Source organism: Phyllobates terribilis, unplaced genomic scaffold (assembly GCF_046119375.1).
Source record: "Phyllobates terribilis strain yellow unplaced genomic scaffold, ASM4611937v1 Scaffold_61__1_contigs__length_8056638, whole genome shotgun sequence".
In the NCBI taxonomy this organism is placed as follows: Eukaryota; Metazoa; Chordata; class Amphibia; order Anura; family Dendrobatidae; genus Phyllobates; species Phyllobates terribilis.
The window spans coordinates 7,254,430-7,325,665 of NW_027362821.1; the positions used below are offsets into that span (position 1 = coordinate 7,254,430).

The 71,236-nt window shown below is 54.2% G+C and overlaps 1 protein-coding gene across 2 annotated transcripts; it reads right to left on the reverse strand.

Annotated features, from left to right (window-relative positions):
* Positions 1–10,866: 10,866 nt before the first annotated feature.
* Positions 10,867–58,731, reverse strand: LOC141192453 (uncharacterized). Of its 2 annotated transcripts, none has more exons than XM_073661985.1 (7): positions 58,652–58,731; positions 17,853–17,992; positions 17,544–17,723; positions 17,337–17,460; positions 17,165–17,253; positions 16,878–16,968; positions 10,867–14,616 (listed from the first exon to the last, which is right to left on the reverse strand). In XM_073661985.1, the coding sequence occupies exons 2-7, from the start codon at positions 17,919–17,921 to the stop codon at positions 12,695–12,697; spliced, it is 2,475 nt and encodes an 824-aa protein (XP_073518086.1). In that variant the 5' UTR covers positions 17,922–17,992; positions 58,652–58,731; the 3' UTR covers positions 10,867–12,694. The 2 variants fall into 2 exon arrangements, with proteins under 2 accessions (XP_073518086.1, XP_073518087.1); XM_073661986.1 differs by lacking the exon at positions 58,652–58,731 and adding an exon at positions 58,418–58,516.
* Between the last annotated feature and the right edge of the window lie 12,505 nt (positions 58,732–71,236).

The window sequence follows — 71,236 nt, forward strand, 5'->3', positions numbered from 1 at the left end:
ACCCTGCTCTAACACACAAACAGCCTGTCCCTCCCTATTAAAGAAAAAGAAAAACCTGTCCCTACCGCCCTACCAATCTTTCCCTACCTGTCCCTACCTGTCCCTCTCTGACCCTCACTACCAACCTAATGCTAACTACCTATCCCTAAAGACTGTCCCTACCTGTCCCTCCCTGACCCTACACATCCATCTGACCCTACAAATAAATATAAAATATAGAAAGGACTAAACTAACCCTATCACAGACACACATACCCTAACTCTCCCTAGGGCACATTAAATGAGAACCCCCTCCATAGAAGGGAAGCCCTCCCTGCACCCAGCCTCTCATACTCCAGCGAGCGCACTTTTGCCAGGTCACCCAGGATGTTCCTAATCACCTCTTCCCGGGGGAGGACTTTATGCTGGGTGGACACTAAACACCGTGCGTTCCACGTGTAAAACCTAGTCACTAAACTAACTAAGAAGACAGTGCCCCGATCTCGGCCACCAAGGGATCTGAATGCCCCATAGGCCCACTCCGCATAGGAAAGGCCTGCCAGCCTAGGCCAGCCAATGGAAGCACCCACCCTACTGTAGACCTCTGTATTAAAGGGACATTGAAGCAGGAAGTGCTCCATGCTTTCAAGCATGCCGCCACACTCCTCGCGGGGACAATCCCGGTCATCAGAGTTCCTGTACTTCAGGTTGCCCCTCACATACAGTCTCCCATGGAAGCAGCGCCAAGTCAAGTCCCAAAACTTCAAGGGGATCCGCTTAGAGTTTAATAACCCGAGCCCCACCTCCAGATCCCGGCTTGGGCAATCCTTGAGGGCCAGGGGCTTCTGGAAGTGGGTCAACAGAACCCTATTGTCAAGTAACCTCCTTGACAAGGTCCTGATCTCCCACACTCCCAGACCCCACCGGCGGATCGCCTTCACAACCAGGGTAGCATAAGCCGGAAGATGCCCATGAGGCGTGCGAAGGTCCTTCACCCGCCCTCCTGTCTCCCATTCCTGGAAGAAAGGCCGAAACCACCCCCTACAGGAGAATACCCACGGAGGAGCCCTCTCTAACCAGAGGTTGGCGATGTTTGCCTTAAGAAAGGTGTTTACTAGAAACACCACCGGGTTGACCATACCCAACCCTCCTAGTCTCCTCGTGCGGTACGTGACCTCCCTCTTGATCAGGTTCAGCCTATTCCCCCATAATAGTTGGAAGAACAGGCTGTAGACCCGTGTCCAAAGAGGTTCTGGCAAGATGCAGACGCTGCCCAGGTATATTAATAAAGGGAGCAAATACCCCTTGGCCAGGTTAACCCTTTCCCTCAGGGTCAAGGACCAACCCTTCCACTGATCCACCTTCTGGGCGGCAATCTTAAGTCTGCCCTCCCAGTTTTGCTGGGGATAGTCCCCCGGGCCGAAACTGATGCCTAAAATTTTTGCTGTGGCCTGAGGCCCTGGAAGGGTGTCCGGGAGATCGAAACTTGGATCTCCCCCTCCCAGCCAGAGACTCTCACACTTATCCCGGTTGATCATGGACCCAGAAGCCACCGAGTAGCGCTCAACTTCAGACATGACCCAGTCCGCCTCCTCTCTCGAGGATACAAAGAGGGAAACGTCGTCGGCGTACGCCACCACCCTCAAGGTGGCCTCTGGCTCCGCCCGGTCCATCCCGACTCCCACCAACGGTCCGCGTTCCACTCTCCTTAAAAAGGGGTCGATCGCGAACACGTATAACAGTGGGCTCAGAGGACAGCCCTGGCGGACACCAGACCTCACCTCAAAAGGGGGTCCGACCCAACCGTTCACAAGCGGAAAAGTCTCTGCCCCATTGTATAATACTCTCAACCAATCAACAAACCTCCCGGGCAGACCGTACCTCAGAAGGACGGACCAGAGGTACTCATGGTTAACCCGGTCAAAGGCCTTCGCTTGGTCTAAGGACAGCAAGTACCCCTTCCAGAGACCTGCCCTGCCCTGCTCCACTGCCTCCCGGACACCGAGCACAGCACTAAAAGTACTGCGGCCTGGAACAGAGCAGTGCTGGGCCCCCGAAAGGAGCCGGGGTGCAAACTTCACCAACCGATTGAAAAGCACCTTTGCCAGAACCTTTCGGTCCGTATTGAGAAGCGCTATGGGACGCCAATTCTCAATACGGGACGAGTCTTTACCCTTTGACAGGATAATCAGGGCGGACTTCCTCATTGAACCGGGAAGAATGTCCGAGGAAAGACATTCATTAAAAACCTCAGTCATGAGGGGGACCAAAGAGTCCCTAAAAGTCCTGTAAAACTCGGATGTTAAGCCATCCGGACCGGGCGATTTTTTGGGCCGGAGCCCATCAATGGCCCGTCTCACTTCCTCTTCCCTGATTGCTTCTGCCAAACCATGAAGAGAGGGGTCATCCCCTGGTTCAGGGATGGTTTCAGCCAGGAAAGCCGACATCTCATCCCGATCTGGATCCCTCCTTCCCAAGAGATGCGAGTAGAAGGATCTGACCACCTCCAGGATCCCTGATTTGGATCTGTTCAGGGAACCCGTACTGTCGATCAGTCCTGTTACCATCTTGCAACTCACTGACATCCTGCAGTTCCTGTAGGGGTCGGGCGAGCGGTACCTCCCGAAATCCCTCTCAAAAACTAAGGATGTGTGCCTATCATACTGGCACCCCTTGAGCAAGGCCTTCACCCTGGAGATTTCCTCACGGTCCCCTCCAGTCGAGACGAGCTGCTCGAGTTTCCTCCCCAGCTCCCGATACAGGCGGTACCTGTTCAGGCCTCTGAGGCTCGAAAGCTGACGGAAGAACCCCGCAACCCTTGTTTTGAAGATCTCCCACCACTCAGACTTACTGCTACAGAGACCCAAGAGAGGTACCTGGCTCTGAAGAAATTCCTCAAAGGATTGTCTCACATCCGCTTCTTCCAACAGGGACGAATTCAGCTTCCATAGGCCTCTCCCTATCCGGGGAGTCTCTGCAACATTCAAAGAAAAGGAAATGAAACAGTGATCGGAGAATTCCACCTCAACAGCGGACACTGCAGAAGAGACGGCTTCCTCCTTTAAAAAAAACCTATCTATCCTAGACCTACAACTACCCCTATGAAAGGTGAAACCCCCGTGACCTGGGGTGTGCCGGATGTGGACATCCACCAGGCGAGCTTCGCTTGCTATGCTGTTGAGGGTATTACTATCAAAAGCCAGCCTTCGGTCTCCGGGGCCTCCCCTATCACGGGGTCTAGTTATAGTATTAAAGTCCCCACCGAAGACCACCTGCCGGCTGGTAAAAAGATAGGGCTTGATCTTCAGGAAGAGACATTTACGGTCCCACTCTGACTGTGGACCATAGATGTTAATGAGCCGGAGCTCCTGTCCCCCCATGAAGACGTCAAGGACCAAGCACCTCCCCATTTCTACCTCGATCACCCGTCTGCATTCCACCGAAGCGGCCTTAAAAAGGACCGCTACCCCGCTATACGGCTCGGCCGCAAGAGACCAGTATGAGGGCCCGCACCTCCACTCCCTCCTTGCTTTGTAAATGGCCCCCATGTCTGTTAGTCTGGTCTCCTGCAAAAATAAAATGTCAGCCTCAACTCGGTTGAAAAAATCAAAGGCCATAAATCTGGCCGCATCTGACTTTATACTGGCGACATTAATCGACGCCAGAGTCAACGGGGTAGGTTCCGCCATCATGGGTGATTGAGTTAGACGGCCTTCTTTTTAACCGCACCCCTCAATTTACCTTTTTCACCCTCAGAGGAGGAGCCAGACTCTCCCCTCCTCTTTAGTGACACCGAGGTGTCCATAGCACCCGTCACCACCTTCCCAGTACCGGGTTCCTCACCCCTGGACCCCAGGGCAGTCCCCCCCCCAGAGGAAAGTGAGCCCTCCGGAGGACGGACCCCGCCGCTCCCTGAAGGCACCTCAGATGTTACTGCCGGTCCCTCACCCCCGACCTCCGACACAGCAGAGTCATCGAGGGCATGGAACCGGTTGGAGAGGGGGATCAGAGGGGAGCCGGTGAGCCCTTCCGTAGGCACCTTAGTGGCCAGGGGGGGGGCCTTAGATGTTTTTGCCCCTTTTCGTTTCCTCCTCCGACTCTTACTGGTCTTATTGTCACCTTTTGTTTTAGGCTGCTCCACCACCTCCTCGTCCAGACTTTCATACTGGGAGGAGTCATCAGAAGCAGCCACCTCCTCCCTCTCCATCCTCCTGATCTCCTCGCTCACCGCCTCCTCCCCCAGGGCCTCAGGGGCACCGGCTGCCGCTTCCGAGGAGGGTACAGACATCACCCCAGTCGCCTGGGGCTTATCCTGCCCCCTACCCCCACGGCGCCTCACCTGATGCCACTGGTGGGCAGATGTACTGGCCACGCCTTCCTTCACCGACCCCTCAGCTCCTCTCCCGCCCCCACCTCCGGCTCCAGCAGAGGATGCACCGCTGGGGACCCCCCCATGGCTCTCCCCCGCCTGACCAGAGATGGTGTTAGAAAAGGAGCGGGGGCAGCGGCTGTACGGGTGACCTAGGTCACCACACAGGTGACACCTAATGTCACCACAGGCCGCGGCAAGATGACCTACCCCGCCACACAAGGCACATTTCTGCACCTTGCAGCCCGCGCTGAAGTGGCGGGGATCACCGCACCTGTGGCAGACCTTTGGTTGCCCCTGGTAGAAGATCAGGATCCTGTCCCTCCCCAGGAATGCTGAGGAGGGGATGTGGGTGACAGTACCGCCTGAGACCTTCAACCTCATCATGAAGGTCCAGCCCCCTGACCAGATGCCAAACTCGTCCCTGTTCTTTTTTGGGACGTCCGTGACCTCCCCATAGCGGGAAAGCCACGTCATAATATCAACCCCAGAGAGTGACTCGTTATTAGTTAGAACGGTCACTCTCTTTACTCCATTTTGGCGAGACACCGCCTGCACGGCAAAGTCTCGCCAGCCGGGCTCCCCCTTCACCAGTTCAAAATTCGACCAAAAAAGCTCTAGGCCCTCCGGCCGAACAAAACTGATGTCGAAGATGGGGGTACCAAAAGGATGGATCAGGGCAAAGATGTCAGTCGCCCTGAAGTTCATCTTCAGGAGGAGCTCCACGACCCTTGCTCTTGGCGGGCACGCTTCACTGCCCCTCCACCGAAGACGAACTACATTCCTCCTGGCCACCCCCTGCCCGGCTGTCGGGAGGGACCACGCTGTCTCCCCCTCCTTTTTATCTTGGAAGGCGGCCAGGCCATGCCTATCTAGCCAAAAGGCCAGGTCCACCTCTCTTCCCTCTACCTGGATCGTCCGTTCTCCCTTCTTGAGGGCCTCCAGGAAACGGCGTCGCAAGTCACCATCCCTGAGGTCCAGAGGTGAGGAAGCCCCCCGAGAAGACCCCGAGGCCCCGGCTACTACCCCCGCAAAACTCCGGGGACCAGCAGCCGGGGGGGCAGATGGACCAGCCCCACCCCCACTCCCCCCACTAGCAACAGACACACCAGCACTCGCTTCCTCCACCACAGACACATCCATACCGACAGTGACCCCACTTGCCCCACTCCCACTCACATGCACACTGGGGTCACAGTTATTTCTTTTCTCCACACACTTTCTGCCAGCAGGTTTTCCACCAGCATTACTACTGCTGCCACCTGCTGGCAGCACCTTCCCTGCCGGGGGGTTTTGGGAGCCTGGTGCTGCAGCTATTTTTGCCGGCGCCCCTGCCCCAGATAAGCCCGTGGGCACAGAGGACACCGGCAGGCAGGCACCACCTCCATTTTTAGCCACAACTGTGGCACCACTGCTCCCAGCAGCTGCCGGCGCTAAGCCCCGCCCCTTTTCGGGTGAAGCCACGCCCACTTGTGCGGGATTTACCCGCGAGGCCACGCCCCCCGCACCAGGCAGCACAGTGGGGGCCCCAGAGGCCACTCCCACCGGTGCCGTGGATGACAGGGAGGCCACGCCCCCCACACCAGGCAGCACGGTGGGGGCCCCGGAGGCCACTCCCACCGGTGCAGTGGGTGACAGGGAGGCCACGCCCCCCGCACCAGGCAGCACAGTGGGGGCCCCAGAGGCCACTCCCACCGGTGCCGTGGATGACAGGGAGGCCACGCCCCCCACACCAGGCAGCACGGCGGGGGCCCCAGAGGCCACTCCCACCGGTGCCTTTGGTGACAGGGAGGCCACGCCCCCCGCACCAGGCAGCACGGTGGGGGCCCCAGAGGCCACTCCCACTGGCGCTGTGGACGGCTGGGAGGCCACACACCCCGAAGCCGGCCGCGCAGGGACCCCCGAAGCTGACCCGGAGCCGGGTCTACTCACAGGGGCCCCTGGACCAGCGGCACCAGCTCTCAGGGGCATAGCACCCCCTACCGTCACACCCGTTGCCACAAAAAGCCTGGCCACCCCAGCTCCGGTGGCCGGCCCCAGGCTAGGCCACTCCCCCTCGGCACCCAGCGGCGGTGGAGCCCCCCGCGCTGACCCATTACTGGGCCCCTGCGCAGGGGGCCCCGACCTCGCCACGGATTTTGCCAGGGGAGCAAGCCCCACCTTTCGTTTATGAGCCGGCTCTGCCGGAGCCGCAGGCCCCGCGCCCTTCACCTTACCAGGTCTCTGGGTCCCTGAAAGTGATCCAGATTTAGTGGATCCGTGCGTGAGGGACCCAGACACCCCAGCACACGCCGCCGGAGATGCGGCCCCGGCTGTCGGTGCACCGCCGGCAGCGCAGGAGGCAGCGGCGGATGTACACGCCGCCCCCCGCACGCCAGCAGGCGCACCAGGTGCCAGGCCAGACCCCCCTTTTACAGGGGATCCAGCCTGAGCACCTCCACTGATGACTCCCACCATCGGGCCGCCCTCCGCGCCATGCTCCATATCAGACACCTTGGACCCACTGCCTCCATTACCACAAACAGAGGCAGCGTTCTGCGTGCCATGGCCTATGTTCTCCCCGCTCCCTCGCTGTGGACCCACAACAGAGTCCAAGCCGGGGTGGGTAGCGGGTGCCGCACAACGGGACAGGGGGGCCCCAGAGAGGGGGACATACACAAATTTGTGCGCAACAGTTGTTTTTCTCTTTTTTTTTGCTTTTCTCTTCATCCCCCTCACGGGTGCCTCATCCTCGCAGATCTCATCCCCGAACGTAAGCTGACCAAAACGTATCGGGGACTCGATCTGCTGGATCTGCTGCATGATAAGGCAGCCCCCCTCACTGCTACTGCTCCCATCCTCCTCATCCTCCCCCTCGCTCCCGCTGCCCTCTGAAGGGCTAGAATCCGACGGGAGAGCCATCTGCTCAGGGGCTATCCCGCTATACGATGCCTGGAGATCACTTACCAGGCCACCAGGCGGCGGGTAGGGTGCGACCTCCTCCACGCATACCTCTTCTTCCTCCTCCTCCACCGCCTGGCCGGGGCCCTGCGACCCCTCCAGAGCCCCACCGGTCATGGCTCTGAACCGGCTATCATTCTGCAGCTTTTCCTTAAATGGTCCGCTGCCCGCCATGATGGTGTTCCTGCGGTCCTCCAGGTCCTGTATGGCCCGCTTGATCTTCCGGACCGCGGCGGATAGCTCAGGCTTCTTACTGCCAGAGGCCCTCACGGACCTCTCCTGAGCCACCCTCAACTCCCCCCAGAGGGAACTTAGCTTCTTTGTGGCGTCCTCATACTCGCAGAGGTGTGCATGTATACGGGAGGCATAGGTGACGGTTGCCTCCCTCGATGCCTTGGTACCCCAATCAGGGGGCACCGCTGCAGCACCTCCGCTCATACTCGACCCACCTCCGGAGGGAGGAGCCGCCGCGGTCATAGCCTCGGGGGTCCTCCGGGTCCTCATGCCGGACCCCTTGCTGTCTTGGCCAGATCTTGTTGCCTTAGCCGGCTTGGTGTTTCTCCCACCCCCCGCCAGCTTGGACCGGGAGGTGGGAGCCGGGGGCCCGGCCCCGGAGGCCAGTCCCACCACAAGCTTTCCTTCCTGGGAAGGGGGCAGACAAAAAGTCCCAGATGGAAAAAAAAAACCTCCCTTCCCAGGAGCTCTCTCCAAACGCAGCCACACAGTCCAGGAAGCACACTGCACACAGCTCACTGCAGGCTCCACCTCCACCACTTCCTGCAGGGAACTGCAACAGGCTGAACTGGAATGGAGCCTCCTGCTATGTGCACTGCAGTCTGCTATATACCCGGCCTGCCTGCTTAGCATGGCGGCGCCAGGTCTGATATAGACCTGATGACGCTGTGCGGCCAGCCAATCCCTGTAATGCAACAACCAACATGGCTGCGGCATTACAGTGTGTGGCAGAAAATCCCTGCATGTTGATTGGCGATCTAAAGTGCGCCACACATGCAGGGTGGGGACCCGAGCTCCCGCCGAGCAACCCTGGAAAGTGTCACAAGAGCAGTGAGATGCTCAGGCATGCACCGAGCAGTAGCGAGCATGCTCGCTCATCACTAGTTACGGTTCATTACAACATTCCACGCTAAAGCGACAGAATTACGTGACTGTCTTATCAAATCATGGCCCATCTTAATGGCTGACCCTATATTGGCAAAATATCTACCAGAGAGACAACAAATCACCTTCAGAAAGGCAAAAAATCTCTGTGATCACCTTATGAGAAGCCACTATTATCCTACCACTCCCCCTAATTTTTTGAAAAGACCACCTCCACTAAATGTATGTGTACCATGTGGTAGATGTGTGGCGTGTCCTAATGTCGAACATGCTAACTCTTTCACAGATTCCCAGGGCTCTAGGACCTATTACATCACCAAACCGATAACTTGTACCTCTAAAGCGGTGGACTATTATGCGATATGCCTGTGTCCTAAAATCTATGTAAGGTTCACAACTAGACAACTTAAGACAACAATACGTGAACACGTCCTAGGTATTGAAGCGGCGGTAAAGGAAACTGATATTTCTACGTTAAAAACTATTCCCAAGCATTTTAGAATACACCATAAGTGTGACGCATCTAAACTTAAAGTTCGGGGTATTGACATGATCACCACTAATATTAGGGACGGTAGAGTGAGCCAACTATTAGCCCAGAAAGAGAGCAGATGGATTTGGACTTTAAAAACACTCCATCCATTGGGCTTGAACGAAAATATTAGTTATGCCCCATTTCTCTGATCACCTATATCCACATTGTTTTAACTTTTTCCTATTTCTTTAGTGTTCCTCCATGAGAGTTTGTCGTCTTTTTCTACCAAATATTCATAAAGGCATTACATGGTGATTGGCATGTTTGTATACATGATCTCTCCATTTCTATGTCAATGACGTTCATGACTTCCATTCTGCTATTGGATAACATGGACATAATTGCTGGCACTGTATTGTCTCTCAAGATCTGTAACTTTTTTCTGTGTGTGCATTTTTTGTCCATACAGTTATTGGATATCTTTCGCATTTATAGATCGATATTTTGAGAGATATTTTCTTATATCTTATTATGCATTTACAGTATACTATGATCTCATATAATCATGTTATACTTCATGCGTTTCTTAAAGATATACTTTATTTGTTTCGTCATGTCCAATTAACTTCTCTGACTTATATATAATTGGCTATCGCCTATACCCCTTAGATATATATATACATTTGGGCTATGCTATTATTGACAGTTTACCCCATTATGCTAGTTTCTTTTTCTCTCTGGTTGTATTTGACTATATATGTCTGTGGACTGGGCGGTACGCATGTCTTCACTGTTCTCTGTGGTGTCCTCGCTGGTCGTATCAATATTTGCTCCATGACGAGCGGTCACGTGGTTCCCCATGTGCTTGCGGCATCATGGATCATATGATGCGGTAGCCGTGGATGCCGCGGTGATTGCCATGTGTCATGCCACGCCCTCCCTACACCCATTGGCGGACTACACCCCCCCTTTTCCATTGGCTCAAGGGTTTCTAAACCCTACCCACCTTCATTGACGCCACCCCCTGACGAAGGCAGCCGTGCTGAAACGCGCATCAGGGTGAGCGCCATTGAGGAGCGTGTTCACATCCACTGTGGCTGTAAGTATTCTATAGGATTTATGCTACACTCTTTTTGCTGCCGTTCTTTAATCTTTTTTCCTACTTAGGTGCATTTTCTAGGCTTTAATATGTATTAGGATATACTTTTACCCTGTAGCCTAAGAGGTCACTTATAAAGATCTGCTGTCCCCGGTATGAGCTATCTAGATTAGTACCTATATATAGACAGCGGTATGACTAACCTCTTATATAGCAACTACTTCTGACCTACCTCATAAGCACCTGCACTTTTATTGAATGCTTCACTGCATTTTAACAATATATTCTTATTTTTTTGGCAGCCCAATTATGTATTTACATCAGAAAATAATCATGTTAATTTGTCTCATGCTCCTCATTAGTGCTCCTCCATTGTTTTACTATTAACTGTCTCTGATTCATATTTTTTTCCTGTATAAATTATAATTAATACAATTTTGTAATTTTTTCACTATTATATGGGACTCTGACTTGAAGTTTTTTCCTCTTGTTTATTATGTATGGAGAACTATGTGGGGCCCATTATTCTGTATGGAGGACTATGTGGGGCCCATTATTCTGTATGGAGGACTATGTGGGGCCCATTATACTGTACACTGGTTGGCCCACGACTTTCTCAAAGTTTTTCATTTTGGCCCTCTGCATGTTTTGAGCTTTACATCCCTGATGTAGTCAGTCTGGGTAAATGTACATGGAAATGGCAATAATGCAAAGCTGCTAATTGGACTTTGCTACAAGCCTCCTAATATAGCTGAACACGTAGAGGATGATATGCTGCAACAAATTAAAAAGGCAACAAAAACATGTCATCGTCAAAAGTGTTGGCTCCCTTGAAATTGTTCCAGAAAATGAAGTAATTCTCCCAGAAAATTATTGAAATTACACTTTTTGTTATACACGTTTATTTCCTTTGTATGTATTGGAACAACACAAGAAAACAGAAAAAAAGGCAAATTGAACATAATTTCACACAAAATAGGTAGGACAAAATAGGTGACACCTTGCCAAAATTGTGGGTAAACAACTTTGTTTCAAGCATGTGAAGCTTGTTCAAACGCAATTTTGGCAAGTAACAGGTGTGGGCAATATGAAAATCACAACTAAAACCAGATAAAGGAAGAAGTTGATTCAATCTTTGCATTGTGTGCATATGAGTGGCACACTAAGCATGGAGAAAACAGAAAACGGAGAAGAGAACTGTCTGAGGACTTGAGAACCAAAATTGTTGAAAAATATCAACAATTTCAAGGTTATAAGTCCATCTTTAGAGATCGGCATGTTCCTTTGTCCAAGGTGTACAGCATAATCAATAAATTTACAACCCATACAGTCAAATATGGGGGAGGTTCAAAGGTGTTTTGGGGTTGCTTTGCTGCCTCCGACTGTGTGCAAGGCATCATGAAATCTGAAGATTAGCAAAGGATTTTGGGTCACAATATAGTGCCTAGTGTCAGAAAGCTGGGTTTGCGTCCTAGGTAGTGTTGAGCGAGCATGTTCTATTAACCCTTTCGCCGAGTATGCTCGGGCCGAGCTCCGAGTATTTACAGCTGCTCAGTGATATGTTTGAATCACTCCCATGTGCATGATTTGCAACTGTTTGACAGCTTTATTACATGTGAGGAATGTCCATTTCTTACACATTCCTCACATGTAATAAAGCTGCCAAACAGTCGCAAATCATGGACACTGGAGCGATTCAAACATAACACTGAGCAGCTGTAAATACTCGGAGCTCACCCGAGCATACTCGGAACAGAACATACTCGCTCAACACTAGTCCTAGGTCATGGATCTTACTGCATGACAATGAGCCCAAATATACTTCAAGAAGCACCCAGAAAATGGATGGAAACAAAGTGCTGGAGAGTTCAAACAAGCAATGAGTCTTGATCTAAATCCCATTGAACACCTGTGGAGAGATCTTAAAATTGCTGTATGGAGAAAAATATTAAAATTTGAGAGTCCTCAGTGGTTGATACCATTTTTTCAGTTAGCCATTAGTCAGTAAGCTTTCGAGACTACTCAGATCTCTTCAGCAGACATAGTATAACACAAAATCTGAAGAGTCACATATTTATACACAACAGGGCACAGGAATAATGCAATAGATAAGACAAGTGAAGTGAAGCAGAACTATCAGTATGGGAGAGGGATAAGCAGTTGTGGCCGTAAAAATGTGTGGACACAAGTAGATTTATTCTTTTTTTCGTGTGGTGATGAGAATTCATCCTTGTTTTAAATTTTTGCCCTGTCTTCCCTACATACAGACCCCCAGTTGGACATTTGGAACATATAATTAAGTTCATTGTGATGCAGCTGAAAGTACCTGGGATCTTGTGGTCCTGATGTGAGTTGGGAATCTTTATCTTGTCCGTGGTCTTTATAAATGGACGGGTTTTACATTTACAGTTGGTGAGGATGAATCCTGTAAGTTTCACCACAAAGGTGAAACTATCCTCCCGGTCAGTTTGCTTTCCCTCCCAGTACCTTTTAATTCTAACAATGTTAGGTTTCTGGGAGATTATACTTGTTCCTTTTATTTTTGGTTCTCCTTAGCTTGCCTTCTTTGCCCTATATGAATGTGTTTTTCTTTCTCATTCAGGGTTTTCATATTTTACTTCATACTTTCCTTTCCCCTTGTTGACAGTGTGTTGCAACCTCCCCTCTGGTTCCTCAGGAGGTATGAGAAACTCATCAACGACTTATTAGGGAGTTAGGTCTGTGGTGACGTTTTTAGTTGTACAGCTAGGGCATTTCTTGTCTGTACAGAGACTAGTTGGGTGTAGTTGCGGCATTCTCCCGTGTGGGTTCTCCGATGGTTATCAAGATGCGCTTTCTGTTTAAAACATTTCCCACATTTTGAACATGAAAAAGGCTTCTTCCCTGTGTGAGTTCTCTGATGTTTATTAAGATGTGAATTCTGTCCAAAACATTTCCCACAATCTGAACATGAAAAAGGCTTTGCCCCTGTGTGGGTTCTCTGATGGTTGATAAGATTTGATTTCTCTGTAAAATATTTCCCACATTCTGAACATGAAAATGGCTTCTCTCCTGTGTGAGTTCTCTGATGGTTGATAAGAGTTGATTTCTCAGAAAAACATTTTCCACATTCTGAACATGGAAAAGGCTTCTCCCCTGTGTGAGTTCTCTGATGTTTGAAAAGATTTGATTTCTTTGCAAAACATTTCCCACATTCTGAACATGAAAATGGCTTCTCCCCTGTGTGAGTTCTCTGATGCATATTAAGATATGATTTCTGGTTAAAACATTTTCCACATTCTGAACATGGAAAAGGCTTCTCCCCTGTGTGAGTTCTCACATGTTTGATAAGAGTAGATTTCTTTGCAAAATATTTCCCACATTCTGAACATGAAAATGGCTTCTTCCCTGTGTGAGTTCTCTGATGTTTATTAAGATGTGAATTCTGTCCAAAACATTTCCCACATTTTGAACATGAAAAAGGCTTCTTCCCTGTGTGAGTTCTCTGATGTTTATTAAGATGTGAATTCTGTCCAAAACATTTCCCACAATCTGAACATGAAAAAGGCTTTGCCCCTGTGTGGGTTCTCTGATGGTTGATAAGATTTGATTTCTCTGTAAAATATTTCCCACATTCTGAACATGAAAATGGCTTCTCTCCTGTGTGAGTTCTCTGATGGTTGATAAGAGTTGATTTCTCAGAAAAACATTTTCCACATTCTGAACATGGAAAAGGCTTCTCCCCTGTGTGAGTTCTCTGATGTTTGAAAAGATTTGATTTCTTTGCAAAACATTTCCCACATTCTGAACATGAAAATGGCTTCTCCCCTGTGTGAGTTCTCTGATGCATATTAAGATATGATTTCTGGTTAAAACATTTTCCACATTCTGAACATGGAAAAGGCTTCTCCCCTGTGTGAGTTCTCACATGTTTGATAAGAGTAGATTTCTTTGCAAAATATTTCCCACATTCTGAACATGAAAATGGCTTCTCCCCTGTGTGAGTTCTCTGATGTATAATAAGATTTGATTTCTGTACAAAACTTTTCCCACAATCTGAACATGAAAAACGCTTCTCCTCTGTGTGGGTTCTCTGGTGTTTAAGAAAACTAGATTTATGGTTAAAACATTTTCCACATTCTGAACATGGAAAAGGCTTCTCCCCTGTGTGAGTTCTCTGATGTTTGATAAGAGTAGATTTCTCTGTAAAACATTTCCCACATTCTGAACATGAAAAAGGCTTCTCAACTGTGTGAGTTATCTGGTGCCTAACAAGACTTGATATCTGATTAAAATATCTCCCACACTTGGAGCAAGAAAATCTATTCTTCGCTGTGTGAATTTTTTGATGTTTAAAAAAAGACTTTTTGAGAAGAAAACTATTTCTATATTCTGAATGTGAAAATGGCTTCTTTGCATTAGGAGCAGTTTGTTTTTTAATGCTTATTTTGTGACTTTGATTTTCCTTAGTAGTCGGTAATGAATCAGAAGACGAGACCTGTTTCAAAGGATCAGATGGCAGATCTTTGCTGTGAAGGGATGATGGTAAATCTGGAGTAATGGCATTCACTTCAATTGCATCCTGTGGAATCTGAAAATTATCTGATTTGAAAATTGAAGATGTCAGCTGTCCCTCTGATCTCCTGGTACAGTCATCTGCCAAGAATAAAAACAATCATCATTTTTTAATAAAGAATCCTTGAATTTTATATTTTTGAACATTTCTACTTAAACGGTCCATTAAAAAAGGCAAGTTATATAAAAAAATTCACTTATTCACCAAGACAATGACCATCTAATAGAAAACCTCATAGGATGAAGCAGTGGAGCGTGGTGTTCAACTGTTTGTTCATTCTGGCTCCCAAATATGGAGTAAAAGGCGCAGGCTCTGTCCAGCCACTAAGATTAGGGTGCCTGGGACCTGTAGTACCATCCAGTCTGGCAGTATGGGTGTGTGTGCTGTCCAGCTGGAATAATCTGCTCCCTGCTTCAGCCATTTGGAGAGCACCGCACCCTACTAAAGGTGGAAGCATATTGCTGGAAGCTGCCAGATACAGCCTTGTTCTCCTCTGGTTCAGTCCTCTGTGCTCAGCTCCCGGCTTGTGGATTTGTTTCCTGTTGTGACCTCGGCCCGTTTACTGACTACTCGTGTCTTCTGATTTTGTATTTTCTCTGCCCTCCTGGTTCTGACCCGGCTACCTGACTATTCTTCTTTCCATCTCACTCCAAAGAATAGCAGGTAACACCGTGGCCCAAGCCTAGGGGTCTCTGTGTAGGTTCAGATCCATGTAGAGGGGTTAAAGGGTGATGATCAAAGTAATTTGTGAAATCTGTAAACAGGGTAGATAGTGACAAGCCTGTTCGTGGTAGCCATCTTTTGAGCATTCCTAATATCTAAATGGCGCTCCTTCCCTTCTTAACCTGCCATGTGCCCAGACAGTAGTGTACAACCGTATATAGGGGATTGTCAGATTCAAAAGAAGTTGGAAAATAATTTGTAAGGTCCATTTGTTTCCTATTATCCTTTGTGAAGAATTCCAAAGTTATCACCACATAAAGTGACACACGTCAGATTTGAAAAATGGGGCCTGATTAGAAACATAAAACTGCGGGAAGGGGTTAAATCAGAGGATTACAGAAGTTAAAAACTGTGACTATAGACAATAAAACATCGACTGAAATGATCAAACTGAACAGTCTTCATCAGAGAAAAATGAGTAACTAGTGGTGAAACCTCTCTGGGGTAATTGGAGTATGGGGCTCGGTGGCTCTTGGCAATCTAAACTATCATAAGAACCAATATTTTCTGTCAGATGAGTGTCAAGAAGAAATATTAGACATTTAAAGTGAACTTTTTTATAATACTGCATTTGGAAGAGGTAATGGAGATCTTTTTGAAAAACTACCAGGGAGTTATAGAGTCACATAAGTGAGGCCGGCCGATCCCACCACAATGAAACTATCATAGAGAGGGAATTTGTAAAAAAAAGAAAGAATATAAAAACATGTAACATCCCCAACAACAACGTATGTATGAAGGGAGAAATCCAACACTAAACTGGAGTTGCACTCATTTATGGTGGACCATTTGGCTCGAACAAGCCGGAACCCCGAACACGAACCTGAATTTGAAATGCCGAACAAATTCGCTCAATACTATTTATGATGTGGAGTGAATCCATGAAACCAGGGCTCAAGCCAACACATCTCCTGCAGGCGTGAAAAAATGTATATTACAGCCATCAGCCACGCACAGCTTAGAGATATATCATGGCACAGGTGTAATGTTTTCTGTATAGTTTATCACAATCCAGTTTGCAGTTAGTTGGTTTTAAAATAAATTGAACAGTCAGGATAAAGGGAAACTCTACTGTTATTGTACAGAAATTCACACTTGGCCTCACTGCACATTTAATGTTGTCGATCATAAAAGTGAAGTTTGGCCAAAAAGACTGGACCTGGTCTTGTAGGGACCATATGAGCACATTCAGCAGCACAGAAGGTAGATTCATCCAATAAGATATCAGGGATCTAGGAAGCCAACACCATCATTACCCTCCGCTTTCTCTTACAGGCCCATCATTATATTTTTCTTCAAGGGATTTTCTCACTAGTCAGCACATTCTACGTACGCTGTCATTTGGCTTTGTAGTTTACAGACCTGGGCAGGTAACGGTCAGCGTCTCCTAATCCCAGGGGGTAGGTGGATCCTCCAGGTTGTAAGTGCTACAGAAAAGGGCTTTCACAATTACACAAAGTAATCTGAATATTTTCGGACGGAGGAGAATGTTGTGGTCTAGCGGCAAAATGGTGATCACACGATTGTGATATGGCTGGACTACATCACCGATAAAGCAGCCACAGCCAGTGACTGAGAAGAATCTGTGACTTCTCTGCATTTAGTGGTTACTACTCACCTGGGTAGTCATATGTAGGAATCTCCTCTTTACACCGCTCATCACCCCTCACATATGTCTCTGTAGTATTAATATGGGTCAGATCTTTACCCTGAAACAAATATTATAAAAGTCAAAGACAGATGAAGAAGTCACATCTATGATCAGCTCTAATCCTGTTATCTCCACCGTTCTCATAACACAAATTTAAAACATAATAATGGTGGATAAAACAAGACTGAAGACAGGACCTTTACAGCCGTCTACACATCATAGGGGAAATCTCATGACATCTTCTCTCCATCTACCTGAAGAACATTGGTATCTTCTTGTTTACAGTCCTGTGGAAGAAGAGGATGGGGACATCTCTCTGGTGTTGTCCTCTTACTGGATAGATCTGGAGGAAACACATACAAGGACTGAATTCATTTTTTACATACAGATAATTATAGGCCGTGTGTATTTAGTCCTGTCTATTACCTGGTGATGTGAAGGGCTGGGGAACCTCCATCATGACGTCCTTGTACAGATCTTTGTGTCCTTCTAAATACTCCAACTCCTCCATGGAGAAATAGACAGCGACATCCTGACATCTTATAGGAACCTGACACATACAATGATACCGTCATCCCCCAGATCCCTTCATAGCATTACTGTATAATATCCCAGCATTCCCAGCAGTGTCACCTCTCCAGTCAGCAGCTCAATCATCTTGTAGGTGAGTTCTAGGATCTTCTGGTCATTGATGTCCTCATGTATCAGAGGGTGAGGTGGAGGCCCTGTGATTGGGCTCAGGGGTCTTCCCCATTCCTCAGACACAGGGTCCTGACAGCGCTCACTAGAGGTCTTCTTCACTACTGTGTAATCCTGGTTATGGAGAGACACATTAATAAATCTCCCTCCAGACATTTCCAGAGTCCTCACCTCTCCAGTTCTGTTCATCTGTTATTCCCATAGATAAGAATGATGTAATGGGACGTCATCAAAATCTCTCACCTCTCCAGTAAGACGGAAGAGGATCTCTAGGGCGAGGTGTAATATCCTCTCCGCCATCTTGTCCATCATTTTCCTGGATAAATCAGGAAAATTTTCTTATATAGATGATCTTCACTGAGAGGATCCGGTATTTTAGAGATCTGAATGAGAAAAAGATAAGCTGATGGATAAGACCATTTTTCACAGCTTACTAATTCTCCTATACATAAAGATGGAAATATTCTTTGACCTGATCTTCGCCCGGCTCTGTTCAATACATGATTTTACTAACTCTCCTCTTCCACTCTCTGATCACAACCTTCTTTCATTCTCTGTCAAGAACTGTCACCCTGCTCAAGACACCCCCACTTTCCACACTTATACAAATATACATGCCATTAACACCCAGAAATTTATGAAAATGTTGCAATCATCATTGGCCCCAATCTCCTCCCTCTCATGCCCTGACTTTGCACTGAAGCATTATAACGAAACATTGCAATGCGCCCTGGATGAAGCCGCACCTCCTACACAGAGAACAACTCGGCACAGACGGCGACAACCCTGGAACACACTGCAAATACACTTTCTCCAGTGGTGCTCCAGGTGTGCCGAACGGCTGTGGACAAAATCTAATCTGGCCGAAGATTTCCTCCATTATAAATTTATGCTTAAAACCTATAACTCCACCCTTCACCTCTCCAAACAAACCTACTTTAACAACCTCGTCATCTCATGGTCCAATAATCCTAAACACCTGTTTGACACTTTTCACTCTCTCCTTAATCAAACAGCACAGGCCTCAAACATCAACCTCAGCACTGACGATCAGGCCAATTATTTAAAAGAAAAAAATGACCATATCCGATAGGAAATTTTCTCTCAATCCCCAAATGTTATGCATACTCCTCCCTCCCACACTGCATCTTGCTAATTTTCTGACTTCAAACCAGTCACGAAAGAAGAAGTGAAAAGGCTCCTTTCTTCCTCTCGCTCTACCACCTGCACCAGTGACCCTATTCCCTCACATCTCCTTCAGTCCCTTTCTCCAGCTGTCACTACTCACCTAACTAAAATATTAAACCTCTACCTTTCATCTATTATTTTTCCCTCCTTTTTTAAACACGCCAGCATACATCCATTACTTAAAAAAACATCCCTCGACGAGAACTGTGCTGCTAACTACAGACCTGTTTCCAATCTTCCCTTTATCTCTAAACTACTCGAACAAGTGGTCCACTCCTGTCTAATCCGCTATCTCTCAGATAACTAACATTCTACTGAAACTGCACTCACTAAAGTTTCTAATGATCAACTAACAGTAAAATCTAATGGTCACTACTCCCTGCTGATTCTCCTGGATCTCTCTGCAGCATTCGACACTGTGGATCTACCTCTCTGACCGCTCCTTCACTGTGTCTTTTGTTGGCTTCTCTTCTTCTCCCCTTCCCCTTATTCTCGGGGTTCCTCAAGGATCAGTCCTAGACGCCCTTCTTTTCTACTTATACACCGCTTCTATTGGACAAACAATTAGCAAATTCGGTTTTCAGTACCATCTCTATGCTGATGACACCTAATTAGACACCTCTTCTCTGGACATCACTCCTGCATTATTACAAAATACCAGTGATTGTCTTTCCGCTGTCTCTAACACTATGCCCTCCCTCTATCTAAAATTGAATCTGTCAAAAACTGGACTCCTCTTATTTCCTCCCTCCACTAACCTATCTATGCCCGATATTGCCATTTCTGTTTGTGGCTCCATCATTACTCGCCAGCAACATGCCCGCTGTCTTGGGGTCATACTTGATTCAGATCTTTCCTTCACTCCTCACATCAAATCACTTGCTCGCTCGTGTCTTCTATACCTCAAAAACATCTCTAGAATTAGAAATTTTCTTTCCTTTGACTCTTACTGTAGCTCTTACTCATTCTCGTCTGGACTATTGCAACTCTTTACTTATCGGTCTCACCTACCGATACAACGATGTCTCTTCCCTGTGCCAGTCATTGCACTGATTGCTCATCCAATACAGAGTTCAATATAAACTTAGTGCTCTTACCCACAAAGCTATCCACGATTCAGCACCACTCTACATCTCCTCCCTCGTCTCAGTCTAGCAGAACGAAGGGCACTGGTAGGGTGGTAATGACTTAAAGCTGAAATCCTCAGTAAGCCGCACCTCCCACTCCCGTCTCCAAGATTTCTCGCATGCTGCACCAATTCTTTGGAATGCACTACCCAGGACAATTTGATTAATTCCCAATACCCACAGTTTTAAGCGTGCCGTAAAAACCCATTTATTTAGACTGGCCTATCACCTCAACATACTTATCTAACTGTCCCAGTTTTGGCCCATATTAAAATTTTCTTCAAAATCATGCTCATACCATCCATGCACTGCATAGCCTCTGTCTGTACTGTACACATACTGGCTGGCGATCAGTTCATGTAGTGTTATGTACTTACCCTATTTAGTATATTAAGGCTGTATTATACAATATATGTACATTTTACCTTTTGTGTCTCCCCTATTTCCTTATAGACTGTAAGCTTGTGAGCAGGGCCCTCACTCCTTTTAATATCTGAGTTATGCTTATTCTGTAAAGTCTGTATTGTCTGTGTAAGTCCCCCCTAAAATTGTAAAGTGCTGTGGAATATGTTGGCGCTATAAAAATTATTATAATTAAATTCAGATGTAAATCTCAGGCCCACTCTATTGATGTTGAGTTCCCTGACAAATTCAAAAGATTGTTCACTCGTCCCCGACCAGATGATAAAAATGTCATCAATATATTTGTACCATACCCCAATATATGGCTGCCATCACTTATGACCATCCCTGAATATTGTGGATTCCTCCCACCAGTCCAGGGATAAGTTAGCATATGAGGGGGCACAGAGGCTCCCCATCGCAGTACCCCTGAGCTGGTGGAAGTACTTCCCGTCAAAAAGAAAGAAGTTATGAGTAAGAGTGAATTTTAGAAGATCCTCCATGAAGTCATTATGTCTGCTACACTCTATTGACCTGGATTTCAGGAAATATCTTACTCCTCTGATACCATCCTCATGCGGTATATTACTGTACAAAGCCTCGATATCTAGTAAGGCCTGCTCCCCTACATGCATGTATACATGCTCGAGGGTCTACATGTAGGGGAGCAGGCAAAGGGAAAACCAACTCTAGAGGGATTATTCCAACTTCAGGACCTCAGGCGATACTATGGGAACATTACACTGTGTAGGGGCATCATACATCCTGCATAAGGGGGATAATGGGGGCATTACACTGTGTGGGGGCATCATACATCCTGCATAAGGAGCATAATGGGGGCATTACACTGTGTGGGGGCATCATACATCCTGCATAAGGGGCATAATGGGGGCATTACACTGTGGGGGCATCATACATCCTGCATAAGGGGCATAATGGGGGCATTACACTGTGTGGGGGCATCATACATCCTCCATAAGGGGCATAATGGGGGCATTACACTGTGGGGGCATCATACATCCTACATAAAGGGCATAATGGGGGAACATTACACTGTGTGGGGGCATCATACATCCTGCATAAGGGGCATAATGGGGGCAGTACACTGTGTGGGGGGCATCATACATACTGCATAAGGGGCATAATGGGGGCATTACACTGTGTGGGGGCATCATACATACTGCATAAGGGGCAAAATGGGGGCATTACACTGTGGGGGGCATCATACATACTGCATAAGGGGCATAATGGGGGCATTACACTGTGGGGGCATCTTACATACTGCATAAGGGGCATAATGGGGGCATTACACTGGGGCATCATACATCCTGCATAAGGGGCATAATGGGGGCATTACACTGGGGCATCATACATCCTGCATAAGGGGCATAATGGGGGCATTACACTGTGTGGGGGCATCATACATACTGCATAAGGGGCATAATGGGGGCATTACACTGTGGGGGCATCTTACATACCGCATAAGGGGCATAATGGGGGCATTACACTGTGGGGGCATCTTACATACTGCATAAGGGGCATAATGGGGGCATTACACTGTGGGGGGCATCATACATACTGCATAAGGGGCATAATGGGGGCATTACACTGTGTGGGGGCATCATACATCCTGCATAAGGGGCATAATGGGGGCATTACACTGTGGGGGCATCTTACATACTGCATAAGGGGCATAATGGGGGCATTACACTGTGGGGGCATCGTACATACTACATAAGGGGCATTATGGGGGCATTACACTGTGTGGGGGCATCATACATACTGCATAAGGGGCATAATGGGGGCATTACACTGTGTGGGGGTATCATACATCCTGCATAAGGGGCATAATGGGGGCATTACACTGTGGGGCCAGTAAAGGGGTCCTGTACTATGAGAACAATACGTTTCCTCCCTTCCTGTCTCCATAGTTGGGTCGTATGTATCTATTATAGGAAACAGAACAAAAACCTTGATTCTTATAAAGGGGCAACACAAGACCCCAAAAGAGTCTCCGTGCTGAAGGGGTTAATGCCCCCTGCCTCCAGTAATGGGGTAACTCCACATACCTCCACCTGCAGAGCCGCCACCACATATATAGCTGCTCTGTGCGCACAGGAGCTGTGATGAGGTCACAGGAGGGGAGGAGTCAGGGGTCACATGATCAGGGGCCTCAGTGGATGCAGGACTCTGCTGTGCTGGTTGTCATGGTGCTGGATGAGCTGAAGTTTATGTGTGGGGTCAGGAGGGGTTTACAGTGTGGATGTAGCAGAGCCGTGTGTGTACGAGGTGTACGGAGCGGAGCCGCGTGTGTACGAGGTGTACGGAGCAGAGCCGTGTGTGTACGAGGTGTACGGAGCAGAGCCGCGTGTGTACGAGGTGTACGGAGCGGAGCCGTGTGTGTACGAGGTGTACGGAGCAGAGCCGCGTATGTACGAGGTGTACGGAGCAGAGCCGCGTGTGTACGAGGTGTACGGAGCAGAGCCGCGTGTGTACGAGGTGTACGGAGCAGAGCCGCGTGTGTACGAGGTGTACGGAGCGGAGCCGTGTGTGTACGAGGTGTACGGAGCGGAGCCGTGTGTGTACGAGGTGTACGGAGCGGAGCCGTGTGTGTACGAGGTGTACGGAGCGGAGCCGTGTGTGTACGAGGTGTACGGAGCAGAGCCGCGTGTGTACGAGGTGTACGGAGCGGAGCCGCGTGTGTACGAGGTGTACGGAGCGGAGCCGCGTGTGTACGAAGCGGAGCCACGTGTGTACGAGGTGTACGGAGCGGAGCCGCGTGTGTACGAGGTGTACGGAGCTGAGCCGCGTGTGTACGAGGTGTACGGAGCTGAGCCGCGTGTGTACGAGGTGTACGGAGCTGAGCCGCGTGTGTACGAGGTGTACGGAGCAGAGCCGCGTGTGTACGAGGTGTACGGAGCAGAGCCGCGTGTGTACGAGGTGTACGGAGCGGAGCCGTGTGTGTACGAGGTGTACGGAGCGGAGCCGCGTGTGTACGAGGTGTACGGAGCGGAGCCGCGTGTGTACGAGGTGTACGGAGCGGAGCCGCGTGTGTACGAGGTGTACGGAGCGGAGCCGCGTGTGTACGAGGTGAACGGAGCGGAGCCGCGTGTGTACGAGGTGTACGGAGCAGAGCCGCGTGTGTACGAGGTGTACGGAGCAGAGCCGCGAGTGTACGAGGTGTACGGAGCAGAGCCGCGTGTGTACGAGGTGTACGGAGCAGAGCCGCGTGTGTACGAGGTGTACGGAGCAGAGCCGCATGTGTACGAGGCGTACGGAGCAGAGCCGCGTGTGTGCGAGGCGTACGGAGCGGAGCCTAGTGTTTACGAGGTGTACGGAGCAGAGCCGCGTATGTACGAGGTGTACGGAGCAGAGCCGCGCGTGTACGAGGTGTACGGAGCAGAGCCGCGCGTGTACTAGGTGTACGGAGCGGAGCCGCGCGTGTACTAGGTGTACGGAGCGGAGCCGCGCGTGTACTAGGTGTACGGAGCGGAGCCGCGCGTGTACTAGGTGTACGGAGCGGAGCCGCGCGTGTACTAGGTGTACGGAGCGGAGCCGCGCGTGTACTAGGTGTACGGAGCGGAGCCGCGCGTGTACGAGGTGTACGGAGCGGAGCCGCGCGTGTACGAGGTGTACGGAGCGGAGCCGCGCGTGTACGAGGTGTACGGAGCGGAGCCGCGCGTGTACGAGGTGTACGGAGCGGAGCCGCGCGTGTACGAGGTGTACGGAGCGGAGCCGCGCGTGTACGAGGTGTACGGAGCGGAGCCGCGCGTGTACGAGGTGTACGGAGCGGAGCCGCGCGTGTACGAGGTGTACGGAGCGGAGCCGCGCGTGTACGAGGTGTACGGAGCGGAGCCGCGCGTGTACGAGGTGTACGGAGCGGAGCCGCGCGTGTACGAGGTGTACGGAGCGGAGCCGAGCGTGTACGAGGTGTACGGAGCGGAGCCGCGCGTGTACGAGGTGTACGGAGCGGAGCCGCGCGTGTACGAGGTGTACGGAGCGGAGCCGCGCGTGTACGAGGTGTACGGAGCGGAGCCGCGCGTGTACGAGGTGTACGGAGCGGAGCCGCGCGTGTACGAGGTGTACGGAGCGGAGCCGCGCGTGTACGAGGTGTACGGAGCGGAGCCGCGCGTGTACGAGGTGTACGGAGCGGAGCCGCGCGTGTACGAGGTGTACGGAGCGGAGCCGCGCGTGTACGAGGTGTACGGAGCGGAGCCGCGCGTGTACGAGGTGTACGGAGCGGAGCCGCGCGTGTACGAGGTGTACGGAGCGGAGCCGCGCGTGTACGAGGTGTACGGAGCGGAGCCGCGCGTGTACGAGGTGTACGGAGCGGAGCCGCGTGTGTACGAGGTGTACGGAGCGGAGCCGCGTCTGTACGAGGTGTACGGAGCGGAGCCGCGTGTGTACGAGGTGTACGGAGCGGAGCCGCGTGTGTACGAGGTGTACTAAGTGGAGCCGCGTGTGTACAAGGTGTACTGAGCGGAGCCGCGTGTGTACGGAGCAGAGCCGCGTGTGTACGAGGTGTACGGAGCAGAGCCGCGTGTGTACGAGGTGTACGGAGCAGAGCCGCGTGTGTACCAGGTGTACGGAGCAGAGCCGCGTCTGTATGAGGTGTACGGAGCAGAGCCGCATGTGTACGAGGTGTACGGAGCGGAGCCGCGCGTGTACGAGGTGTACGGAGCAGAGCCGCGTGTACGAGATGTACGGAGCAGAGCCGCGTGTGTACGAGGTGTACGGAGCAGAGCCGCGTGTGTACGAGGTGTACGGAGCAGAGCCGCGTGTATACGAGGTGTACGGAGCAGAGCCGCGTGTGTACGAGGTGTACGGAGCAGAGCCGCATGTGTACGAGGTGTACGGAGCGGAGCCGCATGTGTACGAGGTGTACGGAGCGGAGCCGTGTGTACGAGGTGTATGGAGCGGAGCCGTGTGTACGAGGTGTATGGAGCGGAGCCGCATGTGTACGAGGTGTACAGAGCGGAGCCGTGTGTGTACGAGGTGTACGGAGCAGAGCCGCATATGTACGAGGTGTACGGAGCGGAGCCGTGTGTACGAGGTGTATGGAGCGGAGCCGCATGTGTACGAGGTGTACTGAGCGGAGCCTTGTTTGTACGAGGTGTACTGAGCGGAGCCGCGTGTGTACGAGGTGTACTGAGCGGAGCCGCGTGTGTACGAGGTGTACTGAGTGGAGCCGCGTGTGTACGGAGCGGAGCCGCGCGTGTACGAGGTGTACGGAGCGGAGCCGTGTGTACGAGGTGTACGGAGCAGAGCCGCGTGTGTACGAGGTGTACGGAGCAGAGCCGCGTGTGTGCGAGGTGTACGGAGCAGAGCCGCGCGTGTACGAGGTATACGGAGCGCAGCCGCGCGTGTACGATGCGTACGGAGCGGAGCCGCGCGTGTACGAGGCGTGCGGAGCCGTGTGTGTACGAGGTGTACGGAGCAGAGCCGCATATGTACGAGGTGTACGGAGCAGAGCCGCATATGTACGAGGTGTACGGAGCAGAGCCGCATGTGTACGAGGTGTACGGAGCGGAGCCGCGCGTGTACGAGGTGTACGGAGCGGAGCCGCGTGTACGAGATGTACGGAGCAGAGCCGCGTGTGTACGAGGTGTACGGAGCAGAGCCGCGTGTGTACGAGGTGTACGGAGCAGAGCCGCGTGTGTACGAGGTGTACGGAGCAGAGCCGCGTGTGTACGAGGTGTACGGAGCAGAGCCGCGTGTGTACGAGGTGTACGGAGCGGAGCCGCATGTGTACGAGGTGTACGGAGCGGAGCCGTGTGTACGAGGTGTATGGAGCGGAGCCGCATGTGTACGAGGTGTACAGAGCGGAGCCGTGTGTGTACGAGGTGTACGGAGCAGAGCCGCGTATGTACGAGGTGTACGGAGCAGAGCCGCATATGTACGAGGTGTACGGATCGGAGCTGCGTGTACAAGGTGTACTGAGCGGATCTTTGTTTGTACGAGGTGTACTGAGCGGAGCCGCGTGTGTACGAGGTGTACTGAGCGGAGCCGCGTGTGTACGAGGTGTACTGAGCGGAGCCGCGTGTGTACGAGGTGTACTGAGTGGAGCCGCGTGTGTACGGAGCGGAGCCGCGCGTGTACGAGGTGTACGGAGCGGAGCCGTGTGTACGAGGTTTACGGAGCAGAGCCGCGTGTGTACGAGGTGTACGGAGCAGAGCCGCGTGTGTACGAGGTGTACGGAGCAGAGCCGCGCGTGTACGAGGTGTACGGAGCAGAGCCGCGCGTGTACGAGGTGTACGGAGCGCAGCCGCGCGTGTACGATGCGTACGGAGCGGAGCCGCGCGTGTACGAGGCGTGCGGAGCCGTGTGTGTACGAGGTGTACGCGGAGCGGAGCCGCGCGTGTACGAGGCGTACGGAGTGGAGCCGCGTGTGTACGAGGCGTACGGAGCAGAGCCGCGTGTACGAGGTGTACGGAGCAGAGCCGCGTGTGTGCGAGGTGTACGGAGCAGAGCCGCGTCTGTATGAGGTGTACGGAGCGGAGCCGCATGTGTACGAGGTGTACGGAGCGGAGCCGCGTGTGTACGAGGTGTACGGGGCGGAGCAGTGTGTGTACGAGATGTACGGAGCGGAGCCGCGTGTGTACGAAATATACGGAGCGGAGCCGCGCGTGTACGGAGCGGAGCCGGGCATGTACGGGGTGTATGTAGCGGAGCCGCGTGTGTCCGAGGTGTACGGAACGGAGCCGCATGTGTACGAGGTGTACGGAGCAGAGCTGTGTGTGTACGAGGTGTACGGAGCAGAGCCGCGTGTGTACGAGGTGTACGGAGCAGAGCCGCGTGTGTACGAGGTGTACGGAGCGGAGCCGCATGTGTACGAGGTGTACGGAGCGGAGCCGCGTGTGTACGAGGTGTACTGAGTGGAGCCGCGTGTGTACGGAGCGGAGCCGCGCGTGTACGAGGTGTACGGAGCAGAGCCATGTGTACGAGGTGTACGGAGCGGAGCCGCGCGTGTACGAGGTGTACGGAGCGGAGCCGGGCGTGTACGAGGTGTATGGCGCGGAGCCGGGCGTGTACGAGGTGTATGGCGCGGAGCCGGGCGTGTACGAGGTGTACGGAGCGGAGTCGCGCGTGTACGAGGTGTACGGAGCAGATCCGGGTGTACGGAGCGGAGCCGCATGTGTACGAGGTGTACGGAGCGGAGCCGCGTGTGTACGAGGTGTACTGAGTGGAGCCGCGTGTATACGGAGCGGAACCGCGTGTGTACGAGGTGTACGGAGCAGAGCCGCGTGTGTACGAGGTGTACGGAGCAGAGCCGCGTGTGTACGGGGTGTACGGAGCAGAGCCGCGTGTGTACGAGGTGTACGGAGCAGAGCCGTGTGTGTACGAGGTGTACGGAGCAGAATCGCGTGTACGAGGTGTACGAAGCAGAGCCGCGTGTGTACGAGGTGTACGGATCGGAGCAGCGTGTACGAGGTGTACGGAGCGGAGCCGTGTTTGTACGAGGTGTACGGAGCGGAGCCGCGTGTACGAGGTGTACGTAGCGGAGCCGCGTGTGTACGAGGTGTACGGAGCAGAGCCGCGTGTGTACGAGGTGTACGGAGCAGAGCCGCGTGTGTACGAGGTGTACGGAGCAGAGCCGCGTGTGTACGAGGTGTACGGAGCAGAGCCGCGTGTGTACGAGGTGTACGGAGCAGAGCCGCGTGTGTACGAGGTGTACGGAGCAGAGCCGCGTGTGTACGAGGTGTACGGAGCAGAGCCGCGTGTGTACGAGGTGTACGGAGCAGAGCCGCGTGTGTACGAGGTGTACGGAGCAGAGCCGCGTGTGTACGAGGTGTACGGAGCAGAGCCGCGTGTGTACGAGGTGTACTGAGTGGAGCCGCGTGTGTACGGAGCGGAGCCGCGCGTGTACGAGGTGCACGGAGCGGAGCCGCGTGTGTACGAGGTGTACGGAGCGGAGCCGAGTGTATACGAGGTGTACGGAGCGGAGAAGCGTGTGTACGAGGTGTACGGAGCGGAGCCGCGTGTGTACGAGGTGTATGGAGCGGAGCCGCATGTGTACGAGGTGTACGGAGCGGAGCCGCTTGTGTACGAGGTGTACGGAGCAGAGCCGCGTGTTTACGAGGTGTACAGAGCGGAGCCGCGTGTGTACAGAGCGGAGCCGCGTGTGTACGAGGTGTACAGAGTGGAGCCGTGTGTAGGAGGTGTACGGAGCGGAGCCGCACGTGTACGAGGTGCACGGAGCGGACCCGCGCGTGTACGAGGTGTACGGAGCGGAGCCGCGCGTGTACGAGGTGTACGGAGCGGAGCCGCGCGTGTACGAGGTGTACGGAGCGGAGCCGCGCGTGTACGAGGTGTACGGAGCGGAGCCGCGCGTGTACGAGGTGTACGGAGCGGAGCCGCGCGTGTACGAGGTGTACGGAGCGGAGCCGCGCGTGTACGAGGTGTACGGAGCGGAGCCGCGTGTGTACGAGGTGTACGGGGCGGAGCAGTGTGTGTACGAGATGTACGGAGCGGAGCCGCGTGTGTACGAAATATACGGAGCGGAGCCGCGCGTGTACGGAGCGGAGCCGGGCATGTACGGGGTGTATGTAGCGGAGCCGCGTGTGTCCGAGGTGTACGGAACGGAGCCGCATGTGTACGAGGTGTACGGAGCAGAGCTGTGTGTGTACGAGGTGTACGGAGCAGAGCCGCGTGTGTACGAGGTGTACGGAGCAGAGCCGCGTGTGTACGAGGTGTACGGAGCGGAGCCGCATGTGTACGAGGTGTACGGAGCGGAGCCGCGTGTGTACGAGGTGTACTGAGTGGAGCCGCGTGTGTACGGAGCGGAGCCGCGCGTGTACGAGGTGTACGGAGCAGAGCCATGTGTACGAGGTGTACGGAGCGGAGCCGCGCGTGTACGAGGTGTACGGAGCGGAGCCGGGCGTGTACGAGGTGTATGGCGCGGAGCCGGGCGTGTACGAGGTGTATGGCGCGGAGCCGGGCGTGTACGAGGTGTACGGAGCGGAGTCGCGCGTGTACGAGGTGTACGGAGCAGATCCGGGTGTACGGAGCGGAGCCGCATGTGTACGAGGTGTACGGAGCGGAGCCGCGTGTGTACGAGGTGTACTGAGTGGAGCCGCGTGTATACGGAGCGGAACCGCGTGTGTACGAGGTGTACGGAGCAGAGCCGCGTGTGTACGAGGTGTACGGAGCAGAGCCGCGTGTGTACGGGGTGTACGGAGCAGAGCCGCGTGTGTACGAGGTGTACGGAGCAGAGCCGTGTGTGTACGAGGTGTACGGAGCAGAATCGCGTGTACGAGGTGTACGAAGCAGAGCCGCGTGTGTACGAGGTGTACGGATCGGAGCAGCGTGTACGAGGTGTACGGAGCGGAGCCGTGTTTGTACGAGGTGTACGGAGCGGAGCCGCGTGTACGAGGTGTACGTAGCGGAGCCGCGTGTGTACGAGGTGTACGGAGCAGAGCCGCGTGTGTACGAGGTGTACGGAGCAGAGCCGCGTGTGTACGAGGTGTACGGAGCAGAGCCGCGTGTGTACGAGGTGTACGGAGCAGAGCCGCGTGTGTACGAGGTGTACGGAGCAGAGCCGCGTGTGTACGAGGTGTACGGAGCAGAGCCGCGTGTGTACGAGGTGTACGGAGCAGAGCCGCGTGTGTACGAGGTGTACGGAGCAGAGCCGCGTGTGTACGAGGTGTACGGAGCAGAGCCGCGTGTGTACGAGGTGTACGGAGCAGAGCCGCGTGTGTACGAGGTGTACGGAGCAGAGCCGCGTGTGTACGAGGTGTACGGAGCAGAGCCGCGTGTGTACGAGGTGTACTGAGTGGAGCCGCGTGTGTACGGAGCGGAGCCGCGCGTGTACGAGGTGCACGGAGCGGAGCCGCGTGTGTACGAGGTGTACGGAGCGGAGCCGAGTGTATACGAGGTGTACGGAGCGGAGAAGCGTGTGTACGAGGTGTACGGAGCGGAGCCGCGTGTGTACGAGGTGTATGGAGCGGAGCCGCATGTGTACGAGGTGTACGGAGCGGAGCCGCTTGTGTACGAGGTGTACGGAGCAGAGCCGCGTGTTTACGAGGTGTACAGAGCGGAGCCGCGTGTGTACAGAGCGGAGCCGCGTGTGTACGAGGTGTACAGAGCGGAGCCGTGTGTAGGAGGTGTACGGAGCGGAGCCGCACGTGTACGAGGTGCACGGAGCGGACCCGCGCGTGTACGAGGTGTACGGAGCGGAGCCGCGCGTGTACGAGGTGTACGGAGCGGAGCCGCGCGTGTACGAGGTGTACGGAGCGGAGCCGCGCGTGTACGAGGTGTACGGAGCGGAGCCGCGCGTGTACGAGGTGTACGGAGCGGAGCCGCGCGTGTACGAGGTGTACGGAGCGGAGCCGCGCGTGTACGAGGTGTACGGAGCGGAGCCGCGCGTGTACGAGGTGTACGGAGCGGAGCCGCGCGTGTACGAGGTGTACGGAGCGGAGCCGCGCGTATACGAGGTGTACGGAGCGGAGCCGCGCGTATACGAGGTGTACGGAGCGGAGCCGCGCGTGTACGAGGTGTACGGAGCGGAGCCGCGCGTGTACGAGGTGTACGGAGCGGAGCCGCGCGTGTACGAGGTGTACGGAGCGGAGCCGCGCGTGTACGAGGTGTACGGAGCGGAGCCGCGCGTGTACGAGGTGTACGGAGCGGAGCCGCGCGTGTACGAGGTGTACGGAGCGGAGCCGCGCGTGTACGAGGTGTACGGAGCGGAGCCGCGCGTGTACGAGGTGTACGGAGCGGAGCCGCGCGTGTACGAGGTGTACGGAGTAGAGCCGTATGTGTACGAGGTGTACGGAGCGGAGCCGTGTGTACGAGGTGTACGGAGCGGAGCCGCATGTGTACGAGGTGTACGGAGCGGAGCCGCGTGTGTACGAGGTGTACTGAGTGGAGCCGCGTGTGTACTTAGCGGAGCCGCGCGTGTATGAGGTGTACGGAGCAGAGCCGCGTGTGTACGAGGTGTACGGAGCAGAGCCGCGTGTGTATGAGGTGTACGGAACGGAGCCGCATGTGTACGAGGTGTACGGAGCAGAGCCGTGTGTGTACGAGGTGTACGGAGCAGAGCCGCGTGTGTACGAGGTGTACGGAGCAGAGCCGCGTCTGTATGAGGTGTACGGAGCAGAGCCGCATGTGTACGAGGTGTACGGGGTGTACGGAGCGGAGCCGCGTGTGTACGAGGTGTACGAGGCAGAGCAGTGTGTGTACGAAGCGGAGCTGGGCATGTACGAGGTGTATGGAGCAGAGCCGCGTGTGTCCGAGGTGTACGGAACGGAGCCGCATGTGTACGAGGTGTATGGAGCAGAGCCGTGTGTATACGAGGTGTACGGAGCGGAGCCGCATGTGTACGAGGTGTACGGAGCGGAGCCGCGTGTGTACGAGGTGTATTGAGTGGAGCCGCGCGTGTACGGAGCGGAGCCGCGTGTGTACGAGGTGTACGGAGCAGAGCCGTGTGTGTACGAGGTGTACGGAGCAGAGCCGCGTGTGTACGAGGTGTACGGAGCAGAGCCGCGTGTGTACGAGGTGTACGGAGCAGAGCCGCGTGTGTACGAGGTGTACGGAGCAGAGCCGCGTGTGTACGAGGTGTACGGAGCAGAGCCGCGTGTGTACGAGGTGTACGGAGCAGAGCCGCGTGTGTGCGAGGTGTACGGAGCAGAGCCGCGTCTGTATGAGGTGTACGGAGCGGAGCCGCGTGTGTACGAGGTGTACGGAGCGGAGCTGCGTGTGTATGAGGTGTACGGGGCGGAGCAGTGTGTGTACGAGATGTACTGAGCGGAGCCGCGTGTGTACGAAATATACGGAGCGGAGCCGCGTGTGTACGAAATATACGGAACCGGGCATGTACGAGGTGTATGGAGCGGAGCCGCGCGTGTACGAGGTGTACGGAGCGGAGCCGCGCGTGTACGAGGTGTACGGAGCGGAGCCGCGCGTGTACGAGGTGTACGGAGCGGAGCCGCGCGTGTACGAGGTGTACGGAGCGGAGCCGCGCGTGTACGAGGTGTACGGAGCGGAGCCGCGCATGTACGAGGTGTACGGAGCGGAGCCGCGCGTGTACGAGGTGTACGGAGCGGAGCCGCGCGTGTACGAGGTGTACGGAGCGGAGCCGCGCGTTTACGAGGTGTACGGAGCGGAGCCGCGCGTGTACGAGGTGTACGGAGCGGAGCCGTATGTGTACGAGGTGTACGGAGCGGAGCCGCGTGTACGAGGTGTACGGAGCGGAGCCGCGTGTGTACGAGGTGTACGGAGCGGAGCCGCGTGTGTACGAGGTGTACGGAGCGGAGCCGCGTGTGTACTTAGCGGAGCCGCGCGTGTACGAGGTGTACGGAGCGGAGCCGCATGTGTATGAGGTGTACGGAGCAGAGCCGCGTGTGTACGAGGTGTATGGAGCAGAGCCGCGTGTGTATGAGGTGTACGGAACGGAGCCGCGTGTGTACGAGGTGTACGGAGCAGAGCCGTGTGTGTACGAGGTGTACGGAGCAGAGCCGCGTGTGTACGAGGTGTACGGAGCAGAGCCGCGTGTGTACGAGGTGTACGGAGCAGAGCCGCGTGTGTACGAGGTGTATTGAGTGGAGCCGCGCGTGTACGGAGCGGAGCCGCGTGTGTACGAGGTGTACGGAGCAGAGCCGTGTGTGTACGAGGTGTACGGAGCAGAGACGCGTGTGTACGAGGTGTACGGAGCAGAGCCGCGTGTGTACGAGGTGTACGGAGCAGAGCCGCGTGTGTACGAGGTGTACGGAGCAGAGCCGCGTGTGTACGAGGTGTACGGAGCAGAGCCGCGTGTGTACGAGGTGTACGGAGCAGAGCCGCGTGTGTACGAGGTGTACGGAGCAGAGCCGCGTCTGTATGAGGTGTACGGAGCGGAGCCGCGCGTGTACGAGGTGTACGGAGCGGAGCCGCGCGTGTACGAGGTGTACGGAGCGGAGCCGCGCGTGTACGAGGTGTACGGAGCGGAGCCGTATGTGTACGAGGTGTACGGAGCGGAGCCGCGTGTACGAGGTGTACGGAGCGGAGCCGCGTGTGTACGAGGTGTACGGAGCGGAGCCGCGTGTGTACGAGGTGTACGGAGCGGAGCCGCGTGTGTACTTAGCGGAGCCGCGCGTGTACGAGGTGTACGGAGCGGAGCCGCATGTGTATGAGGTGTACGGAGCAGAGCCGCGTGTGTACGAGGTGTACGGAGCAGAGCCGCGTGTGTACGAGGTGTACGGAACGGAGCCGCATGTGTACGAGGTGTACGGAGCAGAGCCGTGTGTGTACGAGGTGTACGGAGCAGAGCCACGTGTGTACGAGGTGTACGGAGCAGAGCCGCGTGTGTACGAGGTGTACGGAGCAGAGCCGCGTGTGTACGAGGTGTACGGAGCAGAGCCGCGTCTGTATGAGGTGTACGGAGCGGAGCCGCATGTGTACGAGGTGTACGGGGTGTGCGGAGCCGCGTGTGTACGAGGTGTACGAGGCAGAGCAGTGTGTGTACGAGATGTACGGAGCGGAGCCGCGCGTGTACGGAGCGGAGCTGGGCATGTACGAGGTGTATGGAGCAGAGCCGCGTGTGTCCGAGGTGTACGGAACGGAGCCGCATGTGTACGAGGTGTACGGAGCGGAGCCGTGTGTATACGAGGTGTACGGAGCGGAGCCGCATGTGTACGAGGTGTACGGAGCGGAGCCGCGTGTGTACGAGGTGTATTGAGTGGAGCCGCGCGTGTACGGAGCGGAGCCGCGTGTGTACGAGGTGTACGGAGCAGAGCCGTGTGTATACGAGGTGTACGGAGCGGAGCCGCATGTGTACGAGGTGTACGGAGCGGAGCCGCGTGTGTAAGAGGTGTATTGAGTGGAGCCGCGCGTGTACGGAGCGGAGCCGCGTGTGTACGAGGTGTACGGAGCAGAGCCGTGTGTGTACGAGGTGTACGGAGCAGAGACGCGTGTGTACGAGGTGTACGGAGCAGAGCCGCGTGTGTACGAGGTGTACGGAGCAGAGCCGCGTGTGTACGAGGTGTACGGAGCAGAGCCGCGTGTGTACGAGGTGTACGGAGCAGAGCCGCGTGTGTACGAGGTGTACGGAGCAGAGCCGCGTGTGTACGAGGTGTACGGAGCGGAGCCGCGTCTGTATGAGGTGTACGGAGCGGAGCCGCGTGTGTACGAGGTGTACGGAGCGGAGCTGCGTGTGTACGAGGTGTACGGGGCGGAGCAGTGTGTGTACGAGATGTACTGAGCGGAGCCGCGTGTGTACGAAATATACGGAGCGGAGCCGCGCGTGTACGGAGCGGAGCCGGGCATGTACGAGATGTATGGAGCGGTGCCGCGTGTGTCCGAGGTGTACGGAGGAGAGCCGCGCGTGTACGAGGTGTACGGAGCGGAGCCGCGCGTGTACGAGGTGTACGGAGCGGAGCCGCGCGTGTACGAGGTGTACGGAGCGGAGCCGCGCGTGTACGAGGTGTACGGAGCGGAACCGCGCGTGTACGAGGTGTACGGAGCGGAACCGCGCGTGTACGAGGTGTACGGAGCGGAACCGCGCGTGTACGAGGTGTACGGAGTGGAACCGCGCGTGTACGAGGTGTACGGAGCGGAACCGCGCGTGTACGAGGTGTACGGAGCGGAACCGCGCGTGTACGAGGTGTACGGAGCGGAGCCGCGTGTGTACGAGGTGTACGGAGCGGAGCCGCGTGTGTACGAGGTGTACGGAGCGGAGCCGCGTGTGTACGAGGTGTACTGAGTGGAGCCGCGTGTGTACTTAGCGGAGCCGCGCGTGTATGAGGTGTACGGAGCAGAGCCGCGTGTGTACGAGGTCTACGGAGCAGAGCCGCGTTTGTATGAGGTGTACGGAACGGAGCCGCATGTGTACGAGGTGTACGGAGCAGAGCCGTGTGTGTACGAGGTGTACGGAGCAGAGCCGTGTGTGTACGAGGTGTACGGAGCAGAGCCGCGTGTGTACGAGGTGTACGGAGCAGAGCCGCGTCTGTATGAGGTGTACGGAGCGGAGCCGCATGTGTACGAGGTGTACGGGGTGTACGGAGCGGAGCCGCGTGTGTACGAGGTGTACGAGGCAGAGCAGTGTGTGTACGAAGCGGAGCTGGGCATGTACGAGGTGTATGGAGCAGAGCCGCGTGTGTCCGAGGTGTACGGAACGGAGCCGCATGTGTACGAGGTGTATGGAGCGGAGCCGTGTGTATACGAGGTGTACGGAGCGGAGCCGCATGTGTACGAGGTGTACGGAGCGGAGCCGCGCGTGTACGAGGTGTACGGAGCGGAGCCGCGCGTGTACGAGGTGTACGGAGCGGAGCCGCGCGTGTACGAGGTGTACGGAGCGGAGCCGCGCGTGTACGAGGTGTACGGAGCGGAGCCGCGCGTGTACGAGGTGTACGGAGCGGAGCCGCGCGTGTACGAGGTGTACGGAGCGGAGCCGCGCGTGTACGAGGTGTACGGAGCGGAGCCGCGCGTGTACGAGGTGTACGGAGCGGAGCCGCGCGTGTACGAGGTGTACGGAGCGGAGCCGCGCGTGTACGAGGTGTACGGAGCGGAGCCGCGCGTGTACGAGGTGTACGGAGCGGAGCCGCGCGTGTACGAGGTGTACGGAGCGGAGCCGCGCGTGTACGAGGTGTACGGAGCGGAGCCGCGCGTGTACGAGGTGTACGGAGCGGAGCCGCGCGTGTACGAGGTGTACGGAGCGGAGCCGCGCGTGTACGAGGTGTACGGAGCGGAGCCGCGCGTGTACGAGGTGTACGGAGCGGAGCCGCGCGTGTACGAGGTGTACGGAGCGGAGCCGCGCGTGTACGAGGTGTACGGAGCGGAGCCGCGCGTGTACGAGGTGTACGGAGCGGAGCCGCGCGTGTACGAGGTGTACGGAGCGGAGCCGCGCGTGTACGAGGTGTACGGAGCGGAGCCGCGCGTGTACGAGGTGTACGGAGCGGAGCCGCGCGTGTACGAGGTGTACAGAGCGGAGCAGTGTGTTTACGAGGTGTACGGGGCGGAGCAGTGTGTGTACAAGATGTACGGAGCGGAGCCGCGTGTGTACGAAATATACGGAGCGGAACCGCACCTGTACAGAGCGGAGCCGGGCATGTACGAGGTGTACGGAGCGGAGCCGCGTGTGTCCGAGGTGTATGGAACGGAGCCGCATGTGTACGGAGCAGAGCCGTGTGTGTACGAGGTGTACGGAGCGGAGCCGCGCGTCTACGAGGTGTACGGAGCGGAGCCGCATGTGTACAAGGTGTACGGAGCGGAGCCGTGTGTGTACAAAGTGTACGGAGCCACGCGTGTGTACGAGGTGTACGGAGAGGAGCCGCGTGTGTACGAGGTGTACGGAGCAGAGCCATGTGTGTATGAGGTCTACAGAGTGGAGCCGCGTGTGTACGAGGTGTACGGAGCAGAGTCGTGTGTGTATGAGGTGTACGGAGTGGAGCCGCGTGTGTACGGAGCGGAGCCGCGCGTGTACGAGGTGTACGGAGCATAGCTGCGCGTGTACGAGGTGTACGGAGTGGATCCGCGTGTGTACTAGGTGTACGGAGCGGAGTCGCGCGTGTACGAGGTGTGCGGAGCCGCGCGTGTACGAGGTGTACGGAGCGGAGCAGCGTGTGTACGAGGTGTACGGAGTAGAGCCGTATGTGTACGAGGTGTACGGAGCGGAGCCGTGTGTACGAGGTGTACGGAGCGGAGCCGCATGTGTACGAGGTGTACTGAGTTGAGCCGCGTGTGTACTTAGCGGAGCCGCGCGTGTATGAGGTGTACGGAGCAGAGCCGCGTGTGTACGAGGTGTACGGAGCAGAGCCGCGTGTGTACGAGGTGTACGGAATGGAGCCGCATGTGTATGAGGTGTACGGAGCAGAGCCGCGTGTGTACGAGGTGTACGGAGCAGAGCCGCGTGTGTACGAGGTGTACGGAGCAGAGCCGCGTGTGTACGAGGTGTACGGAGCAGAGCCGCGTGTGTACGAGGTGTACGGAGCAGAGCCGCGTCTGTATGAGGTGTACGGAGCAGAGCCGCATGTGTACGAGGTGTACGGAGCAGAGCCGCGTGTGTACGAGGTGTACGAGGCAGAGCAGTGTGTGTACGAGATGTATGGAGCGGAGCCACGCGTGTACGGAGCGGAGCTGGGTATGTACGAGGTGTATGGAGCAGAGCCGCGTGTGTCCGAGGTGTACGGAGCAGAGTCGTGTGTACGAGGTGTACGGAGCGGAGCCGCATGTGTACGAGGTGTACGGAGCGGAGCCGCGTGTGTACGAGGTGTATTGAGTGGAGCCGCGCGTGTACGGAGCGGAGCCGCATGTGTACGAGGTGTACGGAGCAGAGCCGCGTGTGTACGAGGTGTACGGAGCAGAGCCGCGTGTGTACGAGGTGTACGGAGCAGAGCCGCGTGTGTACGAGGTGTACGGAGCAGAGCCGCGTGTGTACGAGGTGTACGGAGCAGAGCCGCGTGTGTACGAGGTGTACGGAGCAGAGCCGCGTGTGTACGAGGTGTACGGAGCAGAGCCGCGTGTGTACGAGGTGTACGGAGCAGAGCCGCGTGTGTACGAGGTGTACGGAGCAGAGCCGCGTGTGTACGAGGTGTACGGAGCAGAGCCGCGTGTGTACGAGGTGTACGGAGCAGAGCCGCGTGTGTACGAGGTGTACGGAGCAGAGACGCGTGTGTACGAGGTGTACGGAGCAGAGACGCGTGTGTACGAGGTGTACGGAGCAGAGACGCGTGTGTACGAGGTGTACGGAGCAGAGACGCGTGTGTACGAGGTGTACGGAGCAGAGCCGCGTCTGTATGAAGTGTACGGAGCGGAGCCGCATGTGTACGAGGTGTACGGTGCGGAGCAGTGTGTGTACGAGATGTACGGAGCGGAGCCGCGTGTGTACGAAATATACGGAGCGGAGCCGCGCGTGTACGGAGCGGAGCCGGGCATGTACGAGGTGTATGGAGCGGAGCCGCGTGTGTCCGAGGTGTACGGAACGGAGCCGCATGTGTACGAGGTGTACAGAGCAGAGCCGCGTGTGTACGAGGTGTACGGAGCAGAGCCGCGTGTGTACAAGGTGTATGGAGCAGAGCCGCGCGTCTACGAGGTGTACGGAGCAGAGCCGCGCGTGTACGAGGTGTACGGAGCGGAGCCGCGCGTGTACGAGGTGTACGGAGCGGAGCCGCGCGTGTACGAGGTGTACGGAGCGGAGCCGCGCGTGTACGAGGTGTACGGAGCGGAGCCGCGCGTGTACGAGGTGTACGGAGCGGAGCCGCATGTGTACGAGGTGTACGGAGCGGAGCCGTGTGTACGAGGTGTACGGGGCGGAGCCGTGTGTACGAGGTGTACGGGGCGGAGCAGTGTGTGTACAAGATGTACGGAGCGGAACCGCGTGTGTACGAAATATACGGAGCAGAGCCGCACCTGTACAGAGCGGAGCCGGGCATGTACGAGGTGTACGGAGCGGAGCCGCGTGTGTCCGAGGTGTATGGAACGGAGCCGCATGTGTAAGAGGTGTACGGAGCAGAGCCGTGTGTGTACGAGGTGTACGGAGCGGAGCCGCGCATCTACGATGTGTACGGAGCGGAGCCGCATGTGTACGAGGTGTACGGAGCGGAGCCTTGTGTGTACAAGGTGTACGGAGAGGAGCCGTGTGTGTACAAGGTGTACGGAGAGGAGCCCTGTGTGTATGAGGTCTACAGAGTGGAGCCGCGTGTGTACGAGGTGTACGGAGCAGAGCCGTGTGTGTATGAGGTGTACGGAGTGGAGCCGCGTGTGTACGGAGCGGAGCCGCGCGTGTACGAGGTGTACGGAGCATAGCTGCGTGTGTACGAGGTGTACGGAGCTGAGCCGCGTGTGTACGAGGTGTACGGAGCTGAGCCGCGTGTGTACGAGGTGTACGGGGCGGAGCAGCGTGTGTACGAGATGTACGGAGCGGAACCGCGCGTGTACGAGGTGTGCGGAGCGGAACCGCGTGTGTACGAGGTGTGCGGAGCGGAGCCGCGTGTGTCTATGACGTGTACGGAGCAGAGCCGAGTGTGTACGAGGTGTACGGAGCAGAGCCGCGTGTGTACGAGGTGTACGGAGCAGAGCCGCGTCTGTATGAGGTGTACGGAGCGGATCCGCATGTGTACGAGGTGTACGGAGCGGAGCCGCGTGTGTACGAAATATACGGAGCGGAGCCGCACGTGTACAGAGCGGAGCCGGGCATGTACGAGGTGTACGGAGCGGAGCCGCGTGTGTACGAGGTGTACGGAGCAGAGCCGCGTGTGTACGAGGTGTACGGAGCAGAGCCGCGTGTGTACGAGGTGTACGGAGCAGAGCCGCGTGTGTACGAGGTGTACGGAGCAGAGCCGCGTGTGTACGAGGTGTACGGAGCAGAGCCGCGTGTGTACGAGGTGTACGGAGCAGAGCCGCGTGTGTACGAGGTGTACGGAGCAGAGCCGCGTGTGTACGAGGTGTACGGAGCAGAGCCGCGTGTGTACGAGGTGTACGGAGCAGAGCCGCGTGTGTACGAGGTGTACGGAGCAGAGCCGCGTGTGTACGAGGTGTACGGAGCAGAGCCGCGTGTGTACGAGGTGTACGGAGCAGAGCCGCGTGTGTACGAAATATACGGAGCGGAGCCGCACGTGTACAGAGCGGAGCCGGGCATGTACGAGGTGTACGGAGCGGAGCCGCGTGTGTACGAGGTGTACGGAGCAGAGCCGCGTGTGTACGAGGTGTACGGAGCAGAGCCGCGTGTGTACGAGGTGTACGGAGCAGAGCCGCGTGTGTACGAGGTGTACGGAGCAGAGCCGCGTGTGTACGAGGTGTACGGAGCAGAGCCGCGTGTGTACGAGGTGTACGGAGCAGAGCCGCGTGTGTACGAGGTGTACGGAGCAGAGCCGCGTGTGTACGAGGTGTACGGAGCAGAGCCGCGTGTGTACGAGGTGTACGGAGCAGAGCCGCGTGTGTACGAGGTGTACGGAGCAGAGCCGCGTGTGTACGAGGTGTACGGAGCAGAGCCGCGTGTGTACGAGGTGTACGGAGCAGAGCCGCGTGTGTACGAGGTGTACGGAGCAGAGCCGCGTGTGTACGAGGTGTACGGAGCAGAGCCGCGTGTGTACGAGGTGTACGGAGCAGAGCCGCGTGTGTACGAGGTGTACGGAGCAGAGCCGCGTGTGTACGAGGTGTACGGAGCAGAGCCGCGTGTGTACGAGGTGTACGGAGCAGAGCCGCGTGTGTACGAGGTGTACGGAGCAGAGCCGCGTGTGTACGAGGTGTACGGAGCAGAGCCGCGTGTGTACGAGGTGTACGGAGCAGAGCCGCGTGTGTACGAGGTGTACGGAGCAGAGCCGCGTGTGTACGAGGTGTACGGAGCAGAGCCGCGTGTGTACGAGGTGTACGGAGCAGAGCCGCGTGTGTACGAGGTGTACGGAGCAGAGCCGCGTGTGTACGAGGTGTACGGAGCAGAGCCGCGTGTGTACGAGGTGTACGGAGCAGAGCCGCGTGTGTACGAGGTGTACGGAGCAGAGCCGCGTGTGTACGAGGTGTACGGAGCAGAGCCGCGTGTGTACGAGGTGTACGGAGCAGAGCCGCGTGTGTACGAGGTGTACGGAGCAGAGCCGCGTGTGTACGAGGTGTACGGAGCAGAGCCGCGTGTGTACGAGGTGTACGGAGCAGAGCCGCGTGTGTACGAGGTGTACGGAGCAGAGCCGCGTGTGTACGAGGTGTACGGAGCAGAGCCGCGTGTGTACGAGGTGTACGGAGCAGAGCCGCGTGTGTACGAGGTGTACGGAGCAGAGCCGCCTGTGTACGAGGTGTACGGAGCAGAGCCGCCTGTGTACGAGGTGTACGGAGCAGAGCCGCCTGTGTACGAGGTGTACGGAGCAGAGCCGCCTGTGTACGAGGTGTACGAGGCAGAGCAGTGTGTGTACGAGATGTACGGAGCGGAGCCACGCGTGTACGGAGCGGAGCTGGGCATGTACGAGGTGTATGGAGCAGAGCCGCGTGTGTCCGAGGTGTACGGAACGGAGCCATATGTGTACGAGGTGTACGGAGCGGAGCCGTGTGTACGAGGTGTACGGAGCGGAGCCGCGTGTGTACGAGGTGTACTGAGTGGAGCCCCGTGTGTACTTAGCGGAGCCGCGCGTGTATGAGGTGTACGGAGCAGAGCCGCGTGTGTACGAGGTGTACGGAGCAGAGCCGAGTGTGTATGAGGTGTACGGAATGGAGCCGCATGTGTACGAGGTGTACGGAGCAGAGCCGCGTGTGTACGAGGTGTACGGAGCAGAGCCGCGTGTGTACGAGGTGTACGGAGCAGAGCCGCGTGTGTACGAGGTGTACGGAGCAGAGCCGCGTGTGTACGAGGTGTACGGAGCAGAGCCGCGTGTGTACGAGGTGTACGGAGCAGAGCCGCGTGTGTACGAAATATACGGAGCGGAGCCGCGCGTGTACGGAGCGGAGCCGGGCATGTACGAGGTGTATGGAGCGGTGCCGCGTGTGTCCGAGGTGTACGGAGGAGAGCCGTGCGTGTACGAGGTGTACGGAGCGGAGCCGCGCGTGTACGGGGTGTACGGAGCGGAGCCGCGCGTGTACGGGGTGTACGGAGCGGAGCCGCGCGTGTACGGGGTGTACGGAGCGGAACCGCGCGTGTACGAGGTGTACGGAGCGGAACCGCGCGTGTACGAGGTGTACGGAGCGGAACCGCGCGTGTACGAGGTGTACGGAGCGGAACCGCGCGTGTACGAGGTGTACGGAGCGGAGCCGCGCGTGTACGAGGTGTACGGAGCGGAGCCGCGCGTGTACGAGGTGTACGGAGCGGAGCCGCGCGTGTACGAGGTGTACGGAGCGGAGCCGCGCGTGTACGAGGTGTACGGAGCGGAGCCGCGCGTGTACGAGGTGTACGGAGCGGAGCCGCGCGTGTACGAGGTGTACGGAGCGGAGCCGCGCGTGTACGAGGTGTACGGAGCGGAGCCGCGCGTGTACGAGGTGTACGGAGCGGAGCCGCGCGTGTACGAGGTGTACGGAGCGGAGCCGCGCGTGTACGAGGTGTACGGAGCGGAGCCGCGCGTGTACGAGGTGTACGGAGCGGAGCCGCGCGTGTACGAGGTGTACGGAGCGGAGCCGCGCGTGTACGAGGTGTACGGAGCGGAGCCGCGCGTGTACGAGGTGTACGGAGCGGAGCCGCGCGTGTACGAGGTGTACGGAGCGGAGCCGCGCGTGTACGAGGTGTACGGAGCGGAGCCGCGCGTGTACGAGGTGTACGGAGCGGAGCCGCGCGTGTACGAGGTGTACGGAGCGGAGCCGCGCGTGTACGAGGTGTACGGAGCGGAGCCGTGTGTACGAGGTGTACGGGGCGGAGCAGTGTGTTTACGAGGTGTACGGGGCGGAGCAGTGTGTGTACAAGATGTACGGAGCGGAGCCGCGTGTGTACGAAATATACGGAGCGGAACCGCACCTGTACAGAGCGGAGCCGGGCATGTACGAGGTGTACGGAGCAGAGCCGCGTGTGTACGAGGTGTACGGAGCAGAGCCGCGTGTGTACGAGGTGTACGGAGCAGAGCCGCGTGTGTACGAGGTGTACGGAGCAGAGCCGCGTGTGTACGAGGTGTACGGAGCAGAGCCGCGTGTGTACGAGGTGTACGGAGCAGAGCCGCGTGTGTACGAGGTGTACGGAGCAGAGCCGCGTGTGTACGAGGTGTACGGAGCAGAGCCGCGTGTGTACGAGGTGTACGGAGCAGAGCCGCGTGTGTACGAGGTGTACGGAGCAGAGCCGCGTGTGTACGAGGTGTACGGAGCAGAGCCGCGTGTGTACGAGGTGTACGGAGCAGAGCCGCGTGTGATCGAAGGTGTACGGAAGCCAGTGCGGTCGTGTAGGGGTGTACGGGGGAGGGGGGGGGGGGGGGTTGGTAGAGGTTGTACGGAGCAGGGTACGAGGTGTACGGAGCAGAGCCGCGTGTGTACGAGGTTTACGGAGCAGACGCGAGTGGTGTACGAGGTGTACGGAGCAGAGCCGCGTGTGTACGAGGTGTACGGAGCAGAGCCGCGTGTGTACGAGGTGTACGGAGCAGAGCCGCGTGTGTACGAGGTGTACGGAGCAGAGCCGCGTGTGTACGAGGTGTACGGAGCAGAGCCGCGTGTGTACGAGGTGTACGGAGCAGAGCCGCGTGTGTACGAGGTGTACGGAGCAGAGCCGCGTGTGTACGAGGTGTACGGAGCAGAGCCGCGTGTGTACGAGGTGTACGGAGCAGAGCCGCGTGTGTACGAGGTGTACGGAGCAGAGCCGCGTGTGTACGAGGTGTACGGAGCAGAGCCGCGTGTGTACGAGGTGTACGGAGCAGAGCCGCGTGTGTACGAGGTGTACGGAGCAGAGCCGCGTGTGTACGAGGTGTACGGAGCAGAGCCGCGTGTGTACGAGGTGTACGGAGCAGAGCCGCGTGTGTACGAGGTGTACGGAGCAGAGCCGCGTGTGTACGAGGTGTACGGAGCAGAGCCGCGTGTGTACGAGGTGTACGGAGCAGAGCCGCCTGTGTACGAGGTGTACGGAGCAGAGCCGCCTGTGTACGAGGTGTACGGAGCAGAGCCGCCTGTGTACGAGGTGTACGGAGCAGAGCCGCCTGTGTACGAGGTGTACGAGGCAGAGCAGTGTGTGTACGAGATGTACGGAGCGGAGCCACGCGTGTACGGAGCGGAGCTGGGCATGTACGAGGTGTATGGAGCAGAGCCGCGTGTGTCCGAGGTGTACGGAACGGAGCCATATGTGTACGAGGTGTACGGAGCGGAGCCGTGTGTACGAGGTGTACGGAGCGGAGCCGCATGTGTACGAGGTGTACGGAGCGGAGCCGCGTGTGTACGAGGTGTACTGAGTGGAGCCCCGTGTGTACTTAGCGGAGCCGCGCGTGTATGAGGTGTACGGAGCAGAGCCGCGTGTGTACGAGGTGTACGGAGCAGAGCCGCGCGTGTATGAGGTGTACGGAGCAGAGCCGCGTGTGTACGAGGTGTACGGAGCAGAGCCGAGTGTGTATGAGGTGTACGGAATGGAGCCGCGTGTGTACGAGGTGTACGGAGCAGAGCCGCGTGTGTACGAGGTGTACGGAGCAGAGCCGCGTGTGTACGAGGTGTACGGAGCAGAGCCGCGTGTGTACGAGGTGTACGGAGCAGAGCCGCGTGTGTACGAGGTGTACGGAGCAGAGCCGCGTGTGTACGAGGTGTACGGAGCAGAGCCGCGTGTGTACGAGGTGTACGGAGCAGAGCCGCGTGTGTACGAGGTGTACGGAGCAGAGCCGCGTGTGTACGAGGTGTACGGAGCAGAGCCGCGTGTGTACGAGGTGTACGGAGCAGAGCCGCGTGTGTACGAGGTGTACGGAGCAGAGCCGCGTGTGTACGAGGTGTACGGAGCAGAGCCGCGTGTGTACGAGGTGTACGGAGCAGAGCCGCGTGTGTACGAGGTGTACGGAGCAGAGCCGCGTGTGTACGAGGTGTACGGAGCAGAGCCGCGTGTGTACGAGGTGTACGGAGCAGAGCCGCGTGTGTACGAGGTGTACGGAGCAGAGCCGCGTGTGTACGAGGTGTACGGAGCAGAGCCGCGTGTGTACGAGGTGTACGGAGCAGAGCCGCGTGTGTACGAGGTGTACGGAGCAGAGCCGCGTGTGTACGAGGTGTACGGAGCAGAGCCGCGTGTGTACGAGGTGTACGGAGCAGAGCCGCGTGTGTACGAGGTGTACGGAGCAGAGCCGCGTGTGTACGAGGTGTACGGAGCAGAGCCGCGTGTGTACGAGGTGTACGGAGCAGAGCCGCGTGTGTACGAGGTGTACGGAGCAGAGACGCGTGTGTACGAGGTGTACGGAGCAGAGACGCGTGTGTACGAGGTGTACGGAGCAGAGACGCGTGTGTACGAGGTGTACGGAGCAGAGCCGCGTGTGTGCGAGGTGTACGGAGCAGAGCCGCGTGTGTGCGAGGTGTTCGGAGCAGAGCCGCGTCTGTATGAGGTGTACGGAGCGGAGCCGCATGTGTACGAGGTGTACGGAGCGGAGCCGCTTGTGTACGAGGTGTACGGGGCGGAGCAGTGTGTGTACGAGATGTACGGAGCGGAGCCGCGTGTGTACGAAATATACGGAGCGGAGCCGCGCGTGTACGGAGCGGAGCCGGGCATGTACGAGGTGTATGGAGCGGAGCCGCCTGTGTCCGAGGTGTACGGAACGGAGCCGCATGTGTACGAGGTGTACGGAGCAGAGCCGCGTGTGTACGAGGTGTACGGAGCAGAGCCGCGTGTGTACGAGGTGTACGGAGCAGAGCCGCGTGTGTACGAGGTGTACGGAGCAGAGCCGCGAGTGTACGAGGTGTACGGAGCAGCGCCGCGCGTGTTCGAGGTGTACGGAGCGGAGCCGCGCGTGTACGAGGTGTACGGAGCGGAGCCGCATGTGTACGAGGTGTACGGAGCAGAGCCGCATGTGTACGAGGTGTACGGAGCAGAGCCGCATGTGTACGAGGTGTACGGGGCGGAGCAGTGTGTTTACGAGGTGTACGGGGCGGAGCAGTGTGTGTACAAGATGTACGGAGCGGAGCCGCGTGTGTACGAAATATACGGAGCGGAGCCGCACCTGTACAGAGCGGAGCCGGGCATGTACGAGGTGTACGGAGCGGAGCCGCGTGTGTCCGAGGTGTATGGAACGGAGCCGCATGTGTACGAGGTGTACGGAGCAGAGCCGTGTGTGTACGATGTGTACGGAGCGGAGCCGCGCATCTACGAGGTGTACGGAGCGGAGCCGCATGTGTACGAGGTGTACGGAGCGGAGCCGCATGTGTACGAGGTGTACGGAGCGGAGCCGCATGTGTACGAGGTGTACGGAGCGGAGCCGCATGTGTACGAGGTGTACGGAGCGGAGCCGCATGTGTACGAGGTGTACGGAGCGGAGCCGCATGTGTACGAGGTGTACGGAGCGGAGCCGCATGTGTACGAGGTGTACGGAGCGGAGCCGCATGTGTACGAGGTGTACGGAGCGGAGCCGTGTGTACAAGGTGTACGGAGCCACGCGTGTGTACGAGGTGTACGGAGAGGAGCCGCGTGTGTACGAGGTGTACGGAGCAGAGCCATGTGTGTATGAGGTCTACGGAGTGGAGCCGCGTGTGTACGAGGTGTACGGAGCAGAGCCGTGTGTGTATGAGGTCTACAGAGTGGAGCCGCGTGTGTACGAGGTGTACGGAGCAGAGCCGTGTGTGTATGAGGTGTACGGAGTGGAGCCGCGTGTGTACGGAGCGGAGCCGCCCGTGTACGAGGTGTACGGAGCATAGCTGCGTGTGTACGAGGTGTACGGAGTAGAGCCGTATGTGTACGAGGTGTACGGAGCGGAGCCGTGTGTACGAGGTGTACGGAGCGGAGCCGCATGTGTACGAGGTGTACGGAGCGGAGCCGCATGTGTACGAGGTGTACGGAGCGGAGCCGCATGTGTACGAGGTGTACGGAGCGGAGCCGCATGTGTACGAGGTGTACTGAGTGGAGCCGCGTGTGTACTTAGCGGAGCCGCGCATGTATGAGGTGTACGGAGCAGAGCCGCGTGTGTATGAGGTGTACGGAATGGAGCCGCATGTGTACGAGGTGTACGGAGCAGAGCCGTGTGTGTACGAGGTGTACGGAGCAGAGCCGCGTGTGTACGAGGTGTACGGAGCAGAGCCGCGTGTGTACGAGGTGTACGGAGCAGAGCCGTGTGTGTACGAGGTGTACGGAGTGGAGCCGCGTGTGTACGGAGCGGAGCCGCGCGTGTACGAGGTGTACGGAGCATAGCTGCGTGTGTACGAGGTGTACGGAGTAGAGCCGTATGTGTACGAGGTGTACGGAGCGGAGCCGTGTGTACGAGGTGTACGGAGCGGAGCCGCATGTGTACGAGGTGTACGGAGCGGAGCCGCATGTGTACGAGGTGTACGGAGCGGAGCCGCATGTGTACGAGGTGTACGGAGCGGAGCCGCATGTGTACGAGGTGTACTGAGTGGAGCCGCGTGTGTACTTAGCGGAGCCGAGCATGTATGAGGTGTACGGAGCAGAGCCGCGTGTGTATGAGGTGTACGGAATGGAGCCGCATGTGTACGAGGTGTACGGAGCAGAGCCGTGTGTGTACGAGGTGTACGGAGCAGAGCCGCGTGTGTACGAGGTGTACGGAGCAGAGCCGCGTGTGTACGAGGTGTACGGAGCAGAGCCGCGTGTGTACGAGGTGTACGGAGCAGAGCCGCGTGTGTACGAGGTGTACGGAGCAGAGCCGCGTGTGTACGAGGTGTACGGAGCAGAGCCGCGTGTGTACGTGGTGTACGGAGCAGAGCCGCGTGTGTACGAGGTGTACGGAGCAGAGCCGCGTGTGTACGAGGTGTACGGAGCAGAGCCGCGTGTGTACGAGGTGTACGGAGCAGAGCCGCGTGTGTACGAGGTGTACGGAGCGGAGCCGCATGTGTACGAGGTGTACGGAGCAGAGCCGCGTGTGTACGAGGTGTACGAGGCAGAGCAGTGTGTGTAGGAGATGTACGGAGCGGAGCCACGCGTGTACGGAGCGGAGCTGGGCATGTACGAGGTGTATGGAGCAGAGCCGCGTGTGTCCGAGGTGTACGGAACGGAGCCGCATGTGTACGAGGTGTATGGAGCGGAGCCGTGTGTATACGAGGTGTACGGAGCGGAGTCGTGTGTACGAGGTGTACGGAGCGGAGCCGCATGTGTACGAGGTGTACGGAGCGGAGCCGCGTGTGTACGAGGTGTATTGAGTGGAGCCGCGCGTGTACGGAGCGGGGCCGCGTGTGTACGAGGTGTACGGAGCAGAGACGCGTGTGTACGAGGTGTACGGAGCAGAGACGCGTGTGTACGAGGTGTACGGAGCAGAGACGCGTGTGTACGAGGTGTACGGAGCAGAGACGCGTGTGTACGAGGTGTACGGAGCAGAGACGCGTGTGTACGAGGTGTACGGAGCAGAGCCGCGTGTGTACGAGGTGTACGGAGCAGAGCCGCGTCTGTATGAGGTGTACGGAGCGGAGCCGCATGTGTACGAGGTGTACGGAGCGGAGCCGCGTGTGTACGAGGTGTACGGGGCGGAGCAGTGTGTGTACGAGATGTACAGAGCGGAGCCGCGTGTGTACGAAATATACGGAGCGGAGCCGCGCGTGTACGGAGCGGAGCCGGGCATGTACGAGGTGTATGGAGCGGAGCCGCGTGTGTCCGAGGTGTATGGAACGGAGCCGCATGTGTACGAGGTGTACGGAGCAGAGCCGCGTGTGTACGAGGTGTACGGAGCAGAGCCGCGTGTGTACAAGGTGTACGGAGCAGAGCCGCGTGTGTACAAGGTGTACGGAGCAGAGCCGCGCGTGTACAAGGTGTACGGAGCAGAGCCGCGCGTGTACAAGGTGTACGGAGCGGAGCCGCGCGTGTACGAGGTGTACGGAGCGGAGCCGCGCGTGTACGAGGTGTACGGAGCGGAGCCGCATGTGTACGAGGTGTACGGAGCAGAGCCGCATGTGTACGAGGTGTACGGAGCGGAGCCGTGTGTACGAGGCGTACGGGGCGGAGCAGTGTGTACGAGGCGTACGGGGCGGAGCAGTGTGTTTACGAGGTGTATGGGGCGGAGCAGTGTGTGTACAAGATGTACGGAGCGGAGCCGCGTGTGTACGAAATATACGGAGCGGAGCCGCACCTGTACAGAGCGGAGCCGGGCATGTACGAGGTGTACGGAGCGGAGCCGCGTGTGTCCGAGGTGTATGGAACGGAGCCGCATGTGTACGAGGTGTACGGAGCAGAGCCGTGTGTGTACGAGGTGTACGGAGCAGAGCCGCGCATCTACGAGGTGTACGGAGCGGAACCGCATGTGTACGAGGTGTACGGAGCGGAGCCGTGTGTGTACAAGGTGTACGGAGCCACGCGTGTGTACGAGGTGTACGGAGAGGAGCTGCGTGTGTACGAGGTGTACGGAGAGGAGCCATGTGTGTATGAGGTCTACAGAGTGGAGCCGCGTGTGTACGAGGTGTACGGAGCAGAGCCTTGTGTGTATGAGGTGTACGGAGCGGAGCCGCGCATGTACGAGGCGTACGGAGCATAGCTGCATGTGTACGAGGTGTACGGAGCGGAGCCGCGTGTGTACGAGGTGTACGGGGCGGAGCAGCGTGTGTACGAGGTGTGCGGAGCGGAGCCGCGCGTGTACGAGGTGTGCGGAGCGGAGCCGCGTGTGTACGAGGTGTACGGAGCGGAACCGCGTGTGTCTATGACGTGTACGGAGCACAGCCGAGTGTGTACGAGGTGTACGGAGCAGAGCCGCGTGTGTACGAGGTGTACGGAGCAGAGCCGCGTGTGTACGAGGTGTACGGAGCAGAGCCGCGTCTGTATGAGGTGTACGGAGCGGATCCGCATGTGTACGAGGTGTACGGAGCGGAGCCGCGTGTGCGAGGTGTACGGGGCGGAGCAGTGTGTGTACAAGATGTACGGAGCGGAGCCGCGTGTGTACGAAATATACGGAGCGGAGCCGCACGTGTACAGTGCGGAGCCGGGCATGTACGAGGTGTACGGAGCGGAGCCGCGTGTGTCCGAGGTGTATGGAACGGAGCCGCATGTGTACGAGGTGTACGGAGCAGAGCCGTGTGTGTACGAGGTGTACGGAGCGGAGCGTGTACGAGGTGTACGGAGCGGAGCCGCATGTGTACGAGGTGTACGGAGCGGAGCCGTGTGTGTACAAGGTGTACGGAGCCACGCGTGTGTACGAGGTGTACGGAGAGGAGCCGCATGTGTACGAGGTGTACGGAGCAGAGCCGTGTGTGTATGAGGTGTACGGAGTGGAGCCGCGTGTGTACGGAGCCGAGCCGCGCGTGTACGAGGTGTACGGAGCGGAGCCGCGCGTGTACGAGGTGTACGGAGCGGAGCCGCACGTGTACGAGGTGTACGGAGCGGAGCCGCACGTGTACGAGGTGTACGGAGCGGAGCCGCACGTGTACGAGGTGTACGGAGCGGAGCCGCACGTGTACGAGGTGTACGGAGCGGAGCCGCACGTGTACGAGGTGTACGGAGCAGAGCCGCATGTGTACGAGGTGTACGGAGCGGAGCCGCGTGTGCGAGGTGTACGGGGCGGAGCAGTGTGTGTACAAGATGTATGGAGCGGAGCCGCGTGTGTACGAAATATACGGAGCGGAGCCGCACGTGTACAGAGCGGAGCCGGGCATGTACGAGGTGTACGGAGCGGAGCCGCGTGTGTCCGAGGTGTACGGAGCAGATCCGCATGTATACGAGGTGTACGGGGTGGAGCAGTGTGTGTACGAGATGTATGGCGCGGAGCCGCGTGTGTACGAGATGTACAGAGCAGAGCTGCGTGTGTATGAGGTGTACGGAGCGGAGCCGCGTGTGTACGAGGAGTACGGGGCGGAGCAGCGTGTGTACGAGATGTAGAGGGCGGAGCAGCGTGTGTACGAGATGTAGAGGGCGGAGCAGCGTGTGTACGAGATGTACGGAGCGGAGCCGCGCGTGTACGAGATGTACGGAGCGGAGCCGCGCGTGTACGAGGTGTGCGGAGCTGAGCCGCGTGTGTCTGTGAGGTGTACGGAGCAGAGCCGCGTGTGTCTGTGAGGTGTACGGAGCAGAGCCGCGTGTGTACGAGGTGTACGGAGCAGAGCCGCGTGTGTACGAGGTGTACGGAGCAGAGCCGCGTGTGTACGAGGTGTACGGAGCAGAGCCGCGTGTGTACGAGGTGTACGGAGCAGAGCCGCGTGTGTACGAGGTGTACGGAGCAGAGCCGCGTGTGTACGAGGTGTACGGAGCAGAGCCGCGTCTGTATGAGGTGTACGGAGCGGAGCCGCATATGTACGAGGTGTACGGAGCGGAGCCGCGTGTGTACGAGGTGTACGGGGCGGAGCAGTGTGTGTACGAGATGTACGGGGCGGAGCAGTGTGTGTACGAAATATACGGAGCGGAGCCACGCGTGTACGGAGCGGAGCCGGGCATGTACGAGGTGTACGGAGCGGAGCCGCGTGTGTCCGAGGTGTACGGAACGGAGCCCCATGTGTACGAGGTGTACGGAGCAGAGCCACGCGTGTACGAGGTGTACGGAGCGGAGCCGCGCGTGTACGAGGTGTACGGAGCGGAGCTGCATGTGTACGAGGTGTACGGATCGGAGCCGTGTGTGTACAAGGTGTACGGAGCCACGCGTGTGTACGGAGAGGAGCCGTGTGTGTACGAGGTGTACGGAGCGGAGCCGCGTGTGTACGAGGTGTACGGAGCGGAGCCGCGTGTGTACGAGGTGTACGGAGCGGAGCCGCGTGTGTACGAGGTGTACGGAGCGGAGCCGCGTGTGTACGAGGTGTACGGAGCGGAGCCGCGTGTGTCTATGACGTGTACGGAGCAGAGCCGAGTGTGTACGAGGTGTACGGAGCAGAGCCGCGTCTGTACGAGGTGTACGGAGCAGAGCCGCGTCTGTACGAGGTGTACGGAGCAGAGCCGCGTATGCGAGGTGTACGGGGTGGAGCAGTGTGTGTACGAGATGTACGGAGCGGAGCCGTGTGTGTACGAAATATACGGAGCGGAGCCGCGCGTGTACGGAGCGGAGCCGGGCATGTACGAGGTGTACGGAGCGGAGTCGCGTGTGTCCGAGGTGTACGGAACGGAGCCGTGTGTGTACGAGGTGTACGGAGCGGAGCCGCGCGTGTACGAGGTGTACGGAGCGGAGCCGCACGTGTACGAGGTGTACGGAGCGGAGCCGCATGTGTACGAGGTGTACGGAGCGGAGCCGTGTGTGTACAAGGTGTACGGAGCAGAGCCGCGTGTGTACGGAGCGGAGCCGCGCGTGTACGGAGCGGAGCCGCGCGTGTACGAGGTGTACGGAGCGGAGCCGCGCATGTACGAGGTGTACGGAGCGGAGCCGCATGTGTACGGGGTGGAGCAGTGTGTGTATAAGATGTACGGAGCGGAGCCGCGTGTGTACGAAATATACAGAGCGGAGCTGCGTGTGTACGAAGTGTACGGAGCGGAGCCGTGTGTGTACGAGGTGTACAGGGCGGAGCAGCGTGTGTACGAGATGTACGGAGTGGAGCCGCGCGTGTATGAGGTGTGCGGAGCAGAGCCGCGCGTGTATGAGGTGTGCGGAGCAGAGCCGCGTGTGTACGAGGTGTACGGAGCGGAACCGCGTGTGTCTATGAGGTGTACGGAGCGGAGCCTCGTGTGTACGAGGTGTGCGGAGCCGTGTGTGTACGAGGTGTACGGAGCGGAGCTGTGTGTGTATGGAGCGGAGCCGTGTGTGTACGAGGTGTACGGAGCAGAGCCGCGCATGTACGAGGCGTATGGAGCGGAGCCGCCCGTGTACGAGGTGTACGGAGCAGAGACGTCTGTGTACGAGGTGTACGGAGCAGAGACGTCTGTGTACGAGGTGTACGGAGCGGAGCCGCGTGTGTACAAGGTGTATGGAGCGGAGCCGCACATCTATGAGGTGTACGGAGCGGAGCCGCGTGTGTACGAGGTGTATGGAGCAGAGCCGTGTATGTATGGAGCGGAGCCGCGTGTGTACGAGGTGTACGGAGTGGAGCCGTGTGTGCACGAGGTTTTTCCCTCATATCTTTACCATTTGGCGGTGTGACAATAATATTACATTTGTTCACCCACCATGCCGGCAGGTCCTATATTAGCCGGCAGGTCCTATATTAGGCCACTCCACCCACCGCTCTCTGCTGAATGTTGGTTCCTGGGCAGTTCACTCTGCTAGTGTCCAGTTTGTTGCTCCTGTTATACCTCGCACTCGTGTCTCTGACTCTTCCACCAGCTGCTGCGGTCCTGGGGACTACCATTGAGTAGTACCCGATGTCTACCAGCAGCCCATCCTATCCTCTCCACCAGAGGCTCTAGTGAAGACCTGGTAGACACCTAGTTATGCCCTCCAGGGTAAGCTCGGCCCGTGGCCCTGTGGGTCCACATCCACCAGCGTTACACCAAGTAACCGTGTGTACAATTACGGTGGCACAGCCTAATCATAGGTATAGGGGAACCTCCGCAGATGACTGCGCTGTTACTGAAAATCCCTATACAAAGATTAAGCCCACATTCACATGTTCAGTATTTGGTCAGTATTTTACAATAAAATTTGTAAGCCAAAACCTATTCTTTATAGTTCATCTCTCTTTGCAAATCCCTTCACTGGCTCCCAATTGCCCAGCATATCCAGTTCAATCTACTAACACTGACCTACAAAGCCATCTATAATCTTTCTCCTCTGTTCATCTCTGAACTAATCTCCCAATATATTCCCTCATGTAATCTCCGGTCTTCCCAAGATCTCCTTTTCTCCTCCACACTTATTCATTCCTCACCCAATCGCCTCCAAGACTTCTCCCGAATTTCCCCCATCTTCTGGAATTCTGCGCCTCAACAAGTCCGATTATCTGCCACATTCGGATCCTTCAGACGGAACCTGAAAACCCATGTCTTCAAGAAAGCTTACAACTTGCAATGACCACGCTGCCGCCTCACCACCACCAGAGCTGCTGCAACCCCCCAACCTACTGTCTCCTTCCCCACCATCCTATAAATGTAAGCCCGCGAGGGCAGGGTCCTCTTCCCTCTGTACCAGTCTATCATTGTTAGGTCATTTACTGTAAGTGATATCTGTATTTCGTGTGTAACCCTTTCTCATGCACCATGGAATCAATGGCGCTATATAAAATAATAATATTTCAGTCTTGTGATTTTCCTGGATATTTAAGACCATTTAAGCGGACCCGTATAGACATTAATCTACGTATCCCTCTTATTCTATTGTTTTTTTATGCATATAAGAATTGTTCATGGGTACACACTTAATATATGTTTGCATGTGTAACTTTAGGTACATATTCTATATATATGTGTACAGTTATTATATTTCACATTGCACTTTATTTTTCATGCACATAGACAACTAATTCTGTCATAATATGTGCTTTTGTGTATATACAGAACAGACCAAACGTTTGGACACACCTCATTTAAAGATTTTCCTGTATTTTCATGACTATGAAAATTGTACATTCACACTGAAGGCATCACAACTATGAATTAACACATGTGGAATTATATACTTAACAAAAAAGTGTGAAACAACTGAAAATATGTCTTATATTCTAGGTTCTTCAAAGTAGCCACCTTTTGCTTTGATGACTGCTTTGCACATTTTTCCTTATTCTGGGACTTGTGGGGGAAGGGAACTGGACTAAGTAGCATGGGGAAAATCCAGGTCCTTGAAGAAGAACCCCGGACGAAGTCTCAGATGGAGGAGTTCCCACTGTGCGTCCTTGTCGGTGATGAGGGTGAGATGGTGACCGAGGAGGCCGACCTCCCTGCGTTAGATATGTCCAGAGAGAACTTTTGGACTGCTCAAGTTCGAGACCTGACCTTAAAAGGGGCGTTCCTACCAGGTTACTGTATGTAATGGGGTTGCCCAAGAGCCAGGGGCCGACACCAGATTCCCCCACTTTGCAGTGCAGGGGGAGTTGCTATATCGGGTGGCCAAACTGAGGGGCGGTGAGATAGTGGAACAGCTGTTAGTGCCGGGGCCATACAGACGGCGGGTGCTACATATGGCCCATTCACATGTTCTGCGGGGACACCTAGGGGTCGAGAAAACTCAGGAGAGGATATTGAGAAGGTTTTATTGGCCAGGGTGTTATCGAAAAGTTCAAAACTATTGTAGGTCCTGCCCCACCTGCCAAATAACCGCTCCCTCCTTCCACTTCCGTAGCCCCTTAGTCCAACTACCTGTGATAGAGGTTCCCTTTGAGAGGATTGCCATGGACCTCGTGGGCCCCTTAGTTAAATCAGCTCGGGGCCACCAATATATCCTGGTCATCATGGACTATGCGACTCGGTATCCGGAAGCGGTTCCCCTAAGGAACATGTCCAGTAAAAGTATAGCCCGAGAGCTGGTCCATATTTTTGCTTGGACAGGTCTACCAAAAGAGATTCTGACAGACCAAGGAACCCCCTTCATGAGCAAGGTGATGAAGGAGCTTTGCAGAGTCCTTCAGATAACTCAGCTTCGGACCTCGGTTTATCATCCACAGATGGCCGGCCTAGTAGAACGCTTCAACAAGACCTTAAAGGCGATGCTCAAGAAGGTTGTTGAAATGGATGGGCGAGACTGGGACTACCTGCTCCCATTTCTGCTTTTCTCGGTCAGAGAAGTTCCTCAAGCCTCCACTGGCTTCTCTCCATTTGAGCTCCTATATGGGCGGCATCCAAGAGGTCTCCTACACATCGCCAAGGAAACTTGGGAGGCTGAAGTCACACCACACCGGAGTATCATCGAACATGTCGCCCAGTTACAGGGGAGAATGTCAAAGGTGATGCCCATCGTGAAGGAACATCTCCTCCAGGCGCAGGAAGCCCAGGCGAGGGTCTATAACCGGTTGGCGAGACTAAGACAGTTCCAGCCCGGGGACCGTGTTTTGGTGCTGATCCCTACCGTCGAGAGCAAGTTCCTCGCCAAATGGCAAGGTCCATACGAGGTGGTGGAGAAAGTCAGCGAGGTTAATTATAAAGTCCACCAGCCTGGCCGAAGAAAGCCGCATCAAATATATCATGTAAATTTGCTCAAGCCGTGGCGGGACCGTGAACCTGTGGAAACTCCTTGCCTGGGAGCCGCACCAGAAGGCAAGGTGGAGGAGGTCACTATTGCAGAGACTCTATCACCGGCCCAGAAGCAACAGTGTCGAGAATTACTACAGCTGAATCGGGAGCTGTTCTCAGAGTTGCCGGGGCATACTCAAGTGGTAGAGCATGATGTGCTGACAGAGCCGCACGTACGAGTGAATCTGAAGCCGTATCAGATTCCAGAAGGACGCCGGGAGGTGATCTCGGCCGAGGTGAAGAGGATGTTAGACCTCGGAGTAATAGAGGAGTTAAAGAGTGGGTGGTTGAGCCCAATCGTCCTCGTGCCGAAACCCAATGGAGAGTGGAGGTTTTGTAATGACTACTGCAGACTGAATGAGGTATCCAAGTGTGACGCGTACCCGATGCCCCGTGTCGACAAACTCATCGAGAGGCTTGGACCGGCGAGGTACATCACCACTCTTGACCTGACGAAGGGCTACTGGCAGATCCCCATGTCCCAAATGGCTAAGGAGAAGACGGCTTTCTCAACACCTGATGGGTGTTTTCAATACACGCAGATGCCATTCGGACTACAGGGGGCCCCAGCCACTTTCCAGGGGGCTATGGATCGGATCCTAGCCCCACATAAGAAGTATGCCGCAGCCTACCTCGACGACATTGAGGTCTTTAGCCCAGACTGGGCTAGTCACCTACCTAAACTACAGGCCGTTCTGGACGCGCTAAGGAAGGCAGGATTTACCATAAATCCGAGAAAGTGTGCCATCGGAAAGGAGGAGGCCAAGTACCTGGGCTATGTTGTTGGGAGAGGCGAAATAAAGCCGCAAATCAAGAAAGTGGAGGCAATTCAAACCTGGCCGCAACCACTCTCGAAGAAGCAGGTGAGAGCATTCCTGGGAATGGTGGGATACTACCGGAGGTTTATCCCGAATTTCGCTATGATTGCCGCGCCACTAACGAATCTTCTAAAAGGCACCAAATCAATCATGGTGAAATGGACGGAAGAAACGGAGACCGCGTTTCAACAGTTGAAGCTAACACTGTGCAAGCAGCCGGTCCTGGTCTTCAAGAAAGAATTTGTAGTCCAGAGGGACGCTTCAGAGGTTGGTCTAGGGGCTGTACTCTCCCAAGAGATAAATGGGGAAGAACATCCCATTCTCTATCTAAGCCGAAAGCTGTCCTCCTGCGAGAAGAACTACGCCATAGTAGAGAAAGAGTGTTTAGCCATAAAATGGGCCGTGGATACACTGAAATATTACCTACTAGGCTGGAAGTTTAAATTAGTATCAGACCATGCCCCGTTGAGATGGTTGAGGGAGAAGAGGGGTAAAAATGCCAGGGTAACTAGATGGTTCCTAGGACTTCAAGAGTTTAACTTTCACGTGGAGCATAGGCCCGGGAAGTTACATGGGAATGCAGATGCCCTCTCTAGGATTCCCTGCCTGGTGTCAGAAGGTGCCCAAACCCCCGGCTTTGGGCAGAGGGGGGGAATATGTGACAGTGTCACTGGTTTTATATGTGAGGGGAGGTATGTATCACTCAGGATGCTCTCCTGTGTGAACTAAGACCTACTTTATTTTTCTGCCAGCATGTTATATGCTGGTAGATTTACTCTGTTAAAGGGTGTGCGGTTTTATGGGAATGGCAAAGAGGGCGGGACACCATTCCCCCTACCTCCCCTCAAGGTGTGGCTGAGCAATGTGTAAAAGCTCAGTCCTGTTTTTTTTCCCCTGTGAAGTGTGGTCTGGAGAGGGAAGTCTCCAGACAGTATTGTGGAAGCTGCAGAGCTTGTTACCTGTGCAGTTTATGCTACCGAGATCGGGCGGAACCCGCTCAACTATGGATGGAGCTATACTTTGTTTTGTTTTTCCATTTAACCCAGAGGGGTCTTGTTTATTTTTTCTGCGAAACCCTGCACGAGTTTATGCCAGACAATAAACCAGCAGAAAGGTAACCTTAGAACGTGTGTCCTGAGTCTGCCTCCTGGAGAGCCGAGCGAGTCGTCTTGCCACAGTATATATATATTTTATTGTCTTTATCAATAAATGTTATATTTTATACTGCCCTAGTTCCTGTGTCACATATGTAGGTTATTATAGTTGCAGATACATGAACGTCTGATTATAGCACTATACTGACTTTGAGTAATTATCCAATAACTAGTGATCAGCAAATGATCTTTGGATAAGGGGTTAACCGAGCACGCTCAAGTATAACTGAGTATCTTTGGCGTGCTCGTATATCATGTTCGAGTCCCTGTGTCTGCATGATTTGCAGATGTTAGACAGCCTCAACACATGCAGGGATTCCCTGTTTATTGGGGAATCCTCACGTGTTGAAGCTGTTTAACAGCCGCAAATCATGCAGACACAGGGACTCGAACACAATATACGAGCACTCCGATGATACTCAGTTATGCTCGAGTGCGCTCTGTTAACCCCTTATCCGAGCACGTTCCCTCATCACTACCGATAACAAGATGCGGCCGGACAATCGCAGTAATGCCAGTAGAAAACATGGCTACAGCACTACAGTGTATGGCAGGCAATGCCCGAATGTATACTGGCCGTATAACAGACACAAGACATACGGGGGGCGGTCTAGAACTCCCCCGATACTCGTAATGGAGAGATAATCACCAGTATCTACATTACTGTGCTGGAACCAGGAGAGGAATAATGGCGCTGTGTGAGGACTTCTCTGGGCTTCTGTCCTTCATCCTGCAGTCGTCTGAATGGATCTAATGTGGACGGGAACCAGCTAAGCCGCATTCTGCCCACAGCTGTTACCTCACTGTTCACACCACACAGAGACCCCAAAAGAGTCTCCGTGCTGAAGGGGTTAATGCCCAGTAATGGGGAATCTCCACATACCTCCACCTGCAGAGCCGCCACCACATATATGACTGTTCTGTGCACACAGGACCTGTGATGAGGTCACAGGAGGGGAGGAGTCAGGGGTCACATGATCAGGGGCCTCAGTGGCTGCAGGACTCTGCTGTGCTGGTTGTCATGGTGCTGGATGAAGTTGTCTACTAGATAGATAAAGTGTCTCTCCATAACCAGGATTACACAGTAGTGAAGAAGACCTCTAGTGGGCGCTGTCAGGACCCTGTGTCTGAGGGATGGGGAAGACCCCTGAGCCCAATAACAGCGCCTCCACCTCACCCCCTGATACATGAGGACATCAATGACCAGAAGATCCTAGAACTCGCCTACAAGATGATTGAGCTGCTGACTGGAGAGGTGACATTGCTGGGAATGCTGGGACATTATACAGTAACGCTATGAAGGGATCGGGGGATGACAGTATCATTGTATGTGTCAGGTTCCTATAAGGTGTCAGGATGTCGCTGTCTATTTCTCCATGTAGGAGTGGGAGTATTTAGAAGGACACAAAGATCTGTACAAGGACGTCATGATGGAGGTTCCCCAGCCCCTCACATCACCAGGTAATAGACAGGACTAAATACACACGGCCTATAATTATCTGTATGTAAAAAATGAATTCAGTCTGTTATGCACACGCCCGGACTGACTGGCGTGTGCGTGATTAGTGATCCCACTGTACCATGAACCGAAGAGTGCCTGGAGGGGCATAACTAAGTATCAACCCGATCCGACCAAGGTCGCACGGCGGCTCAGTCGACTCCGTGCACCAGTGAGGAACCGAGCAGAGGGACCAGGTGCTACTCCAGGTCAGACCCCGGACACAGCTGTTGACCCACACTGGGGAATGCAGGAACAGGCAGGTTAGGCTGATATGCAGATAGGTGGGTATTGGCAGGCACGGCTGGTATGCAGACAGGTGGGTTCTGGCAAGCACGGCTGCTATGCAGACAGGTGGGTACTGGCAAGCACGGCTGGTATCCAGACAGGTGGGTACTGGCAAGCACGGCTGGTATGCAGACAGGTGGTTACTGGCAAGCATGGCTGGTATGCAGACAGGTGGTTACTGGCAAGCACGGCTAGACTGCAGACAGGGAGGTACTGGCAAGCACGGCTGGAGTGCAGACAGGGAGGTACTGGCAAGCTCGGCTGGCGTGCAGACAGGTGGATACTAGCAGGTTGGAGCGCAGGCTGGATAGGGTCCAGTACAGACTGGGATACAGGAACAGAGCCGCAGATGCGGTAGACAAGCAGAGTAAAGCGAAACCGCCGGAGCGGTGGACAAGGCAGAGCAGAGCGAAACCGCAGGTGCGGTGGACAAGGTAGCAGATCTGGTGAAGAAGAAGAAGAAACTGCTGACTGTCCTGAAAATATGGGGACTGGACACCCCTTGTACCTTAGCAGTCCCCTAGGATACACCATGCAGGATCTCCAGACCTGAGCGGGCACTAGATCTCTTGGCTCTGGACGACCTGTGAGTAAACCAGTCAGCACCTGGAATGTGAACTTCTTCATGTGTAATGCTCCAATCTGGAGCTTAATTTGTACAGACATATTTTGACTGTTTCTGCGTAGGGCTCGTCCTTCCGCTGACAATGCCCAAACTGACTTCTGGAGTTTTCGGACTGGAATCAAACACTGACTCTTCAAGGCTTTAAGCCTGAAACTTCCGGTTAATCCGAGGCTTTCACTTGCCATGGAGACAGTCATGGTCATCTGTGGAGAGGAAACACTAACGCCAAGGGCAGCCTCTCCTACAGGCCTAATGTCTTGGGATTCCCCAACCTTCGCTGGACAAAGACCGTCAGGGGGTCCCAAACAACTGCAGAGGGACCGCAATCCAATTTTGTGACTGAGTTCCGGCCTCTGCTTAGCCTGACGAACATGGTCAACCTTCATGGATTCAGTGCGGATAGCTGCCTCTACGGGCTTGGGAACAGGAGGTCTTTGGGAGGACAGAACCTGGCGTGATGGTTTACCTCTATGCCTTGCACGTCTGGACTGCCTCTTGAGGTTGGGAAGAGAAGTATTCTGTGGAGCATAGTCATCCTGTGTGGATTCTGGGTGGGCAGCTGTCTCTTTGGGCTGGAGAACTGGTAGGCTACCTACACACATTACTCATCGGGGCTGCTCCGGGATATTGGGAAGGGAAGCTTTAGCAGAGGCTTCAGGATTAGGGTCATCGAAGACCATTAGAAAGGCCACCAGGAAGGCCTGCAGGTCAGAGATGATAGGATCCCATGCTTCCCATAGGGGGGCGATCTATTTCAAGGCATCACCCGCTAGGTAGGACATCATAAATGCTACTTTAACCCGATCGGTAGGAAAATAGTGAGAATAGAACTTGAAATGCAGCATGCATTGCTCCACAAACACACGGCTTCGTTTTGGATCCCCATAGTACCGTGGCAGATCCGCAGGAACGAGTGTTGATAGCTCCATTTGGGCTGGTGCGTAAATCGCCTGGACCTCAGCTTGTGGAAAAAATTTTTCTTGGTGCACGTATTCGCCAGACAAGGATTCAAATGTCTCTGAGAGCGAAGGGCCGTGGGGCTCAACGGGAACCATGGCATGAGAAAACTGTTATGCACACGCCCGGACTGACTGGCGTGTGCGTGATTAGTGATCCCACTGTACCATGGGTACCATGAGTGCCTGGAGGGGCGTAACTAAGTATCAACCCGATCCGACCAAGGTCGCACGGCGGCTCAGTCGACTCCGTGCACCAGGGAGGAACCGAGCAGAGGGACCAGGTGCTACTCCAGGTCAGACCCCGGACATGGCTGTTGACCCACACCGGGGAATGCAGTACAGGCAGGTTAGGCTGGCATACAGACAGGTGGGTATTGGCAAACACGGCTGGTATGCAGACAGGTGGGTACTGGCAAGCACGGCTGGTATGCAGACAGGTGGGTACTGGCAAGCACGGCTGGTATGCAGACAGGTGATTACTGGCAAGCATGGCTGGTATGCAGACAGGTGGTTACTGGCAAGCACGGCTGGTATGCAGACAGGTGGGTACTGGCAAGCTCGGCTGGAATGCAGACAGGGAGGTACTGGCAAGCATGGCTGGAGTGCAGGCAGGGAGGTACTGGCAGGCACGGCTGGTGTGCAGACAGGTGGACACTAGCAGGTTGGAGCGTAGGTTGGATAGGGTCCAGTACAGATTGGGATACAAGAACAGAGCCGCAGATGCGGTAGAGAAGCAGAGTAAAGCGAAACTGCCGGAGCAGTGGACAAGGCAGAGCAGAGCGAAACCGCCGGAGTGGTGGACAAGGCAGAGCAGAGCGAAACCGCTGGTGCGGTGAGAAAGTAGAGCAGAGCGAAACCGCAGGTGCAGTGGACAAGGTAGAGCAGAGTGAAACCGCTGGAGCGGTGGACAAGGTAGAGCAGAGCGAAACCGCCGGAGCAATGGACAAGGCAGAGCAGAGAGAAACCGCAGGTGCGGTGAGCAAACTGAGCATAGCGAAACCGCAGGTGCGGTGGACAAGGTAGAGCAGAGCGACACCGCCGGAGTGGTGGACAAGGTAGAGCAGAACAGGGCAGAAGGTGCAGGCAGAGAGGACAGGGCTCTGTTCACATGGAACAGACTGGAAAATACAGGAAGATGCTTAGAACACAGGAGGTAGATACGGAGGAAGGGAAAAGGGACAAGCAGAACCAGATACACACAAGGTACTTACAATGAAGTAGCTAGTGGACTCTAAACTCACAAACAGAAGTACAGAGACAACGAGTTGGAGTTAGGTGCAGGTTCAGACACTGCAGGAAAAGGGAAGGTACGGACATAGAGAGAAACAGGTAACAGGTTAGGAGACAGTTCAGACAAGAACTGACACTGGAACGAGATACAGGAACGAGCCTGGGTACTCAGCCCCCAGGAAGGCAGAAACAAACTAGAAGTCACAGGTAACAGTCCGGGGTATACAGCCCCCAGGGTGGCGGAAACAGACTAGCAGTCACAGATACAGGTAACAGAATCAGACAAGATGCAGAACAGGACCTGGCAACTCAGAGGCAAGGAGCACACTGATTGTTAGTGTTGCTCAGGCACCTCCTTCTGGGTGGGGGGGTTTAAATATCCAGTGACTCACAGCAATAGGCTGGGTACGCTTTAGGAGTGCGCCCACAGCAGCTATAAGAATCAGAAAGTAACTGGGCCACCGCCCTAAGCAATCAGACAAGACACATGCACACAGCATGTACTGGAGCAAGGTTTGCAGGCTGGACTGATCTGTAAGATTGCGGTCTTGTATGGTGAGAGGTGGTGCACTATGCAAGCACTGACGAGTGACTCTGACAAGTGATTCTGACGAGTGATTTTGACAAGTGATTTTGACGAGTGATTCTGACAAGTGATTTTGATGAATGATTCTGACGAGTGATTCTGACGAATGATTCTGATGAATGATTCTGAAGAGTGATTCTGAAGAGTGATTCTGACGAATGATTCTGAAGAGTGATTCTGAAGAGTGATTCTGACGAATGATTCTGACGAGTGATTCTGACAACTGATTCTGAGGAGTGATTCTGACAAGTGATTTTGACGAATGATTCTGACGAGTGATTTTGACGAGTGACTTTTACAACTGTAATAATAATAATAATAATATTAAAAAAAAAAAGTACCTGTTCGCTGATGGGACTTGAACACAAAAGTCTATGTCCCAAAGCCAGCGCACTAACCACTAAGCTATTAACTTAGCTGTAAAAACCTATGAGTTCTATTTGGTTATATGATTTTCAGTGCAAACTTGTCTAAAACTTATTGGGACTTATGCACAGACTGCAAGCAAGCCAAATTCAAATCATGTTTGATTCTGATGTGTGAGTCTGATGTGTGACTTTCTTCAAACATCAGAATCATAATGACTTTTAGTCACCCTGAGTATTTTCATGGTTAATCTCATAAGACAAGAAAAGCTGCCAGCTACAATCACTTGACTGGATAGTTCAATGGTAAGGCAACAGTCTCTGAAACTACTTTGTCAGAGATCAAATCCTGACAGGCATAAGATTTTTTTTATTTTAATTATTCCTATTAAGCACACAAACTACAGGGGTGTTTTACTTTTAATATCTGACGTTCTGATTGTCATCCTGACGTGTTAAGAGTTTCGGACACGCTGTCTATTTGTATGGTAAATTACATAGCCAAACTAAATTGGGAGGCAAGAATTTACTACATATCTATTTCCAAGTGACTTTATATTTGCATAACTTCTTAAAGGGGTCTAATGATAAAATGTTTTTATTGTAAATTTTTATTTCCATCCACCCAAGTACTGGCTGCAAACTCCCAATTTACTTTTGCTATCTAATTTACCATGCAAATAGACAGCGTGTCCGAAACTCTTAACACATCAGGATGACAATCAAAACGTCAGATATTAAAAGTAAAACACCCCTGTAGTTTGTGTGCTAAATAGGCATAATTAAAAAAAAAATAAAAATCTTATTCCTGTCAGGATTTCAACTCTGACAAAGTAGTTTCAGAGGCTGATGCCTTACCATTGCACTATCAAGTCAAGTGATAGTAGCTGCCAGCTTTTCTTGTCTTATAAGATTAACCATGAAAATACTCAGGGTGAATAAAAGTCATTATGATTCTGATGTTTGAAGAAAGTCACACATCAGACTCACACATCAGAATCAAACATCATTTGAATGTGGCTGGCTTGCAGTCTGTGCATAAGTCCTAATGAGTTTTAGACAAGTTTGCACTGAAAATCATATAACCAAATAGAACTCATAGGTTTTTACAGCTAAGTTAATAGCTTATTGGTTAGTGTGCTGGCTTTGGAACACAGACTTTTGGGTTCAAGTCCTATTAGCGAACAGGTACTGTTTTTTTTATTATTATTATTACAGTTGTAAAAGTCACTCGTCAGAATCATTCGTCAAAATCACTTGTCAGAATCACTTGTCAGAATCACTTGTCAGACAGGGTATTTAGCCTCAAACTGACATCATTCTGATGTTTGATTTTGATATCTGATCATGTCCTAAAATGGACACTGTAACAGAGACATATGTGAGGGGTGATGAGCGGTGTAAAGAGGAGATTCCTACATATGACTACACAGGTGAGTAGTAACCACTAAATGCAAAGAAGTCACTGATTCTTCTCTTGGAAATATATATATGATGCGCCACATCAAAGGTAATTTGTATCTAATAAAATATAAGCTGGGTGACAGTTCTTTGTAAAACAACAACGATAAAGGATAAGACAAAATTACTTGGAGGGTGAGGGCTTTTTAGCTCCTTTACTTTAACCGGACAAAACCATCGGTCTGGAGGGATTTTTATACCATATAGATGTTTTTTTAGACTTAGATGCTTTTTAAAAACAAATAACATAAATAATGATGTAAATATGTAAGGCGCTTTCATGAATCTCCAGTAGATTGACAATTGAGATCAGAAGCAAATATTTAGCTCTTTTGGTCAGAACGGAACATGCATTATGGTTGTAGGTTTATTTTCTCCCATTCGATTAAAACTTGTGAACATTCGTCTTTTTTCATTCGTATTAACTATGTAAATATGTCAGATATTATTATTGTGCGATAACATGGAGATATATAGGCAAACAACAGAAGATTCCTAGGAGCATGGAAGGGCAGTGCTATGGGTGTCGCTGCTCATCTTCCTTCTGCTGCAGATTTACTTCTGTTGAATCTGCTCAAAATATTCATCTGAAAGAGATTAAATGCTGGAAATATCTTCTGGTTTATCCAGCCTCAGAAAGCCTTTAATAATTAATAATAATAATAATTTTTATTTATATAGCGCCAGCATATTCCGCAGCACTGTACAATTAAGCGGGGACATGTACAGATACTAAATTCAATACAATTTAAGGACAGTTTAAACAGTTACATCAGGAGTGAGGTCCCTGCTCGCAAGCTTACATTCTACAAGGAAATGGTGGACACACTGGGTGAAAAGTGATTTGTTATTTCAGGTCAGGCAATTATAATAAATAGGGATATTCATGTAAAGCTGTATGATCCGGTCATCAGCCCATATGTTTAAGTGCAATACTCAAGTATTGAGTGCAGTTATCTTGTGCATGGAGAGTGTGGAGACAGATGAAGAGAAGGGAACAGATTCTGAATGATATTTAGAAGGAGGGAACAGGGGAAAGTTAATTTACTGAGTAGTTAAGGTGTTAGGATTGTTTAAAGAGATGGGTTTTTAATGCGCGCTTGAAGATGTGGTGGCTAGGCATCAGTCGGTTCGTCTGGGGTAGATTCCAGAGAACTAGCGCAGCATGGTAGAAGTCTTGGAGACGGAGATGCGAGGTTCTGATTATGGGGGATGTTAGTCTTAGGTCATTTGTAGAACGGAGGGCACGTGTAGGGCGATAGAGACGAGAGAGGAGATATAAGACGGTGCAGAACTGTGGAGAGCTTTGTGGGTGAGAGCGATGAGTTTATATTGGACCCTGTAGTCAATGGGCAACCAGTGTAATGACTGCCACAAGATGGAGGCATCAGTGAAATGACTGGACAGAAATACGACCCTGGCTGCCGCATTCAGGACGGATTAGAGAGGAGAAAGTTTGGTAAGAGGGAGACCGATCAGAAGAAAGTTGCAGTAGTCCAAACGAGAGTGAATCAGAGCGACTGTAAGACTTTTAGCAGTTTCCGAAGGGGTCGGATTCTGGAGATGTTTTTAAGATGCAGTTGACAAGAGCGAGTGAGTGATCGGATATAGGGAGAAAAGGAAAGGTTAGTGTCGAATATGACCCCAAGGCATCGGGCGTGCTGCTTGGGAGTTATGGTTGAACCCTCCAAGGTAATTTCGGTGTGAGGTAGAGTTGGGTTAGTAGAGGGGAGAAACACAAAAAGGTCAGGTTTGGTGAGATTCAGTTTAAAATAGAGAGAGGACATGATGTTAGAGACAGCAGACAGACAATCCTTGATATTTTGTATTAGGGTAGGGGTGATGTTAGGGGGAGAAGTGTATAATTGGGTGTCATCAGCATAGAGATGATAATGAAACCCAAATCTGCTGATAGTTTGTCCAATAGGGGCAGTGTATAGAGTTAAGAGGAGGGGGCCTCTTCTCTCTGTACGTCTGTTTAAAGGGGGCTTTTAAACAGATGTATAGTGGGGAGAATAAGTATTTGATACACTACTAATTTTGCAAGTTTTCCCACCTACAAAGAATGGAGAGGTCTGTAATTTTTATCGTAGGTATACTTCACCTGTGAGAGACAGAATCTAAAAATAAAAACCAGAAAATCGCATTGTATGATTTTTAAACAATTAAATTGCATTTTGTTGCATAAAACAAGTATTTGATCACCTACCAATAAGCTAGAATTCTGGCTCTCACAGACCTGTTAGTTTTTCTTTATGAAACTGCGCTCATTACCTGTATTAACTGCAGCTGTTTGAACTCATTACCTGTATAAAAGACACCTGTCCACACACTCAACCAATCACACTCCAACCTCACCACCATAGCCAAGAATAAAGAGCAGTCTAAGGACACCAGGGACAAAATTTTAGATCTGCACAAGGCTGGGATGGGCTACAGGACAATAGGCAAGCAGCTTGGTGAGAAGGCAACAACTGTGGGTACAATTATTAGAAAATGGAAGAAACACAAGATGCCTTTCAATATTCCTTGATCTGGGCCTCCATACAAGATCTCGCCTCATGGGGTAAGAATGATTTTGAGAAAGGTCAGGAATCAGCTCAGAACTACAAGGGAGGACGTGATCAATGACCTGAAGAGAGCTGGGACCACAGTCTGAAACATTACCGTTAATAACACACTACGCCATCATGGATTAAAATCCTGCAGGCCACGCAAGATCCCCCTGCACATGCCAGCACATGTCTGGGAAACATCATTCTTTGGGGTTGCTTTTCTGCAGAGGGGACAGGACAACTGCACCGTATTGAAGGGAGGATGGATGGGGTTATGTATCGTGAGATTTTAGCCGACAACCTCCTTTCCTCAGTAAAAGCATTGAAGATGGGACGTGGTTGGGTCTGCCAGCATGACTTGATCTGAAACACACAGCCAGGGCAACTATGGAGTGGCTCCGTAAGAAACATTTCAATGTCCTGGAGTGTCCTAGCCAGTCTCCAGACCTGAACTCAATATAAAATCTTTGGAGGGAGCTGAAACTCATGTTGCCCAGCGACAGCCCCGAAACCAGAAAGATCTGGAGAAAATCTGAATGGAGGAGGGGGCCACAATCCCCGCTGCAGTGTGTGCAAACCTGGCCAAGAATTACAGGAAACGTCTGACCTCTGTAATTGCAAACAAAGGTTTCTGTACCAAATATTAAGTTCTGTTTTTCTATTGTATCAAATACTTATTTCATGTAATAAAATGCTAATTAATTATGTAAAAATCATACAATGTGATTTTCTGGATTTTTTTTTATATTCTGTCTCTCACAGGTGAAGTGTACCTGGGAAATACAAGGAGGCCTTGTGTAGTAAGGTTGTAAGTCCATACTCTCAGTTTTGCACCGATTACCGCTGACCAATTCTTATTATTCTCTCTTTTCATGTTGTGTACATTATAATATTTAAGCCATATGACAAGAGCCTTGGGGCAGGGCCTTCATAACCCTTATCCCTTTTGCTGTATGAGGAGAAATTACTGGAAACCTCCGAGTATAGACCACTACTTTCAGAATGAGTTCCATCATTTAGACTGAATATAATTAGTTTGTCTCCTCTCTTTGTGTTATCCAGCAAACAAATGCAGGACAATTGTGACCTCTCTGCACACAGGAGCGGCAGTTCAGTTTATTCAATAGTTCCATTAGGAAAGAAAATCCTCAGCTCTCACCGAATGTTGCAAATTATCCATCATTTTTTTAGTTAAAAGCCAGGAGTCGATTATAAGGGAAGGAAATATATGAAAAGTCCCCTTTTTATCCACTCCTAACTTTTTCTACATTCCCTTTTACAATTTTCCACTGAGGATTTAACTAGAAAAGACTGACGACGGCCAGCACTGATATATGAACCTACGAAAATAGTTTTGATTCATGAAAAATAAACTGCAGGAAAGTAGCATGGGGCCTAGTGTCATCTTCTGTTTTTGTTTTAAAGCCTACTGTTAGATTGTGGTCAGCGTTGCATCACTGTTTTTGTTAAAAAGCTAATTTTTCTGTATGCTTTGTAGTTTGGATGAAAACTTTTACATATTAAGGTTCTAAAATATCAGTAGCAGAGGCGTAGCTAGGGGTTTTGGTTCAGGGGGGGCGAAACTTCTGAGTAGGCCCCTAACCAGGTAATCCTGATTATAACTATGGTGGCGCACCCTAATAGTGGATGTAGGAGAACCTCAGCAGATGACAGCGCTGTTACTAAAAATAATCTCTGCACTGATATTACCACCATATGGTGACATATATTGATAGATGCCAGTCCTGCAGAACATATAAGAGATCACAGTACAGTTATATATGGTGACTTACAGCTGACGTTCTTTCTGATTAAATTGTTCACTTTTCTCGTCTTTTCCATCTGGTCCAGACTGACACGACAACTTCTTCATCCAGGACTCAGAGTCTCAGGTCTGCAGAGATCACAACAAAGATACATTTGACTCCTTACATTTCAGGCACCGTCCCCCATCTATTCCGAACCTGCACAAACACCTCTTCCTGCTGATACCCCAATACTGAACCGCTGCTGCTGTATGTGTCCCTATAACTGCACCTGCTGTGTGCTCTCTAGATGGTAAAACAACCTCTAAAATATAGTAATGCCGTATGCAAGTGCCCTAGAAAACATTGCCAACATTTTGCCCCTAGAATGTTATAGTGCCCTCTGTGTGCCCCTCTCACTGTTATAATAACCTGAGTTCCCCTATAACGATAAGTGCCCACTTAAGATTTAATAATGTCCTGAGTCTCCCCCCATATACAGCCCCCTCTACACAGTATGATGCTCTCTTATACACAGTATAATTCCCCCTTACTGTATAGTACCCCCCACAGTATACTGACATCTTAGTAGCCTCCAAACTGATGTCTCCAACACTGTATGATGGCCCCCACACTGTGCAAAGACCCAACATTATCTCCCACACTGTATGATGGCCCCCACACTGTGCAAATACCCTACATGTACGACCCAAATGTAATCCCCACACTGTATAAATAGCCCTCACATAGTATAATGCCCCTCCCATAGGCAGAGTCTGTAGTATAATGTTCCCCCTCATAGGCAGAGTCTGTAGTATAATGTTCCCCCTCATAGGCAGAGTCTGTAGTATAGTGTTTCCCCCCCATAGGCAGAGTCTGTAGTATAATGTCCCCCCCCCCCCATAGGCAGAGTCTGTAGTATAATGTTTCCTCCCCATAGGCAGAGTCTGTAGTATAATGTTTCCCCCCCATAGGCAGAGTCTGTAGTATAATGTCCCACCCCCATAGGCAGAGTCTGTAGTATAATTTCCCCCCCCTCATAAGCTGAGTCTGTGGAATAATGTTTCTCCCCCCACCCCATAGGCAGAGTCTGTAGTATAATGTTCCCCCTCATAGGCAGAGTCTGTAGTATAATGTTCCCCCCCCATAGGCAGAGTCTGTGGTATAATGTTTCTCCCCCCACCCCATAGGCAGAGTCTGTAGTATAATGTTCCCCCTCATAGGCAGAGTCTGTAGTATAATGTTCCCCCTCATAGGCAGAGTCTGTAGTATAGTGTTTTCCCCCCATAGGCAGAGTCTGTAGTATAATGCCCCCCCCCATAGGCAGAGTCTGTAGTATAATGTTTCCCCCCCATAGGCAGAGTCTGTAGTATAATGTTTCCCCCCCATAGGCAGAGTCTGTAGTATAATGTCCCACCCCCATAGGCAGAGTCTGTAGTATAATGTCCCCCCCCCCATAGGCAGAGTCTGTAGTATAATGTTTCCACCCCATAGGCAGAGTCTGTAGTATAATGTTTCCCCCCCATAGGCAGAGTCTGTAGTATAATGTCCCACCCCCATAGGCAGAGTCTGTAGTATAATTTCCCCCCCCTCATAAGCTGAGTCTGTGGAATAATGTTTCTCCCCCCACCCCATAGGCAGAGTCTGTAGTATAATGTTCCCCCCCCATAGGCAGAGTCTGTGGTATAATGTTTCTCCCCCCACCCCATAGGCAGAGTCTGTAGTATAATGTTCCCCCTCATAGGCAGAGTCTGTAGTATAATGCCCCCCCCCCCATAGGCAGAGTCTGTAGTATAATGTTCCCCCTCATAGGCAGAGTCTGTAGTATAATGTCCCCCCCCATAGGCAGAGTCTGTGGTATAATGTTTCTCCCCCCACCCCATAGGCAGAGTCTGTAGAATAATGTTGCCCCCCTCTCACCCCCCGGCAAAAAATGACTAAGCAAATACTCACCTCTCCTCCTCGTTCCTTCACTGCTCCGAGTGCCGCTCCTGGCACGCACATCTTCAGAACAGCGGCCGGACGCCAAGTGATGAAGTCACTGATGTCAGACGCAGAGGGGACTGATGAGAGAGGGAGCATCGCGAGAGGGAGCCATATACATGTTTGGAATGGGGAAAATGTTTTGACTGGAAATCAAAATTTATTCAACATAA

Bases quoted from the DNA above. Each gene is read 5' to 3' on its own strand.
- LOC141192453 (XM_073661985.1), bottom strand. From the start codon at position 17,921: ATGATGGACAAGATGGCGGAGAGGATATTACACCTCGCCCTAGAGATC. The intron at 17,724-17,852 runs GTGAGAGATTTT...CTCCATAACCAG, and splicing joins TCTTCCGTCTTACTGGAGAG to GATTACACAGTAGTGAAGAA. The intron at 17,461-17,543 runs GTGACACTGCTG...TGTATGTGTCAG, and splicing joins TTGAGCTGCTGACTGGAGAG to GTTCCTATAAGATGTCAGGA.